Here is a 72,089-nt window from a genome sequence, read left to right on the forward strand (position 1 = left end):
CATCATTTCTTGTCCTGGTTGTGGCTGGGATAAAGTTCATTTTCTTCCTAGTAGCTGGTATAATACTGTGTTTTGGATTTAGGATGAGGATAATGTTGATAACACACTGATGTTTTAGTTGTTGTTAAGCAATGTTTATACTAAGTCAAGGACTTTTCAGCTTTTCATACTGCCCTGCCAGCAAGGATGCTGGGGGTGCCCAAGAAGCTGGGAGGGGACACGTGCAGGAGAGCTAATCCAAATGAATCAAAGGGGTATTCTATACCATATGATATCATACCCAGTATATAAACTGAGGGGAGTTAGCTGGGGGGCACTGTGGCTTGAGAATTGGGTGGGCATTGGTCAGCGGATGGTGAGCAATTGTATTGTCCTTTCCTTTTCTGTGCTATTAAACTGTCTTTATCTCAACTCATGATTTTACTTTTTTTTTTTTTTTTTTTCTGATTCTCTTCCCCATTCCACTGTAGGGGGAGAGTGAGTGAGCGGCTGTATGGTGCTTAGTTGGTAGCTGGGGTTAAACCATGACACTCTTCATGACACTCTTTCACTCCTGACTCTCAAACAGTGCGGGGGGTTGAGGAGAAAATATGGCGAGTACCTAGCAGCTCCTCTCTGCCGCTCCTTCTCTCTCACACTTTTGCCCTGCTGCAGCATGGGTCCTCCATGAGCCACAGTTCCCTCAGGAGGTATCCACCTGCACTAGCTGGTGCTCCATGGGCTGTGGGGGGACAATCTGTTTCTCCATAGACTTCTCCACAGGCTGCAGAGGAATTTCTTCTCTGGTCCCTGGAGCACCTGAGGAGGTGGAGGCCCTCCTCCTTCTCTAACCTTGCTCACTCTTTCTGTTCCCTCCTCATCTCTCTGTCTAGCATTTTAACCTTTCTTAAATACACTGTCCTTGAGACACCACCCCCTTGGCCGGGGGGCTCAGCCGTGCCCTGCTGTGGGTGGGTTGGAGCCGGCTGGAACCGGCTGTGTCCGGCACGGGGCAGCCCCGGCCGCTCCTCAGAGGCTGCCCTGCAGCTGCCAGTGCCTGGGCACATAAACCCCATACAGCCCCACATCTAGTTTATCTCTGCTTTCCTGTAGAGACCTGATCCGAAGTTTACTGTTTAACAGAACGACTGTGATTCATTCACACGGCATTTTAATCAGATCTTATAAAATCCACCCGAATAAGCTAGTCTGTTTCTTTACATCTTGCTCTGCCTTTTTGGTAAAATGTAGTAAATGTTTGAAGTGATTCCACAAAGACTGGATGATTCGTTTTGTGCTGCATATGATTCTTGTTGGTACTTTATATGAAAAGTGCTAACTGCATTTTTTTTCCTGGTATACTATTTTGACTCAAATTCACTTACAGAAAGCATTATCATATTAGCTTGCAACCTTGAAAAACAATCACCAAACAGAGAAGAGCCTGTAGTCCTCTGGAAGCTCTACCAGCAAAAGGTATTATCAATAATTACTAGAGGTACTACCAGTTCTGCAGGTAAGGGTTGAACAGCCTGTATTAGATCTGAGGTGCTGGGAGGTTGTTTTACTGAGAAAACTCATATATTGTACTATAGCTGCAGCTTTAACCACAGATGTGCATCAGAGGTTATGGATCACATCTCCACACATAATAGGCAGCGTCCTCATCAGGGTCACTGGCTAGCTGAAAGGGGCTAGGATGGTACCTACCAAATTCTAAATCCTTTGTGTTAAGAATAACATTTTGGCCCTTATTGTAATGGATATGTTATCCTCCTTCAGTAAATCTTTATAAAGCATGACTGGGTTGTTATGGATTATTACTAGGGACACCAGCCACTCATAAGGTGGATCTTCAGGCTGAATCAGTAATACAGTATTTCCAAAATGCAACTTTTTTATTTCTGAGTTTTGGAAGTTAAATAAGATGCATCTGCTACAGCTGGAGTGAACATTTTAGTTTTAATTTTAATTCTCTAGAAACAATAATTTTATACCCACAAAGTACAACATTTCTTTAAATACACAGTTTTATACATATATATATCTCATATAGACATTGCAATGGTTGTCAAAATAATTTTAATATATAGACAAATGTACTACTCACAGAGAAGGTCTATCCTGGAAAGATATTTTCATGGTACAATTTAGACAAAGTCAAGCAGGTGCAGTAAAACGTGTTCTTCATTCACAATTCCTAGCAAATGGACCGTTAATTAGATAAACTCTGCAACACCTGTGACCTGGACAAGCCTCACCACCTTTTAGAACATTGCCATGTAAACCAAAAGAATGGTGATTTGGCATCAAAACTTAGACATATCTCAGGAACTCTCTGATTTATTTAGACTTTTATGAAAGCCAGAAATGAGCTCACCAGCAGCCTTAAGTGCCCTTGACAAAATAAATCCCAAGGACAGGAATCTGAAATAACCCCCAATGAATTGCCCTCTTTTTTGAACACCTTCATATGCAATTAGTACAATTACAGGTCTGCTCCTTTGATTGCAAATATTGTGAAAGATAAATCTTTCAACAATAATGTTAGCTGGCAGTGTGATACAGTAAGAAAATAATATTTGTAACTCTATAGTTCTGCACTGCCTTTTCAATAATTCTCTGTATGTCAAAACCCTCTTCCTGTTTTGTCTCTATAGGACTACTGTTCTCAATGTAATTGGAGCAGGAAATGAATGAATTAAAATCTGGCTTCACAAATGGTTTTTGCATTAAATCACCGTCCTGTTTTATCTGTAAGATATAATGATTTTTTTGGATTTCATGTGGAGCAAATATTTGCCTTTAAGATTCTTTTCCTCCTCACAGAGGTGTGCAGTGCTTGTGATAAACATGCATTGCAACAGTCTGTGGTGCTGCTTTGTCCTTGAAAGTGCAAAATTGCATGAAAGTGTACTGATGCAAAGGGCAGATGCAGTCAAACTGTGGTTGAAGAGACTGTGGAGCTGTATGATCATTACCCACCTTGTGACTCAAACGTGTATCCCTCCGAGCAGTGGCAAAAAGAGAATTAGAATTCTCTTGTCTACCAGTCACTCTGGCTGACATTACCTCCACGTCTTATAATTTGCTCTGAGTATTCAGAAAACAAAAACTCTACTAAACATTTTTATTGTTCCTGATGGTTACAGCCATTCAGTCATATATTTCTATCTCACACTGTTGAGAATCTGAAACAGAATGCTTTTTTGTTGCCTTAACATTAGTGAGTTTTAGATAATCTGTCAAAATATTCTTTTGTGTTGCTGATGTGTCTTTATCCAGAAACACAGTCTACTTATGCCTTTGCTTCTGAACACAAACAAATCAGTCTCTCACAAAAAAGTATGGAAAAGCCTGTAAATTATCCCTTGTGAAAGAAACTTAAAAATAAGAGGCAAGTGAAATAACCTAATAAAGTGTGAATTGATATGTAAAAAAAAAATATTTTCTCCTGGTATCAGAGCTATCAGCAGAAAAATAAGAACTTTAATGAAATGTGTTCAGACCCAAATGAAGGATGTCAATGATGGAAAAGCAAACATGTTTTTGTTTATATTTTTCACTATGGGGTAGTAATATTGACTCAAGCTGAGCAAAAGAATACTGTAAATATATATGAAAGACTACATTTAAAAGAAATTCTAGGATTCTGTCATCGCAGTGCAGTACACTCCAATTTGATTCTTCTTGCCTGTCTCTTCCATTGTAATTTATTCAGACAGCAAAGCTAGCAACTTCCAGCTCCTGTCTAAGCTTGAATCTCACCTGTATCAAAAAATAGAATGAGTCATTGGGATATGCCTACAAAGAAGACCACAACAGACATGCCAATTCCAGCTTAAAGTTAGCTCAGATGTAGTCTCATTGCAGCAGTGTGGCAGATTACACCTCCCAGACTTGCATGTGCAGCACCTATATCAACTCTACTTCTTGAACTAACTCACTTAGAGCTACATTGAGTGTCCTTGCACAACACTGCCTACCTGAGGCGCCAACTCCTTAGCACTGACCTTGTGAAGACAGTGACTGCTGCTCGCCCACAAAGGAGACAGGTCCTCTCTGACCCATCCAGAGTTTTGCCAGGCAAAGCACTAGGGCAGACGGTCTCCTGCTCAACAATTTAAGTAGCTGAATTGTATTAACATACAGCACCCAGGGATCTCTCCATCTAAGCACCAAATGAAAAAAGGAAAATTGAAATAATTTTCTGATGGCAAATGTCAAGATAGCACCAGCCATGCTACAGAGAGGTGGTACATAATTTTATGAGATATAAAGAAATGTCTTGCCTGATCACTGAATACTTATAGGAAAACTGTAGGTCATACAGTAAAAGAAAAAAAAAAAAAGGAAAATTTTAAATTTCGTAGAACTGGGACTATGAGACTGTCTCTGTATCTTTGTGACAGCATGGCAATGGCCGTTAATCATATTTTAATTAAACTTTGTTGTGATATAAATCTGACTCATTAAGTCACCCACAGATCAGTTAACTGAGTGTTCAATACTACTGTGTAACTAATACTGCTGAATATGATACGAAGAAGTCAGATAATACATTCATAATGAAAAACCCCAGTATTATTCTCTCTGATTTTTCTTTTTTTTTTTTTTTCAGTGGTGTTTTTAAAAGATAATCCCTCAATATCCTACATAAGTTTTGATTACGTTAAAACTATTTATCATTTTATTAAAATTACTGGTGTTGCCATATGGTAAATATTCCTTATATTTGTGGAGGCAATCATCTATAAAATAGGTTCATATTTTAAAGTGTAACATACTAATGTTGACTGCTGAAGATTTTGAAGTATTCTGCAATGGTGAAATGTGGTTATATTGAACATGGTTTTTGGCACAAAGCATGCCCTAGGCAGTAGAAATCAATACAGGGCACTAGATTTTACTGGGCGCATGGTGTGAAGCCATGGCTAAGAAAGAAAATGCCATTCTTAGATAAATAGGAAGAGGAATAAAAAATGGAAATACAGAGTTATTCTTGATTCTCTATGATATTAGTGAGACCTGTACTGTGTTCTGTTTATGAACTCATTTTAACACAGCATTGACATATTGGAAATGGCTTTAAAAGAGCTACAAGAATGATAGAAGCTCTGAAAAAAAGCCTTTACAGTGAGATACTAAACCAGCTCAATCAATTTAGCTTAACGAAATGAAGCTTAAGAAGCGACCTATCATGGTCTGTAAATGCAGATACTTCCAACACTGGAGGGAATCTTAATCTATCAAAGACATTAGAGACCTAAAGCCTGAACATGGAGCATAGGTCAATGGAGACTAGAAATGAAACAGACATTTTTACAGTGAATCATCACTAACCAACAGAGTAAGTTACCTAGATGCTTGATAAGTGTTCAAAGATGTCTTTCTGAAATATACTTCCGAGATGAAACAGAAATACTGGGTTTGATGTGCCATCCAGGAAAACTAGATATGTTAGCATGTAGGTCTTTTAAAAGCTTTGTATTTAGCAAGTTCTGCTTTTCTTTCTGTGATGGGACTCTGCGCCCAGTCTGAAATCTGCACTGTATAACAGCACGGCTTTCTTGTACTGCAAATCAAACTTGCCTGTCCTGTGGCCCAGTGTCTTTAGATTGCCTCTGCGGGCAGATTCACCCCCTCTCTGCTGCTATAATCTCTGATTCTACTATTAAATATGAAACTGAGAAAAATCTTTATTGCTATCAGTAAGAAAGAATGACAAGCTAGCCTTTAGGACCCAGGATATACCCTGTAAAATTGTCATATGACATGTGGGAGGCTGTTTTGCCTACTCTGTGGGCCTGCTCTTATTAAATATGCTCAGAATAAACAACCTCAGTCTCATGTAGGTGATGACACTGATCTGAAAGTGGGAGAGAAATATCTCAGTTGTGATCAAGTCTGAGGCAGAGATGACAGAGCATTCTGATGAGTGAGACAGAGTGAAATTACTCTGACCTAAATTACACAAACTGGAATTTCACAATGTAAGATGGTGATAGGCAGGAATGATGGACCCAGATAAGCTAGGCATGACTGAATCTGTTTTCAAGGAACTAGATAAGACATAATATCAGTAACCATATGCTGACACCAAGAATAGCTTGTTAATTACCTGGTAGTCTGTATGTAGAATACAACCTTATTCTTATTTATTCTGACATCCCTTTGCATTCTTCAGATAAAAAAGAAGTCTCAGCATGGGATAATTCCTGCTTTAAGACTCCTTTTATATTAGTGAGAAAAAGTATAAGAGCATTCATGTAAATGAGAATCAGACCTAAATGTTGCAAGCATTAACTTTAGCTCTTTATATAGTATGGCTAAAGCTAGATTCCCTTTTAGAGCAACACATCCTATTAGTGTTCCTAATGAAGACTTTTGGTTTTGACTTGCCATGAGCTGTGTAGCATTACAGACGTCACATAATTAGGCTGTATCTAAAATTTGAGACCTAGGAACATTTTCAAGTGCAGCCCACCTCTACCTCAGAATGAAACTCAAGCACACATCATCAGTCTCTACATCCCCTGCCCTGTACCTGAATTTCAAATGGAAAGAGGTCCAGTGCATGAGGACCAGGAGAGAGGCTGCACATCATGTTGGTCAGCCCCTGATCTAGACAGCCAAGGAACCAAGACCAATTTGGACTGCCCTGCAGCACACACCTGCAGCATAATCCTGCCTTTGCTTGTGCTGGCAGAGCCCACTGTGGAAGACTTCTGTGGAAAGGTGACTGTTTGGTATTTATACTTTGTAATGCTTCATATAAATCCAGGAAGGAACATCCATTCAAATCTGCTATAAGAAAATGTCCTTTCAGCACTACTCTACATTCAGCAGACAACCTTACCCATGCACTCAACTAAAACCAGATGTACGCTACATGAACACATATTGAAAGAACGTTTATTTAAACTCAAAATATCAGCCCCAAACTTACAAGTGTGTTTTTTGGGTAGAATTTAGCATTACTGTTGGGAACATAGAGACAACATAGGATGGGCAAAGAGATTCAGTTCTTTTGCTGCTGGATTTTTTGGCAGATTTTGCTGGCTGTGTGAACAGCAAATGTTCCCCTTCCAGAGGAATAAGTTAAAATTTTTAAGTTTTTATGTAATTACACATTTTTACATTGTTTTATGGATGCCTGAGGGTAAATGAATCTAAATTATGAACTAGTGTTACATATAATTATCAACCGGGTAGCTGGCTTTGTTGCAAACTAGTTCCAAGATGAGACTTTGTAAAACTCATTTGATCTTTAATTTCTGGAAGTACATGAAATAATAAAACAACTTTCCTAGTAGACTTTGTTCTATAGTGTATTTTCAAACTTAGGAAAGTTGCCAAGATATCACCGTCACCCATATTTAGTCACCATTTATTTGTCTTAGGGACAGAGACAGAAGGAAGACTGAGGACAATTACAAGGACAATTTCTTGACTAAAAATTGCAGAAAGTGTAGATTTCTTGAAAAATGTCATTCACTATACTGATAGTCTATAGGTTATCACATCTTTTTCCTCTTTTTTCCCAAGGGTCACACTAGACTTTTATTTTATTTTTCACATTTACTGTGGTAGCATAGAATTTCTAGCTGGACTTATTTTTTCTGAGCTGCACTGTCTGTCTTGCACTTTATTAAATCAGAAGCAGATGAACCAGGCAACATGAAAAGACAGATACCACTCTGATACATATTTATTACAACACAGTAAAATTGTTCTGCATATTGAGCTTAGCTCCAAATATAGTTTAGACAAAGGTACTCACTTGAGTAATGTTAGAATAGGATGTCTGCCATGGCTTTCAGGAGACAGAGGGAAAGACTATCTTTTGTTTCAGATACCTGTGATGTGATTCAAAATCTCTCTCACATCCCTCTTTTACCTATGTCTTCCTTCTCACTTTAAAGGTTTCTATCTCACTAATTCTAACTTGTAATTTTCTGTTCACATCTTTCTCACTCTGATTTCTCTTATATGTATACTACTTCTTTTTCCTGTATTTTCTCTCCTGCTTTTCTTTCATCTCGTACTCTGTCCTACTGCTGGTCTCCCATAGAGTTAGCTGTTCCATTACTTCCTGCATTTCAGTCTTTAAACCTTTTAAAATTACTCTGGTATTGCACACTAATATGAATTATTTACATAATATGTCATCAGTGGGTGAAATTGCCAGTGAAATTCTCTTGATATTACTGAAGTTCTTCCTACATGCAGCAACAAGAAGGCTGGCTTTTTAAAATATCATAGATACTTTCACCCTGGAGGATAACAAAGCATAGAGACACCATTCAAAAACTCAGGAGAGAAAATGCAGGTTGTATAATGAAGCGATTTTCTTTAACGAACAAGATAAAGACACATGTGCCTCTCGAGTTCACTCCCACTAGTACAAACATGAGCAAAGCAGAAAAAATTGTGACTTGTTATGTTTCTTTCTTTTGATTCCCCTAGGTCATTATTTCAACAAATTGTTTTTAGGGGGAGGCAATGTGGATTTTAATATGAGTTATGGATAAATCTGAAATGTAGGTATTAGGGTTAAAAGTATATTTATTCAAATTTTAGACAAACACAAGACAAGAGATTCAAATTTTCTAATGTGCTGTATCATAAAGTTGAGATGTTGCTGAATCTTGGAGCGAAACATTCAAGATCTTTAACAGAGAAGTAAAGAGAGCTGCTCCTTAGTTTATAGCTTAAACTTTGCTGGACTTGTTACTAACTCTCCACTATTAAAAAAGAAGCAGAGAAAAAGCTTTTCTGTGTGCATCACTTAGGGTCAACAGAATATGTTTTTCCTTTTTTTTTGTAGAACACCATATATGCCCGTGTCAGTATGAAAATAATAACTTACTAGATATCTGCACTGTGGATTCATACTATTACTATCAAAAGCAGTGTTTGGGAAAAGCTCTTGATAACACTTTATGCTTCACAGTGCCAGGGGGACTGAGGCTACTGGTACAAAAGCAGTCCTCCATTTTATGCAGGCTGTTGTGGGATGTTCAATACCATCAGCAGTAGGGACAACTTTATCAAGTCTTCTCCAAAGCCTGCTCTATTTGTCTCACTACAGAACTATCTTGTATAAAAGCTGTTGGTTCTAGGGACCTGGGTATTTCAAAGCTTTTGCTGTACACCACAGAGTCATACTCTGTGCTTTCACACCCTTTATACTGATTGTCAAAAATGCTTTATAAATAATTCAGAAGGTAAAAAGAAAAAAAAATTTGGGCTTTATAGGAAGAATTTTTTGTTTCTCAGAGGAAGGGGAAATGGACTGATGTTCCAGCCCATTAGGCTAGCACAAAGGCACATATAGTTTTCCACCCTATTTAAAGGGTTGCAAGAACAAATAAATCAGTAAAAATAATGAGCAGGCCTGAAAAATCAGCAGATAGCAGGTGCCCACATTAATTCTAGCCTTTATGCTTCATACACCCTTGGCTCCCTCCAATTCTTCCCCCTCACACTGGTAGTATAATGAATATCCCTCACTATCGGAGTTTAATTTCTGATTTCTGACTTTCAGAGTCAGGAGACAGTGAATGTTGATTCCAAAACCAGTGAATCATGCAGGTTGTTCATGTGCTTTTCAAACGGTGGGTTTCTTGGACTTTTAGAAACACAGTTGTCCAAAGCAGTGGTTTTCAAGCTGTAGTTTCTGGATCGTAAGGTTATAGCTTATCAGTAAATGAAACAGCACCAGAGCCTAGGATTAAACATTGGTATATGGTTGTTCATGCTGTTAAATTGTCATTGGAGTTTTAGGCATGGTTTGAGGTCCCCCCATCTTTCCCGGTAGGCAGACAGGAGTTAGACACCCTATATGGGAGGAGGGTGAGAATATTTTGCTTATGGATGCCAGCTAGCCTCAGGCCAACAGTCCTTGGATCATTTTATGTATCAGAATAGATTTAACTCAGGGGCTAAATGATTGTTGTTGTATGTGTGTATATAAAGGGTAACTAACTAAAATAACTTTATTGTTAGAAGACAGGGATTTTCTGTAGATTTTTAGGGGATGTACAAATAGAAAAAGACAGCAAACACTAATGCATAGGGAGTTAGAAAACATATTAACATTTTGATTTCTGGTTTTGCAGTGTTTTCTCACTGTATGCAAGTGAGAAATTCTCACTTATCCTTCACAGCATCAATATTGTCTAGCTCTGATAAATTATGTGCACAGTGTCTCAGACAAGAGAGATTTGTGGACAAATAATGCTTTCAAATATGTGCACACATACATACATATGAAATATAATTCAGATTTAAAAGATGGCATATTGACACAACAATCTCTATTCTTTGTTGTTAAGGACCAATTTCTGTTTTAGTGAAACAGAGATAATGCTGGTCTTTTCTTTCCCTTTTTGGATTCTAAGGTTTTGCTCCTCTATACCAAGTAATGAGGAAAGACTAAGGAATCCCAGCAAAGATGCTGGAGAATGGAGTAAAACACTAGTATTTTTTTAACAGAATACCTGGACTTCATTTATATTACTTATATTTCTGGTGGAAGACCATAGAAAAACTAATTACAACAGTTGAAAAAAAAAAGTAAACATAAGGTTAAAATGAAGCTATATTATGATAGTGTACCAGACATGGTGTCTGATACAAGAAGGGTGACAGAAGAAAAAAATAATGCCGTGGCTCAAAGATCCAAACCTTGGAGCCATTAATTAAAGAGTAGTTCTGCAAAAGGTAAAGCAATGTTTTGATAACAATAGAGAAGTCTCCCATATTTGATCACTTTCAGGGTAGGGAGTTGCAGAGTTCCAAAACTCTACAAAAAATAAGGTGGGTAGACATATTTGAAAAAGGAGCAGGGTGAATACCAGCATTCACTGAAAGGCTTTTAATCATGCTTGGTACAGTTAAAAGCTTCATTAAGATCACAAGAAGAGATCTATGAAGATCTGAAGTAAGGAACAGGCTGCTGAACATAAATCACTCAAGTTTTTCATCAGCCACTAACATTTATGAAATAAAATGCTTCTGATATTGCTTGTGCATGTAGCAAAAGCCCTTATCTCCTCACAGTTAGATGGTGATCTTCAGTCTTTTGGGTTGTTAATGATGGTGTTCATCTCACCTAACATTACACATCTAACGGTCAGGTATCTGACTCTGTACTAGTTACTCTAGTTCCTGAATGAAGGAGAGAAATAGACACCTCTGGGTATGGTTAGATTTATCCTAACATGAAGTCAAAATAATGAGAAGTTTTGGTGGCATTTCTTCAGTGGCAAAGGAAGTCCTGGGAAGAGGCCAGCACTATCTCCACAGAAACCTGGTATACAGAGGGAGTTCTGCGTTTCTCACCCTTTGCTCCCACAGTGTTCCCAGCAAGAGTTGTTCTCTGCAGGCTGGAAGGTGCACTTCAGCTGAGCACTCACACTGACAAGGATCTTCTTTGGCAGAGAAAGTGGAGGGAAAAATCTGATAGGTAGATGGGACTGGAGGACAAAGGTAAGACCCCTAAGCATGTGTCTTTCATAGAGCAACATGAGCACCTTTTAGCTTGATCTGGTATAGACTCTGAAGAGTTCTGAAGTAACTTCAACCAAAGACCATGTCCTTTCTCCCTGATGCCTCAGTCTGATTGCCTCAGTGTCACCATGTCTGAGGGCCTCTCCATAGCCTGCATCAGCCAGGCACGTATTTGTTGTTTTCATTTTGAGTCTTCTGGAAGAGGACATTGGACAATGGCATTGGGTTCATGCATAATGGGAGGCATGATTGCTGCAGATGAGGTTTTTAGAAAAAGAATAGAAATGCCTACTGATCTAAGGTTGCCATTTCTAATCTTAAACTCGTGATCATCTGGACACCATAACATAATTTTATTCCACTTGAAACATTCAAAGGAGAAGCAAGATTCAGCGCACTTGATTGTGTTTTGATCTAATGCTTACAGAGTATTGTCACTCTGGCTGATGTCAGTCCCATTAATGTTATCAAAGTCCCACCAAAGCAAGTCAGAAAAGCTTGTGGAAGAGCATTCTGTCAGCTTTCCTCTTGTCATGATGGCTAATACCTACTGAAATTCCACAGAGCTACAATGAAGATATATTCTTCTAAGACCTAAGGGCAGGCATGCAATTCCTATGAATAGGAGAGACATCCTATAGTATAATCCATACTTGTAATGACTGTACATTACTCACACAAATATGCATTAAGCTATTAGTATTTGATGATTGAACAGGAATAGTTACAATAAGAAGAGGGAAGAGACTACTTTTATGTTCTTCTAACTACTGGCTCAAAATTCTTTTAAGAATAAAAACTCTTCACCATATTTATGTATCTATTCCAATGTGGTCTTTTTTTTACCCTGACAAATTTATGGCTAGCCCACAGATACTAAGCAGAGTCAATGAAGAAATGAGTCAATGAGCTGAGCACTGAGGAGGAATAGGGGAAAGGATTGAGCAGAGCAGTAATGTTTCTAGTGAAGGGATGAGGCTGGAGCAGCAAACCAGAGGTTTTGGGAATTTCAGTCTTTGTCTAGTAAATAATATCTTCCCTCCGTTCCTTCCTACCCTGCATGTGAGAAGCTTCTCTCCAGCAGCCTCATTAATTTCCAAATAAAAATACATTACAAGGACCATTCTGTAGTTACTCCTTTTATAGACTCAACAGCATGGGAATATGACAACATCAGAAAGTTTTATTACAAACTCTGTGCTGAAGGTCTAGTGGGAAAACAAAGTGAATATAGTGATCCCAGTTCTCAGGTCATATTTATCAGTTGGACTTTATTTCTGTCTTTGCTTAAAAGAATTCAGAAGTTCCCTAGTAACTTAGTAAGCTAAATATGGTTTTCTAAAGATATTGAAAAACAAGTTCACAAAGTGTTTGGAATGTTAACAAGGCAGGAATATTTACCAGCTGTCCTAATAGGAATTATAACATGAAAACATGATTGTCATTGTCTAATCATATAATCAAGACATAGTAAACTATAAAATATTAATTAATTTGAGGTGCTTTTATATATATTTATGTATTAGCTGCATATTGAAAGATTTTTATATACACATATAAGTATATATTTGTCTATGTATTCACATATGGAACAGCCCAGGTTGGAAGGGACCTCAAAAGATCATATGGTGTATATGAAACTTCATCTTTTCTGTCTAAAATATATGTACATTCTGTTCCCAAAAGGCTGCATTTGTTTGAAAGTCATTGGGCTTAGTTTTCTATGTTTCTTAGGAGCTTTGAAATTCTAATCTTTGCTAAGTTTCTATGAAAGGTGAGAACCACTGCTTCATAACTTGAACTATGTTGTGATGGCTTTAGCTTCACGCTTGAATTCTATACATAGTCTCATACAAATGGAGAAAGTGAGACAGTTTCTTTGATAAAGAAACACTTAAAGGGCAAGTTGTGGAAGAGGCTGAACATTCTTGCAGGTTGCATCCTTGAAAAGATATCTTCTCTTCTGTATAAGACAAAGCATATAATGTCTTGCAAATCCAAAAATGGAAGGGTTAGATACTAAAATGATAAAAGGAAGGAAGATCTTGTACCATTTTTAAAGGAGAATGTTCAATAAATTACTTTAAACCCAAGGCATTAATTTTGTTACACTGGACGTATTTACTGTCTGAAATAATTTTAGGAAATGCCATACCATGTTTTAAGAAATTTGACATACAGATTGTCAAAGCTCCATAAATTACACTTTAGATTCCAAATGTGACATTCATCAATGATTAAACTGTACATTTCCCTTTAAATCATATAGAGTTGCACCATCCCCAGGACTACAAGGATACCTGAACACCTTCGTGATAGAGGAGGAAGCAGCTTGCTACCACTCAGTCAAGCACATATAGCACGTGTAAGGTCTCAGCCACGGACTTATTCCCAACACATAGTACAAACCTGCACTGGAGGAATGAAGTATCCTGCATAACATTGTAAGCTTAGTCATAATATAGCTCCAGTTTGCCTCAAAATGGCTTGCATTCGTAGGGTCCATCCAACCACTATTCTCAAAGATAAGTTATGATTCTTTGACTCATTCTCATAAAATATGACATTTCATTTGAGCTAAGTAAAGCTCTTGTTTTAAGCATCTCAACTTATTTAAAAAAATGAATGAATGAACCTTCAAGAAAGTGAGATGAAGACCTTGGACCTTGTACTGATAATATTTCTGCAAGTAAATTATGTGCATCATTCCACACATTCCACAAAGCTGTGTGAGGTTGAATACCTCAGTCTACATAAAATCAGGAGCTGAATTTATTAACTCGGATACTTAACTTGATGTAAATAGTCTGTGAGATATTCTAAGATCTACAGCTCTCTTAATTAACTCTTATTAATATGAATATATTGCCCTAGGTCATACAATAATGCAACCTGACTACTTGCACACTCACCTCATTTTTTAAAGTTCAGTTTTTCGATTCCAGATGAATCAGGGAAATATCACCTCAAAGAAAATTGCATAGTATCTGTGATGTAATGAAAATAGATCTAGTGACATTTTAGGCCCCCCAGGTTCTCCTGTCTGGCTTTCAGCTGCCAGTCCAGAAGTGTAGAGGTTTCTTTTAAGTCTTGTTTCATATCTGTCAGACCCATTCAGATATCTCATATATGCTAAGGTGTCTAAAATTGTCCAAAATTCCTATATTTAGGCTCCTGAGTATTACTGAGTTTAAATATTTAGTTTAGAAAATCATAGAAATATAAAGCATGGAAATTCAAATTCCTACATATATTTTCTACCACAAAAGGTTAGTGGGTTTTTTTCATGTCGCATAATGATCACCAAAAAAACCCATAGGCAGAAGAAGGAGAACTTGGTGGATTCAGGTTTATTGTAATATATAGCAGTGGAAGGAGGACTCCCCAAAATCTTGCCTTCATTTTGTTTTTTTTCCACTAAGGATGGAAATTCTCCAAGACACTGTGTGATGGTCTGAACATGTCTGTCTTGGAGCAGCTGTAGATATTTCAATATGTGCAATGTATGGCATATTGTTTTCTGGTTTATCAAGTATTCACATTTTATTACAGTTCAGTCTGTCCGTTCTGATGATGGAAATCTTTGCTACTTTTGATTACAGTTAGCACTTCAAGGCTTCTCTGTTGGTTAAGAGTATGAAAAAAATCATTGATCCTGAATATATTTTCCTTGATATGGTCCATTTTGGGCTGATGAGAAAAATAATCAGGCAAAATACTGAAGTAATAATAATTTTAACTGTTTTAATTGTCTCACCACTCACTGACTGAGAGCTCATGCTTAAATGATATATGATCTAGACTGCTTTCTGGTTTGGAACAACATTCTGAAGTGTCCTAGAAAAGATTTCAAAGATTGCTCATGAAATCTGTTACTTACAGATCAACACATTCAGCACCATATCAGCCATATATTAGATCATCAGTTCCAGCAGGCAATGGGTGCAAGCTTTTTTCTTTCCTGCTCAGTGGAATAACAGGCCAAAGGAAATAAATATTGTGGCAATTTGTAAGAATGGGTCTGTGGGTCTTGAGAACTCATCATCACTCTATCTTAATCTCTATTATATTCTGTATTTTTTCTCCTATTGTGTTTGTCTAATGATCTAGTCAATAGTCACAGTCTTTCAATTTCTTCTATTAGAAAATAGAACAGAAAGACGTGTCTATAATGTTCAGTACATATGCTTAACTCTGTGTTAACTGCAACTAAAACCTTATGTTTTCCCAGCTCCTGTAATCAGCAACTATGTTCCTTAAGTATGGATGCAGAGTAGAAGCAGATGAAAAGGAAGGTTATAATCCTAAAGGGAAACTGAAAAGAATAGTTCAACTGATAAAACACACCAGAACTCAATCAAACAGATGAATTGTCTACATCAACACAAAAATGATGGAAAAGATAAACCAAGTCTATAACGGAAAGCAACTGGAAGGGACCAAAGGTTTTACTGTGGATTACAAATGTGAAGTGGAAAACATCAATGAATGTTTTAGTAGATATGACTGACTTTTTTTCCTGTCTTTTTAGTTCATGGTTATTGTTTGCTGCCAGATTGAACTAGAACGAAAATAGAAGCTTTTTGTTATGATGCCTCACCATAATGCCTGGCTGAATTCAGATATTCCATTCTCAGCTGTAATACCACATAGCTGCCACCACCTTTGCAGAGAATCACAATGTTGATATTAATAGGCTACACTAGTGTAATAAGCTAATAGCCTGCCTATTTCTTGTGCCAAAATCTGATGTGATGAATAGAGAGGTATCCAAAGTTAACACTTCTCTTATGCACTGAAGCACATGCATTTCTTCATAGATACCAAAACAATAATCAATATTGTTTAATCAGAAAACAAAGTCTTAACTTGTTAACAAGGTAGAAGTGAAATTGAGGTAAATTGCCATTTCTATCATCCATGGAATTATAATGTCACTTTCAATAGGCAAAATGCTGATAATACTACCAGCATGGTATACTTGATTATCAGCCTTGCTTAGATTTACATTCAAGTAACTTTTAATCAATCAACATTCTAGGGAGATCTGCTTTATTTATCATGACATTCTGTATTTTCTAAAAATAAAAACAAACATCGTGCCCCCCCCCCCCCCCCCAAAAAAAAACCCCAAACCAAAACAAAACAACACCCACACCCCAAAATCCAGGATTATCAGCTACTCTCATCTCAAGGGAGCTGAATAGCTGTTTCTTTAACAAAATGCTCTGTGTTTGGTTTGAGGTTTTTTTTTTTCCTTTTAGTTCAGTCCCCAGTGAAGGCCACCTTATTCAACCTGAATCTCCTTGGGTTGTTGCTAACTGTTTAAGACACCTCCTCTCCTATTTCTTGACTGAGAAAATCAGGCACACAGAGACTTTTTTCATTGGTGGCAATTTTTTCTGTGATATCTTCATCAAGGTACCCTTCTCTCCATTGTTGTTCAGAATCAGGCATTTTATAGCTCCTGAAGGAAAAAACTGAATTCCTGTTTATCTTTGAAGAAGTGTTAACAGATTTTTCCACTATATTTTTTCATATTTTTATATCCTTAGCTCATAGATTACATTGGAATCAATAAGCTGTTATTGCTATAATAGTTTGCATGTATTATTTTATGCATTCTTGTCCGCTAAATAACAGTGACATGTTTCTTGTTGTATAACACACAACTAATGACAGAAGTTGCTTCAAAGGCCTTACAAAACTGTGGCTGTCATTTGCAGATTTAAATCCCTCTAGGTAGGGAAGATTCCCAAAGAGCAAATGACAAAAATGTGTAACATGCAGCTTCATCCCAATGCAAACTCCATAGAACTTTTGCCTAAAGATTTATTTATATATAACCATTTATATTGCTTAAGTAATGTATTTCTTTTCAAGCTTTTAGGAGTATTTTCAAGTCCTAACTACTTCATGAAGTGCAAGTGACCCCCAGAACACACGGCTGTCAATTTGCATGAAATAACACCTCCAGTCTAACTTCTCACTAAGAAGACAGGCAGCTGTGCTCTGACAAATAAGATTATATGTCTTAGCCATTGAAAACCAGATTTTCATGTCTTCTGTAAGCAGTAAGCTCGGAAAATGTCAGTAGCAGTCCGTCTGACCAGACAAAACTTGCAACTTTTTTCTTCAAGTTAGTTTGCCTTTCAAATTAAAATAGGACTCATGCCTTCGTATTTTAACACTTGATGTGCAAAACCATTATGAATATATTTTTAAGACACCCAGGTATATCTGATCCAGAAAGTTAGACCATTGAAAGGTCATTGTGATTCTGATATCTTCTTTCTTCTTCCCATAATATGTCCTCTCAGAAAAATCTGAATATCTTTAAGAAAAGTGCAAGCTCCTTTAACCTAAAAACTGGACACACAGAATTGCTAAAGTTTAATCAGAATAAGAAATTAGATTGCAGAAGGAAAGTGAAATATTAGTAAAAGTAAAATAATCAAATTTCTTAACACATTTAATTCACAATGGATGTGAATGCATACATGTGTGGATAATCAGGGATTTTAACTATTAGTGTATAAATGCTGATTTCCAAATAGTGGTGGGTTCATTCATAAAATATATTAATTATCATTATTTGATTAATCTGCGTTGCTAACTTCCTTTTTTTTCATTGAAAATTGTACCCCTACTGATAAAAGTTTCAAAGCCTCAGCTCTCAGAAATCCACACCTTCCCTTTTTTTCCTTAGGTTCAAGTTCTCAAGATCTAATTTTGAATTTAAAAAATTTGAATTTTGAAATAATCTCTGTAAATAACACTCCTATTTCAATAATTGGCACCACATGCAAACCTAGTTAAACAGAAAGGAGTATAGGTGCTATAAAAGTGGAAGGGATGAAGCATTAGGCCAAATAAGCTTCCAAGTAACCACATATTCCTTACTTTGTTATTCAACCTAAAAGAGTTTTATTTGAATGCAAGGTACATGACAAAGCTACAGTAATCAAATATACTAAAAAAATACTGTTTATTTTTCTCTCACATAATTTTGACTTCCTGTTTTATCTCCTGCATCTTAGGGCTAAAATGACACCTTATCACACTAAAACTGGAGCACTGGCAAAAGTCTATTTAGTTTTGGATGACATCCGTAATGTTGAGGTATTAATTCATGTAGTTAGATAGTGTCTGGATCTGACATTGCATCTACATAGATATAGATACCTTAAGTCTTTCATTTACTATTCTCTAGATTTTCTTAATGCAGAAATGTTTTCTCCCCATTTTTTCAGACACTTTTGACAATTTCATTATACTCTCCATAGTTATACCATACATAAGCTAACTAATTTTTTCAGGAATCACAAAAAAGCACTCTTCATTAAAGAGTTTGTAATACCAACTAGAGATAGACGGAGACAACAACCACTAACTTTTAATGTTTTACCTGACACTGATCAGTGAATTTTGGAATGAAATGGATTGACTGTTTTCTTTGCTCAAGGGTAGACTGACAGCAGACACTAGCCCTGAGGATATGATGGCATGTAGTTACCCCCTGGCCTCAAGTGTATAGTGTATACTGGACAGCTCTGAACAGTGCAGTGTCATTCTCCAGCCATCTCAGATTGGATGCCAGAGCTGCAGGCACACAGAAAAAACTTCCAGCCACTCTTCTTCATTGACAACTTGTCTGTACTAGTTTGTTTTTCTTCACATGTGTTTTTTAAGTTATGTGTTCAGGCTTAATCAAGAGATCATAGAATCATAGAATTATAGAATACCACGTTGGAAGGGACCTCAGGGATCATCTGGTCCAACCTTTCTGACAAAAACATGGTCTAGACAAGATGGCCCAGCACTTTGTCCAGCTGAATCTTATGTGTCCAGTGTTGGGGAATCCATCACTTCCCTGGGGAGATTATTCCAATGACTGATTGTTCTCATAGTGAAAAGTTTTCCTCTTGTGTCCAGTCAGAATTTCCCCAGGAGTAACTTGTACCCATTACCCCTCGTCTTTTCCATATGACTCCTTGCAAAAAGGGAGGCTCCATCTTCTTCATAGCTGCCCTTTAAATACTGGAACATGATGATAAGGTCTCCCTTAAGCTTTCTCTTCTCAAGGCTGAACAAACCCAGTTCTCTCAGCCTTTCCTCATACAGCAGATTTCCCAGTCCTTTGATCATCTTTGTGACCCTTCTCAGGACCCTCTCCAGCCTGTCCACATCTTGGATCTGTGGAAACCACAGATGAGGTAGGTTCTTTCATGGTTGTCTAACGCCTTTAATTTTCTCTTTGATATTGATTTATATTCTACATTTGTCACTGAGGTGAAAAAGTCAATGTGATATCATAGAGAAAAATGTGCTTTTCCTTGTGTAGTCACAAGTTAGAGGGATGGAGAGGGTGGAGAAGAACATTTGACAGGCTTGTAACCTTAAGATTATTTCTTATTTGGAGATGCATGCAGCTTGCCAGTGTTAGAAACAGCCTGGGTTCCTCACTGGTGTTTCATTTCCATATAGTGGCCAGAAGTAATGTCCAAAAATAATGCTTTCTATCGCCTCCAGCAGGCTAGGAAAATTTGATTAATCCTGGTACATTATGACTTGGTCACAGCTACCCATGCTGTTTTCTGACTTGGTCATTGTAATTGATTGATCCATTTACGTATGAAGCTTGGGAATTCTGAGTAGTACTGAATCCAAAGAGTGCTACTCAAGGCTTTTGACAGCTTGGTTCCAGCTTATCTAAAAACTAAAAACAAAAAAATGAAGACTTCCAATAATGTAAAATTTACTTTGTATAACAAAGACAGCTTTCTCAGGAGTCTCCAACTGTAGAAAGCACTCATCTAGAGACAAAGGCCCATCACAGAAGAATTTTTATTTTATTCTCTTTAAATTTCCTTTGATATAGTCTTCTTTAACTCAGAGTAGTGTTTATGTATGTCCAGGTATAAGTGTATATGTAGATACATAGATGGATATAGATACATGTAATGTAAACATTCCCAAAATATAATACACAGATCTCCCACCATTCATGATCTTGAAAAGAGAAGGAGAATACCTGAGAGATGTTAATCACATTATTTAATCTACCAGGGACAAATTCTTAGCTGTTATGGTGGTACTCTTGATAAATGAAGTAGGGAAGAGAAGAATGGAATAGGAAGGATGTTAGAACTTGGTCTTTAATTGTGATCCAATAATTTGTCCAAGTAATTTGTCTAGTCATGATTCCTCTTGTGCTTTTCTCTCTCTTCTCTGGGTGTAAAGGAAGGGTATGGAAAAATATTTCAGCCATCATCACTGACAGTGCACGCAGAGTAACCACCCTGGATAAAGTTAAAGCCGAGGCTCTGTGGTCTATGTTCTTTCTAACCATCTACTGTAGGAAGAAAATAGAAGAAAACAGCTCTTATTTATACCTGTACAGAAGGTACCAAGGACCAGGAAAAGAACACAAAATGCCCACTAAGGATCTCGCCCTCACTAGTGTAGTCCCACAACCAGTGGTGAAAACTAATTTTAAAACCTATGTACTCTTTATGTCATTGATAAGAATGTTTATTATCTTATGTTAGATTTTTTTAAACATTAACAAATATGTACATGTCAGTTGTTGCCAGATAAAAAGTAATATTTTAATGTATATTCTATTTATTTATCAAATAACTTCCTATTAAAATTTTTGAGGTGTGCTTGTGGTACCGCCAGATAATTTTTTTCTCTGTGAATAGAAAATCAATGAACACAGATCTTCACTAACTACTATTCTGACATGACAGAGTGTTTCACTGTCAAAGAACTATCATTTATGGTATTAACTATCAGTAAGTTTACTAAAATGCTGATGTAATGTGAGCTAAGAACATTTGACAGATTTCAGAGAAAAAAGAGCAGTTAGTGTCTGTTTATGAAAGTGAATTACCCTGGAAAATAAATTGATTCTTGAGTGTTCATAGTGTTTAATCAGCAGACAGAATAATTGATAGTTTTATTGCTCAAGTAAATTATCATATATGTACCTCTATATATTGCAAAGATATTCCTAACTCTTCAGTCCTTGCACTTAATAATCTAGAGCTACAATTAGATAATGATAAAATCATCTCTCTCATAAATTGCTTTCCTGGGTGCAGTCGCACATAAGAAATTTACTCAAATGTATCCGCAGTAATATGTAACTGCAAGGCCATGCTTAGATCTGTGTTGCTGTAGACAACTGAATTCATTCAAAGAAGAAAACCAGCTATGTCTGCAGAATAATGTTCTTACTCTTGACTTCTCTGTTAGCATCTTCCTCTGTTTGATCCTGTCCTTACAAACCTGTAATCATCAAGTTCCAGGCAGCATGCTCTTTAATGTGAAAATTGAAATAGGCTGAGAAGATTACTTCGAAACTCAGGTTCCACAGGATTGTGCCCTGCAGTGTGATATGATACAATTCAGAGACAGGCAGCTGTAGTGCTGCTTAAATTGTGGACATATGGAATGGGATGAAACCAGTCCAGCAGGCATTGTGGGAATGTTGCCAGAAGGATCTTGCAGGAGAGTGTTTCATTGTCACCTTCACTTCATGGAGATAAAAACTTAGCAGGGAGCAAGTGAATAGTTCTGGTGCTGATTACAGAAGGCAAGAAGAGCTCCTGGAGGGGGGCTGTAAAAATAGTAGGTTTAAACTCCTAAGTGACGCTCTGCTAATTTGGAGGCTTTCATTCCCTGTCTAGATTTCGTTATTGATGACACTTTGGCAAGTAATGTGTTTGTGCAAGGACCTGTCTCTGAACGTTGGAAACTCAATTATACCCTGTGCTAATGTGGGTTGTTTGGCTAGTGGACTTCCACCAAAAGGCAGTGGCCCTGAATATTTTTTCATCACTTGAAGGTGGCACTTTGCTGTGGATGTTCACATGCTAAAAAAATGCGTTCAGCGTGTTTTTAAAACTGTTTCAATGTCAAATTTAGCTATTCATATGTGAAAAGTTCTTGAGAGCCATAGTCCAAAACCAGTTTCTTTTAAAAGAAAGACTTCAGATGCATATATATTCAATATCTAATGAAAATAATGCTATGATAATCAGTTATTTTGTTACACTAAGATTTCAAGCATAAACAATTCTCTGTTACTGTATCTGATTGAACAGAATAAACACACTAGCTGTGTGATGATTTTAAGAGCTCATATTCTCCTGTCCTTGACTATGACTAAATGGCTAATGGCATTTGAGCTGGCATTCATACGATCAAAGCACATAGATATTTGAAGACGCAAATATAGAAATGAAGAATTATATTTCTTGCTGTGTTTCAGAGAAGATAATTCTGCATTTCAAGACACTGAACACTCAAGTAATGCCAAATGTAAATATTATTAAGGTGAATCATCTCCTACTAACTGAACAATGCACATGACACTGAAAACAGAGTTTGAAATGAGCTGTAAACTTTCTTCTTGCTGTGTGTTTAATGTATATTATTATCTACGCTTTTTATATATTATAGAAATGTTGACTTCACTGTTTCTCATGACATGAAAAAAAGGCCTGGAAAGCTGTTTGACAGGAAAGAATGAGAGCAGCCACAGTACTGAGACTTCCATCTTATCATACCTGTATTTGCACACAAAGTAGAGCATGTGCAACTGAAAAGATAATATAGAATTCTATTGATCTCCATTGCATGCACAGAAAAGGGGTGATTAGTAAAATGGATGGAGAAAGGCTTCAAAGAAGTAGTTTCTTTAAAAATACAAATTAATTATATTTCTGTAGGCTAAAAGTTTACAGGGAATACTTTTCTCCTTCAGCTGTAGCATGGGTTTGGTACTAGTTTAAATGAAATGCAGATTAACTAAAATCATGAGAAGCTGTTTAACTTGGCAGAAATTTTTACAGGTTTTAAAGTGATGCACTGACTTCAAAAGAAAATGGAATATTAAACCAAGTCATCTGTTGGCCAGTTGTTATTTTAATGCATGTGTCATCTCTAAAAATCATGAAGAAGAGGATCAGTTTATTAGACATGTTGTACTTGTTGCTTGATGGGGAAAGAAGGCAAGCAATATTGCTTCCTCATTAAAGTCCATCCTGAAACACCTCCTTACTGATTTTTTTTTTCCCTAAAATTTGAAGTCTTAATTTAGATCTTCAAGCAAATTCACATTACTTTAAATTCTGTGGGCATTTTTTATAGTTTTGCTTATTATTTTTCAATCTTAACAAATTCTTACTCTTCTTGAATGGAACAAGAAAATTAAGTTTGCCAAGGCAATCTAAATGTTTCTAGGTGAGCCAGGGCATTGACATCTAAATCCTACCATCCTCTGTAGATCCAAATCCTTCTATATCCCAAGCAGAGGCCGTGTCCTAATTCCAGGTTCCAGCTGGAAGTTCACAGCTCAGTTTCACAGCATATAGCACACAGGCAGAAGATATTGGGAATACTTATCTTTCCAGTCACTTTTAACACAAGTATGGATTCTCCAGTGCCAATCAGACTTCTAATCTTTTCCAAATATGTCAAATAAGCATTCAGCTCAATTTTTCTTAAAGTTATACTAGGTTTTTACTGCTTAGTAGCAGAAAAAAAAAAATTATTAAAATAAGAGTAGAGAACTAATCCAAGGATATAATATTTTGTACCTGCAGTTTGAATACACATCTGGCCTCCATTTCAAAAAAGGTATGGTCAAATTGGAATAGCTGCAAAGAAGGCCTATAAGAATGATCAAGTCTCTGAACACTTCTGTTACAATATTTCTCTAGTTTATAAAAGTCTGCTGTTTTGTAATTCAGCAGTTTTTGTCTGTCCTTCAATGCACTTTGAATAAAATTAGCTTGTATATAAATAACTTCCTTCAAGGTTATTTTATTTAACTAACTCTTTCTTAATGTTCTCATAAGGTATTAAAATAGCATCACCATTTTTAGGTCACTTGTCACAAGGAGGAACAATTTAAGCAGGTGCTTAAATTTAAGCATACGACTGCTCTTTGCTGCACTGGAACCTTGATGAACTTCTTTACAGTTAAATAATAAAGTCACATGAACTTCTTGTCTTTCAAGTGAAAGATAAGTGACAGAAACTGGGATAGTTGAGGTCTTTTAGATGTCCCAGTACTTTGTATGGAATGAAATAATGAACAAATATGAAACAATTTATATAGCATCTGTCTTACTAATATTAAATCTTTATGTTTTATTTCAGCCTGTTAAAGCAAAATTGGGTTTTATCTGAGTCAGAAAGTTGTATGTGACTTTGCTCTTCTAATCTCTTTCAACATCATTCTTTTTATGAGAGAGTCTTCCGTATAAATATTTCATTGCATATTTTAAATAGTGGCTACTGGTAAAAATTGCTTTAAATGTCAACAAAATGCAGTTACTGTGCATGCAATGCATATGCCACATCTACATGGAAAAATACAACGTAAAGATTGTTTCTAGGTCACCCCACCATGTACCTGTATAATATAAAATCCTAAAACAGGAAAGGTGATTCTCAGTCATTTTTTTTTTCCATTGACTTCAAAGGTAGCCTGACTTAGCGAGCAAATGTGTAGAAAAGTTTACAAACTAGAAGATAAAGTTTATTGAAATTAATTCCATCCAGGGGTCTCCTGTTTGAACTTGTTATGAAAATTTCACTACCTCAACTGGTGTAGGAAAAGAATGCCTATGCAGTTCAGTTCACTTAGTAACTAAAGAAATAAATGAAATGCAGTATATTAATGATTAAATTTATTCTTAAAATGCACTTATGCAACCTGAAGTGTACTCATCTGCCAGTAGTATTTTTTTATGAAGGCTTTCTATTGTGTTGTTTTTTTTTTTTTTTTTCTACTTGCTTTCGAGCATAGTTTAGTGTATTCAACCATTATTATTTCATCTTCTTCTCTGGGAAGACTCTCACAGTGTTACAGCATGTTGCCCTCCCTCTCCCCTGAGATGTTCTTGCCCTTGCTGCAGCAGCCCACCCTCTGTCCCAGCAGGGCAGTGCTATCTGGGAGGAGGGCACAGAAGCCAGGACTTTCTTCTCTTCTGTTCATTATTCCTTCCTTCTTTCGGTGCTCATGACTGTTTCACCTTTGGTATGTTCTTTCATTCTATTGCTTTTTCTGTTTCTCTCCAACCCATGTTTGTCCATGGTTAGTGCTGTTTTGCAGAGATTGATACCCCCTGATACCTGTGTGATTTCTCCAGCACAGCACTGGTGCAGCAAGAATGAACCGAGCCATTAGTGTTCATCTATTTTTGTCACTTTTATTTTAGTTTGTGTACTCCAGTCAGTGTTTTCCCTACTCTTTTATCCTTACTCTCCGTTCTCTTGTCAAATCTTTATCTTGCTGATTTTCAATTTTATCCATCTTTTTCCACTTTCCTGTTTGTGTACTTAATGATGTTCTTTTTTCTTGTGCACAGAGAGGTCTTTCATGGGTGGTTTGGATTCATAAGAGTCTGAAAGACACTCAGCTTTAGTTTTCTTTCAAATGAAAGCTTGTGTACTTTCCTGTTCATTTTTGTGAGGTTTTTTCAAACTGCTTGTTCTCATTATTGAATATATAAACTGTGCAGTGTAGCATTCGACAATATTGATGTATTTTACTTACAGGTAAAGTAGCCTCTTTGAGACATGACTATTTAAATGTCAAGAAGATCAATAACAGAATTTATAATAACAAAAATAATTTCAAATTATTAAATCTCGCAAAGTGATAAAATAGTTTAAACAAACTTCTAGTAGGAAAATCAAGTAGAAAATAAAATAAATTTGTGATTTAAGTTTCCTTGGCTAAATTCCATGGCTCAAAGTCCAAAAAGAAATCACTGACTAGTGGGGTCCCTCAAGGGTCCGTACTGGGACTAATACTATTTAATATCATCAATGACATAGATAGATGGGATTGCATGCATCCTCAGCAAGTTTGCAGATGACAACAAGCTGAGTAATACAGTTGATATGCTTGAGGGAAGGAATCCATCCAGAGGGACCTGGTCAGGCATGAGAATAGGGTCCATATGAACCTCATGAAGTTCAACAAGGCCAAGTGCAAGGTCTTGCACCTGAATTGGGACAACACTGGTATCAATACAGGCTGGGGGATGAAGGGATTGAGAGCAGTCATGTGGAGCTGCTGGGGATACTGGTGGATGAAAAACTGGACATGAGCTGGCAATGTGCGCTCTCAGCCCAGAAAGCCAAATGTATTCTGGGCTGCATCAAGAGAAGTCTGGCCGGCAGGTCGTGGGAGGTGATTCTCCCCCTCGACTCCACTCTGGTGAGACCCCACCTGGTGTACTGTGTTCAGCTCTGGGGTCCTTAGCACAGGAAAGACATGGACCTGTTGGAGTGGGTCCAGAGGAGGGCCACGCAAATGATCAGAGGGATGGAACACCTATCCCGTGAAGAAAGGCTGAGAGTTAGGATGGTTCAGCCTGAGGAAGAGAAGGCTCCAGGGTTCATTAAGGCTCATCGAGGCCTTTCCATATATAAAGGTGGCTTATAAGAGAAATGAAGAGAGACATTTTACTAACACCTGTAGTGACAGGACAAGGCAATGGTTTTAAACTGAGAGTATAGGTTTAGATTGGACATAAGGAAGATATTTTTTACATTGAGTGGTGAGACACAAGAACAGATTCTCAGTGAAGTTGGAAGTGATCAAGGTCAGTTAGGATGAAGCTTTGATCAAACTGATCTAGTGAAAGATGTCCCTGCCCATGGCAGGGGAGTTGGACTTTATGGTCCCTGAAGGTCACTTCCAACACAAACCATTCTATGATTCTGTGATTCCGTGATTCCTTTAAGGGATTTGTCAAAAATTGTTGTGAAATGTACTATAAATCCATTCAGATAGTTGCAATTTAAATGCACTACTGAGGTCTTCCACTGCTTTCTGTATTTATTCAGAGGGTAAAACTGAGTGGTATATGGCATAGTTATGAAAACTGTAGGTGCAGATGTGCAGATTTCCTACAAGTCTGGCCAACAGTAGTACTTTGTGCCATTTTAACAGCCAAGCCTTTTACTAAGATGCACATTATTGAAGCTAAAATGAGGACTTCATTTTCAGTGAATAGTATGTCTACTCATAAAGGATTTGAGTCTTACAATTTTTTTATGTACCTATACTGTTTTCTGCAGATTGGCTTATTTAATCTTTTTACTGAAGTCTGCCTATTAGCATGCAAACGCACTTCAGCTGGTGAGAGATTTACAAAAGATTCACTGTCAATTATTTGTGGAAGCTGGTGATAGACATTTACTCTCTGGGGAAACTGAAAATTGTAATTAGTTTTGGCCAAATGTGCTATCCTCTGTATAACCAGGGTGTCTTAAAAAATATTACGGGATATGATCTTATGTTCTTCATTATGCAGGCAGAATTCCTCATCATTGCTGAAAGGTTAAATGCTCTGGTCTGTTGTTATGAAAGCAGTGTAAGCTGGTGACTGCAGCATTGTCCTGGGAGATGCAAGTTCAAGTCCTAGCACAACTACTATCTTGCTTCTAACCTTTAATAACTCACATCATCAGTGCTTCCTTTCTTTCTCCTTCTTTTATATTTCAGGTTCCTTTGGAGTGAACATTGATCTTAATTCTCTATATAGTCTGTTATCATGTCACATAAATTAATAATTGTGATCATTATTTGCATCAGTAGTTTGTTTTAATGTTCAGTCTTGTTCTATATGACCTCTGAAATCCAAGCCTAGTTTTTTTAAATTTTGCTTTTTTTAGGTAATTGACAAAAAACTTTTTTATTTTAGCATGGTTCATGGTGAAGAGGTACATTTAAATTTTTCAATTTCATTTCACATTCGTTTAACTGAATTTTCTTTTTCAGTTCTTTGCAAATGCAAATTACAATTTTATTTTAATCCATTATTTTAGACTAGAGAGGGGTATGGCAAACTTTACATATTGCTCTTTGTTTAAACTGCATTGCTTTGGATCAGCTTTTATCTACAAATCTCCCTCTAAATCCATACAACTCTTGACTCCTAACACTTTTTTCACATTAGATCTCAAAATAATTTCTAATGTAATGGTTACATTTTATTCCTTTTTATCCTTCAGCCTTCATTATGTATTCTGTGCCTATTTCATTAAAAATAAATGAATAAATAAAAAAGCAGCTAGCAGTAAAGCCCAAAGGAATTAATGTACGCTGCATAGTAAGACTTACCATAAGTTCTTATTCTTAAATGTGATAAATATTTTTGGACATGAATACACAATTCAAGATCTGGACCATGTGCAATGAGTAGGGAAAATGACTGAAAAGCTGGAAAACAAGTTTATTGCATGAGTAAAGGTGTGTGCATATATCTATATATACACACATATGTAAATATATATAAAAATGTTCTGTGTTGTTGTGGATACAAATTATCCAACAGGTTCCACAGTTCAGCAAGAGTAATCTCTTTACACCATGTTGGCATGGTCTTTACTACCGTTTTGCATGTACATGCATGTATCTTTTCTCCACTTAAAATGGAGTGACTTCATAAAAAGTGAGTGAATTTAATTTTTTTTTTTTTTTATGATAATGACATTTTGACCTCTACAAAATCATAAAATCATACAATAATTCAGGTTGGAAGGGACCTCAGGATGTATTTCATCCAACTTCTTCCTCACAGCAGGGTCAACAAAGAACTGAGACAAGGTTATTCAGGGGTTTATCCAGTCAGGTCTTGAAAATTTCCAAGAGTGAAGACTGTATGACGAGTCTGGGAAACTTGTTCCAGTGTTTAACCATGGTCATAATGTAAAATTTTGTCCTTATGTCAGAATCTCACTTTTCAATTTATGGTCATTGCCTCTCAACCTCCTGGCATGCACAGCTGTGAAAAGTCTCCATCTCCTTGCCATCTTCCCCATAGGCACTAGGGGGCTGCTTAGATGCCCTCAAAAATGCCTCTTCTCCAGGTTGAACACACCCAACTCTCTCAGCCCCTCCTCACAGGGCAAGTGCTCCAGCCCCTGATAATGTAGGATGGAGCAAGTCTGCTGGACTTGTGCGCATTCATCAGCATCTCCTTTGGGTGTCCCAAACTGGACTGCATATCCCAGATGTGTTGCAATGAGGACTCAGTGTAGGTAACAGCTGTTTTCCTCAATCAACTGGCCATGCTTCTGTAGAGAGAGCTCAGGATGCTATTAGCTTTCAGTGCTGCCTGGGCACACTGCTGGCTCCTGTATAGTCTGCTGTCCACCAAGACCCCCAGCTCGTTCTTAGTGGAGTTACTGGTAATTTATTTATAGATCAAGTTTTCCATATCTTCACTTTTCAGGTTTGTTTTTTGAAGCAGAATTAAAGTGAGAGCTCCTTTTGGGAAATGATTTTGTTTGGGGAGTGGAAGGCATCTTGAATGACATTGCAGAGTTATGATTTTCTGCTTAAGTCAAATTTCCTGTCAATAGTTTTTTCCTTCTGTAGAAATATCAATTTTTAATTTTTCTGTTATTTATGTAAAATCTTTCACACCTTCACATGCTTTATAAAGTCATTTAATCCACTTATTGGCTAGCAGTACTAGAAACATCTACTCTTCAATAATTTCCATTGGCTCAGCATCAAAAATTGCAGGTTACAATCTGTAATTTGGGTTCTAGTACTTGATTTTACTTCCTTATCTTAATGTGTTAACTTTTGGTCTGTAAGTCTGAGCATCTCCAACTAGGCCTTTTGCAAGGTGTGGGAAGCTTGAAGTTGTGTGAAACGATTAGATTATTAAATGTGTTCAGTGTTTGTATACATTGTTAACAAGTCTGTGTACCAATAAAACATTTATCCTAGACATTGATTTTAAGTGGAACAAATTAATTATTAGAAACTATTCAGAACTACCTTAATTCATAAAGATTGCTTGCTTAAAATAAAACCTATGGTTGAATGCAATCATACAGTCATTGAGGGAAGACTAAGCTTTCTTCCTGTGTCACATTTGCCCCTGAGCCAGGGACATGTTCCCAGTATGGGTCACATAATTGGAGTACAGTTGTGCTATGTAGGGTTGTTAAGGACGGGAATAGGCACCACAAAATAATCCTAGCTGCTGAGCAATTGTACAGTTTCTATCAGATAGAGAGAAGTGTGCACACTGTGCAGCAGCTCTGTGTGCGTGTGTGTGTGTATGCGCACGTGTGTGTACGCAAGAGGTGCAAGAATGAGAGCTTGATGGGGAGCTGAGTTTGCTGCAACCTTTCCCCCTCCCTTCTCAGCAAGTCTATGCCTAGGAAATAAGTAACACTGCTTAACTATGGTCCCTTTGCAACAGGACTTACTCTTAAAGATCTTTGCATTCAAAAACTTGGAACCCAGACTTTTTTTGCTTAAAAGTCACAAAGTACAGTAATACATCAAGTATGAAGATGATAAGGCCAAATTGTCTGAAAAAGTGTCTGGATGATTTGGTGAGTGAAGACTGTTCTCAGTACTACAACCAAACAAACCCTCTTAATGAGAAACCATCCACTGGGCTAAATCAGACTTTCTGCTCTGAAATGTGAAGCAGTGCTGGGTTTTATATTAGCTGATGATACAGTTCTGTGTAACTTTATACATTTTGTTTGGTGTATGTCATCATGAGGATGCTTAAGGAATAATCACAGTAATTTGTTAGTCTTGGATGAATATATTGTATATTTTTGTGGTGTATTCATAGAAAGCTATGTCATCTTTTATCCTAAAGACAACACTCTTATCCTATATTTATATATATATAAGGTTTTTGTTTGTAAGAATCTTCAGGCACTTTATCAAAAATATATTTGATTTATGCGTGTATATATGCATTAGGATGAATGAGGAGTGGTTTATTATATTTCATAAGACATTTGTTTATATCCTGTTTCTAAAAGGAAAAAATAAATAATGTAGAAATGTTTAAAAGCTGTTTAAAATTCTAATTTTTTTCTTTGAAATTTGAGTTTTCTATTCTGACTTTACTGCATATCAAATTCTGAAGTTTAGGAAACACCTGAGAAATGCAGTGAAGTTTCTTCTCCAGTCACTGCCTAAACTGCTAGTAAAATCTTGGGCCTTGCATAAGAAACTTGACTTCAAGCCAGCTGGAAAATTAGATAAAGCCTAATGGGATAATCAGATGACTCAACCGAAATGAGTAGTACACATGAAAAGTATTATATATGCAAAATATTGTGATCTTGGAAACTTTTGAGTACAATGAGAGAATATAGACAAAAGCTGGGTTTTTGAAAAATACTAAGGCACTTCAGTGCTCATTTCTGCAAAGCCTTAGGGACAGAAGCAAAATGTGACATAGGCAACAAAGGTGAGAGTCATAATTGCAAATGATGTCTCAAGGTTAGCTGTCCAAACTCAGATTAATCACCCTCAATGACTTTTATGGCCATGTCAAGGAAAGGGAACCCCCAGAGAGCTTAATACAGCTGCATCCTAAGTATGACTTTAAGAATATGCACTTAATTTTCCTTCATCCCTCAAATTTCCAAATAATATATTTTACAATCCCCCTGCTTCACCAGTTGATAATATAAATTATAAATGCAAGGCTGACTGAAACTGCTAACAGAACTGTGAAAGAGAAAGCAGATGAAAATGTTGAAAAACAGGTCTAAGCTGATCAGCATGTGGATGGTAACTGTACCAAAAAAAAAATCCACAAAACCCCAAAACAAAAAAAAACCCCAAACAGGTAGAGCAGCAAAGACTAAAAAATATTTGCCAGCTTTTCAATAAGCCTCATAAGAGATATCCTTGTCCAAAAGCCCAGATCTTGAAGTACTTGACCATATAGACTTTGTGATTTGAGAGAAAAAGAGTGGAAACTGATGCAAACCCCATTCAGTGCCAAAGAGCAAATAAATAGAATGATTACTGTTCATTCTTAAGTCCTTTAAGCCAATCATGCACTTTCAGAGATTTTGTCTTTTTCAGTACTTGAAGTTGCCTGTGCAACAGATGATAGCTAACGATATGAAAGAAAAAAGTACAGCAAGAACTGGTAGTGACAGGAAATGCCTTGAGTTCCTATGACAACTGAGGACAGTCTGGAGGCTGCAGAAGAATTCCATCCTAAATATGTGTTATTTAAAATGATCAAAGAGGATACTTTCCTTTTATTCTTGAATTTTCATTCAGAATTTGTTGCTTGCTTAGTATCAAGTTGAATACTAATAACATGCAGTACCGTGACAAAGGCTGTGGTTGCAGCTTGAGAAGGCTTTGTGAATAATGTAAAACTTATATTCCACAAAAGTAATTAATAAAACTACCATAGGGAGAAAAGTTCTGCATGTTTATTCATTTATTTTAGCTTCCTTTGCTTTTAACAACCATAGACTATAAATAGTTCACTGTACAGAGCATAGGCTAGGCTGATAAATTTCATGGATTTGTCATGGGGAAAATATTAAATTTCATGCCTTGTCACAGATTAATAGGAAAATCATATTAATACTATGCAGACAATTTATATAATTTAAACTGAATTTCAGAGGCATGCTTAGAAGAAAAACAGAATAAAGAATTTACATAGGAAAAGAATGGCAATACAATGTTGAGACATCTTGAAACCTTGTATTGTACTGGGTCTGTCCCTGTTGTACATATATACTGAAAAGAAACATCATTATATCTTCACATGTTTTCTGTGTGATTTATCTCCCCTAAATACATAAATGTTTGACATCTAAGATAATCATCCTAGGTTTCTTGTATAGTTAGCAATGAGAAACAAGCATGTCTTGAAGGTGATTAATCTCCTTGATGAGATGAAGTACCTTCTGGATTTTTCTGAAGCATCTACTCCAATAAGGTCAATCTCACATTTTGTGTGGGCCTGTGGGATGAGTAATGATCTATTCTTAGACATATTTTTTATAGAAGACCTTTAGAAACTGTAGAATACGGCAGTGGTAGAGTACAAGAACAAACCACAGGGAATCGGTCTTTTCTAGTCTAGAATTAGTGTTTGTCTTTAGATACCTTCAAATTTGCAAACGACTTAGAAAATAAACTGTGTCATAAGCACCATAGAAGAACATTATATTTTTTGTTACAAAGACTTATGGAAAAGAGCTTAATGTGGCAAAACTGAATTCCATATAACTGAAAAATATAGCTCAGTATTTCCTAAATTATTAAGATGTGTATGTTTCACACATAATAGTATGTTTCACGCATAAAGACCTCTCATTTTCCTTATTGCGATTCATCAGCATATCACAATAGCTTTTGCTTTTTTAGTCACTTTGAAGTCATACAAGGACCAGCATATATTTTATCTCTATTTCTTTCTACCATATCCTTGTGATATTTAGTATTTTCAACTCTTGCTTTCAGCATTACTGTTCTCAGGGTACTATCATGCTCGGTCTCATCAGTTGAAGCAATAATCATATCATCAGCAATTATATCTGCCCTGGAAGTATCACCTAGTGCCTTATAACTCTCTTTCTACAATATTTCACTGACACATTTAATCTCAAATGTTAATCTAGAAAACTGATAATGTGCTCCTGGAGAGTTAGAGATACCTAAAAAGAGACATACCGATCTAATTTCACCTGCCAGGCCCCATCTTTCTTATCTGAAATTGTAACAATTTGCTCAATTGCTAATTGATGTTGCAAATCTTCTGATGGGAGTACTGAGCAATGGTAATCAGCACGGTGCTATTTAACCTTCTGATATTATACAAAGTCTTTTTTTGTTCTTTGCTTTTTACTGCTCAAGTCAAAGTGCTGATGCATTCTCCTGTGATATCAACTTTCTCTGTTCTTTACTGGCTAAGGACAAAATTTTGATACTTTCAATCACTTGAATCATACTGTATTCCATAACTGTTGTCCTAACTTTACTGTTGATTACAGTGAAATTACTTGTGCAATTTAACAACTGAATTTTAGGTATTCCAAGTGTAGGAGAAATAATCTTATTGCAACTACAGGTACCTAATACAACATTTATTTCTATGAAAATATGTTCATATTCTCCAATTCCTTTAAACATATCATGGTAAACTGCAACAATATCTTCTCTGGATGTTAACTTTATCACTAAATATCTCTCACTTATATGCTTAACATGTCATTCAGTTACGAAAAATTGTAATTTGCCTTTGATTTTTGGTTACCACCTCCAACTACACCACTTCTTCTGATTAAGTGGACTATATCTTCTGCTGTTATAAGTGGAAAAAATATTACTATTTGCTTTACCTTACAAACAATTAGCTTCTGTGGTTTCAGATTCTGTTTTTTTGAGTACGGGAGACTGCTATGTTATTCTGAATGCTGGCTTCCAGTCCAAATTTGTCAGAACAGGGACAACAAGGATCTGAGTTTAGACTTATGTTTGGTTTATTTTCCCCTTCAGCCTTCCTGGTTTTCCCAGTATGAGTGATATGCCTAGTCAGGACACAGAATAAACTGTAATTCTGCAATAGTATAGAGACTCCATGGAGCTCAACATTATAACTATCTGCATTCCTCTTTTTATTAAAAATTTAACCTTTGCTCTCCTCCACCTCCTTATGTTACCATGAGGTTTTTCCAACATTATTACACATGCTATAAGTCTTCTAAAGTCAGTAAATTCTGTACTCCTGTTCACACAGAGTTAAGATTGCTTAGGTATATACATTACTTATATATCTCATACTTCCAAATACATCAGATAAATTAGTATCTCTTCATAAATGTGACTACGTATGATTTTATTGAGAACAGAAGTAACTGAGGGGAACTGAGGAAAAGAAGAAAAGAAAAGAAAAGAAAAGAAAAGAAAAGAAAAGAAAAGAAAAGAAAAGAAAAGAAAAGAAAAGAAAAGAAAAGAAAAGAAAAGAAAAGAAAAGAAAAGAAAAGAAAAGAAAAGGAAAGAAAAGGAAAGAAAAGGAAAGAAAAGGAAAGAAAAGGAAAGAAAAGGAAAGAAAAGGAAAGAAAAGGAAAGAAAAGAAAAGGAAAGAAAAGGAAAGAAAAGGAAAGAAAAGAAAAGAAAAGAAAAGAAAAGAAAAGAAAAGAAAAGAAAAGAAAAGAAAAGAAAAGAAAAGAAAAGAAAAGAAAAGAAAAGAAAAGAAAAGAAAAGAAGGGAAGGGAAGGGAAGGGAAGGGAAGGGAAGGGAAGGGAAGGGAAGGGAAGGGAAGGGAAGGGAAGGGAAGGGAAGGGAAGGGAAGGGAAGGGAAGGGAAGGGAAGGGAAGGGAAGGGAAGGGAAGGGAAGGGAAGGGAAGGGAGAGAGAAATCCAGATCACCACCCCTGGATCCAGCGTTGTCTCAGGTCTGGTAATCCTGGATGGTGGGTGCACACAGAACAAAGTTTCTGTTGCATTTTTAAGTTCATTTTATTAGCTGGTTAGCATACTAGACGAGGAAGGGCAGGTATTCCACAAATTCATTTCCATGGAAGACAAGGAAAAAGGTAGAGCACCAGTCCAGGTGGTGGTTGGTGGTCATTGCCCAGCTTTGGTTTTTCCTCTGTTCCCAGAGATCTTATCAGTCATCCCAGAAATGATCACCTCTTATCAGTTTTTGTTACCACTTCAATGTCTAAGGGCCATTAGTCGTTGCCAAGTCATTAGGCAAGGCAAGCATGGTGTCTGGCTTCCACAATAGGGTTTCACTCAGTCTATGTCTCCCTCTTTGAGGCTTATCTACGGAGTTTGTCAATGCAACTGCAAGGGAGTGAGGGGGTGCATCATTCAATGCACTCCCACTTCCTTGGGTGACATTCCTTAGACTAATCCAAAGGCCACAGCTTGTCCTTGAGGTTTTCTGTGTCGATGAATGTTTGAGGCATTACTTCCTTCAGTTCCTTACATACAGCACCAATCTCACACATTTACTAATAAAAATAATGCTTATGAATTTAAGATGATGGCTAATACATAAAATTAGAAACTAAATGCAAAGAAGGTTCTTACAACAAAGAGGTTTTACATAGCTGACAAGAGGAAATAAAGCTGAAAAAAGAAGACTGTGACAAAACATTGCATGAACAAAGATGGAAATAGATTAACCATGGACAATAGACCCAAGCCAGAGTTGACCTATAGATGGATCCTGTATATTTTATAACTGATAACCATAGTGCTAATAGGTATTATACAAAGTTATAACAAACCACCTATTCTGATGTAAAAAGTATAAAATAACAGGGTCATGGAGACAGTTGTCTGATACTGTGGCCTGTTGTGAGACCTTGTGCATAATCCAATTAGATAAGCAGAGGAACTCCCTTAGCTTCTTCCTTGAGCCCTGGCCAGGCTCTGGGGGTATCTAATGTGAGACTGAAACCAGATATTTCCGCTTAAAACAAAGGTGCCAGTTATTCTGGCTTGTTGATTTTGGGGTATACAAGGCTGGACCCGCTCACAGCGACTTTGGATGCCTCACCTATGGGTGGACACACTGCATATGATTTCCCACTTGCCGGGACAGGCTCTCCAAATCCTCGCTGTAACCGGGGCTCCCCAGCGCCTGCGGATCTGGATGATGGTAACGTATGCAAGTGGTGATGGATCTTCCTTAATCTCTATTCTCTCTCTCACGTAGTAATGATTTGATGCATTACCTGTATTTTCTTATTTGTTTAAGTGCACTATTCTGTCTTTTCTTACTGTAAGATTTCTGTATTATTCTGTTATATTATTTAGTTATTTCTAGTAAAATACACCTGCTCTTTTCACTCTGGTGTCTGAGTTTAATTGGTATCCCTAATCAGCAATACATAAGTGAATCATAATTCTACAATAATTTTCTTAAGGTTTAGTTGGGGTTTTTTTAGAGAATGAACTTGCTCTCACACAGTCTGTAATGCATAGATAGTTATAAATAGTTATAAGGCAAGGTGGGGTAAGCACTATCATCTGAAGTGGCAAAAACTGTCAGTGTGCTTTATGTGTCTAGTTGAGCAGAAGTTTCATGTTTGCTCTCACTGTAACAAAAACTGAGCAATCCAATATCACTTTTGCTTGTGTGTTTGCTACTACCTGTTCTTATTCATATGATGCTGATGACATGTGGTTTACCACACAGGCAGCATTACAAAATTATTCCAGAGCTGTGACATTTATGTTCCCACATATAGGACCAGTGGACACCTTTGCACACAGGACTCACAGAATTTCCAAATGTAATGTACAGATTTTCAGAAAATCCAAGCACCTGTGTAAGGTTCAAGTACATACTGCTAGACTACTCTGCTGGCAGACATTTATGATCAGCTCCAGGTGTTGTCAAAGTTTAGATAAGATCCCAGTACTGAATATTCAACATCCCCGGAAATTCTAGAGAATACACACAATGGAAACAGCCAAGCTCTTGGAAGTGACAGTGGCAAAAAAAGCTGACAAAGAAAAAAATCTAAACCACTGAGGAAAGCTCTAAATATGACAACAATGTGTGAGATAGGCTGTATCTTCATCTAAAAGGAAGTCAAGTAATTGAAAGAGAAAAGGACTCACTGAGTGCTTTTTAAATGTGATTGTGATACACAGATATTTGTGTGAAATGCTGCAACAAAGAAGATGGACACTAGGCTCCCATCTTCAACAGAGAGACTGCAGCTGTAAAAGCTCAGTCCTCCCAAAATAGCACACTGAAATGAAGAGTACAAACACAACAATGACCTGTATTCTGAGAACTGACATCTGCTGCACACTCAAGAACAGACATTAATTCACTATTTCAGAGGTGGTAACAATGACTGCATAGCAGAGCTGATTGCACCTTTGAAGTACTGTGGAAGACAGTAAATAAAAGAGGTGTATTATTTGTCTCAAGTTGGAGAACATATTTAGAGATAAACTGCACATGATGAACGAGCAAAGTTACTACGTTGATAGATGATTTGTTGATAGATAATATAGAACTGAAGACAAAATTGGGGGCAGCCAGATCAAAAGCAACAAGGTGTCTAAATTGTTTTAAAGCAAGGAGCTTTACATATGAAAGGAGGCAGCAGAGACTACTATGTGAAAGAATTGTGGCTTCCTTAACCCACAAAGGTGAATGTTAAACAGGTAGACTTATCTAAGTTGCATGCTTTCTTCGCAATCCCAGTATCTCTCAAAGACATTAGGCCAACGAGCCCATTACCAGTCTAAATTGATATTCAGTGTGGCTCAAATGCTGTAATAAGCTTACAGTATTCATATGACTGGGCATGAAATTAATCTCATCCTAAACCACGTTTAAAATAGACCCTGCTTCTTTTCTTCTGAATATAAAGGAGCTGGAGTTTTATCAGAGGTAGATATGCACAGTGTAGATGTCTGAAATTACTCTGGAGAGGTAAAAATGTTTGGGTGAGGCTTGCATTGGTCTGAAGGTCTAACATTTTCAAAGCATGCAGTAATAAATGGTTTGAAAGAAGATGTAGGCACATTCTTGTTTTTTGAAATGAATGCTAAATGTCTAGCAGAGATGAAAGATTTGAAATATATATGAACATTCATAAAGGAAAGCATATTCAAAATCAGACTTCCTTCTGCAAGCAGAAGTTCAAGCGTAAGAATCATGTGAGTGTCCGGGAGTGTTCATAAACATCATTTTATTACCTGGATTATATCAGGTGAAATGAACAGATGAGCTTAACACTACCTAAATAAGGCTTTCTTTTCATATATATGTATGTCTTAATAAAACTGCAAAGTCTGCTGACGACTTGAGATTTGATAATTAAACATATTAATTTTTTTCTCAATATGATTGTAGTTAAGGGTAGTTAACGTTTTAAAAGTAGTGAGCTAGCATGAGAGAATTTAAAAACTATGTTCAGTTGAAAAAAAAAAATGTATCCAGTTTCTTAGTAAGCTTTCCCAGGACATTATAAGAGTTTCTGGATAGGAATTTTTTTAAGCTGCATGTTTAAGTTTACTTGACAGTTAGCAGATGTCTTAGGGGTAGAATTCTCTTCCAGCATCCATGAATAATAAGAGAAGCTTCTGGAATACCACAAGGTAATGGAGATCACACTGGAGCCCCAAGGGTTTTCTGTGGGGATACGACACATGCAATGTGGACAGAGCAGGAGCTTTGTTAAAACAGATGGCATAATTGAGTGGTCCAAAACACTCTGTTGTGCTGCCAAAAACCATTCACCTGCACGTGTACACTTCCTGTAAATAATACTGATGTATTGGAGGGAAAAGAAGTGTGAAAAAATTAGAAGTTTTACATACATGAACAGGGTCTTCAGAGTCTCTTCCCTGGACCACTGAACATAAATATTGTAGTTCATGTTGCAAAGACTGAGGAGACAATAATCAGTTCTGTCAGATCATAGAATCATAGAATGGTTTGGGTGGGGTTGGAAGGGACCTTTAAAGGTCATCTAGTCCAACCCCATTGCTATGTGCAGGGATAAAAGAAATGGGTTTAGGTGACAGGGTTCAAAAGGGTTGACTTGCCTTCATTAAGGGTAAAGGAAAACACCATCAGCATTTGAACAGAAAAATGAAAAACCTGGTGAGGACTTTGTCTTATTTATGTAGGAGAGTGATTCAAGCTGGAGTGCATGCAGCCCTGATACAGGTAAGAGATTAAAATTCTATTTGTATAAATTATTAAAAAGCCCAAGTATTTATCCTTGCTGAAAGAATACTAGATATAATATGTGGGAGACATCAGCCTGTCAGCCCTATGCAGCCCCTGAAAAGCAGCTAGGCTTTGATGAGAAACAGGCCTTGGGAGAAAGATAAGAAACTGCTGAGTTGTGCCAAAGTGGCAGGGAAAAACAATGGACAGCTGCAACACTGAACTGTGGAAAAGTACTGAACTGTGAGAAGTTACCGCCGCGTGAACAGCACGTGAACAAGAAGTTGATTGGTCTGCACAGTGCGTGTTAGAGTGGTCTTATGCTGGTAGGAGAAAAGGTTGATAACAGTCTAATTGCTGATTTGCTAATTATGAAGTAAGAGCTTTGGCAAGAGCATAAGTATGTACTATTGGAAAAATAAATGGCTTTGCTTGTTATAACTCTCATAGAGTTGTGCAGGTCTGATATCCTCCCGCAACAATAATACATGGCATTTGTAAAAGAACAGGGGTGGGGTTCATCTCATTTAACTTCAAATATGTGTAGTGGTTGTACTTTATGATCAATGGAAAGGAACAACCACTTCAGAGATCCTAAGATGGATAGGTCAGAAGACCTACTTTATGTCAGAAGAATTACACCTTAGCAGTGTCACTAACAGCACAAATATATAAAATAAGGTAGGTGAATACCTACCTTATAATTTATACTGTAATATCTTATATAAAATAATGCATAAGAATATTATATGCAGTTTTAGAATGCTATATATGATTATATAGTATATAGACCTATATAAAAGTATTAGCATATTTTTTCTCCAAATTTTCATTGGGGTAATTTTTTAACCCATTCAGCCTTCAGTAATTGATATAGATTTACAGTTTGTACATGCCTGTGCACTTAAGTGGCTTTGTAATGCATGTGTGTTCACTGATTTGGCAGGAAAAAATGAAATTGTATTTGTAAGTTCTGGGATAGCTTTGGGTGTTGATGATCCAGCCATTCCCTGAATATTCAAATTCCTTATGGCATTGGTTGTCCAATCATAACTTTTTGGATTCAATGGGATGAATTCATGCTGCAAAGATTGTCTCCAAATTCCTGCTTAACTGTGTGCATAGAGTGCAAGATGGAACAGATGGTCTTTGCATGGTAGGAGCTTGCTAGAATCAGTTTCACCTCTTTTTGCCAGCACAGCTGACAACAGTATTAATTGATATCAGTTGTTGCACTTTTAGGAGGGCATAGAGAACACATAAATTCTTACAGTTTCTAAAAGACATGCATAAAATCTCTCATGCTTGCACAAATTCATAAAAGGTCTGTTGGGAATGGTGCTCTTTTTGTGTAAGATTTTGTTTAATACAGTTCCAAGCTTTCCCTTGCCAGGAATAATATTAACTCTGTCGCATTCCAAAGAGACGTGCAGGTCTGTCAGTGCTCTAAATGCATCATCAGTTCCAGGGAACTGACATAATTTAAATACAGTGTCCAGTATCTCTGCCCAGATACTTTTACTTATAGAAATATAATGTCCATTGTTAATGTGCAAGAAAACCAATATGCTATTTGATTTTTGTTATTAAAATTGCTTAGGTAACTGGGGTTCTTTATCAAATGAATCCCTCTTCCAAAAATGAGTACTTAGAAAGCATCAAAATGTATGTGACAGATATCATCATAAGCATTATATGCATCAGTTCCTTTTAGAAGTGAATAATATCACAGGTTAAGAAAGGAGATCTTTCCCAAGTACCTCATATATGATTTTATGGAGCCCATATGAGGAGTTATGAAGACGTCCTTTCATGACTCTTGCTTATGATGCTAAATTCTACCTCTAATTCTGGAAAACCTGCACCTTGAAATATTTACCAGAAACAGATAGAATGGTATTTGGTGCAGGTATGGATGAGAATAAGGTTTGAAACATTGTCATTTTCCACTCTACTTTGTAATTGCCAGTGTTGAGTTCCTGTGATTATTTGATTTCATGAGAGAGGTGCAAGAAAAAGAAGATTGAGGGGCAATGTGGGGCAAGAACACAGATTTTTTAATGAATTCACATTAAATAACTTTGGCAAAAGCTAGTCAGTTTATTATACAAATATTTGACCTAGATTTTGAACCAGCTCAGTGTTTGAGTTTTGCAGTCCAATATATTGTCATATTTTCTCTGGGAAGTTTCATGGACTATGCACAATACAGATGATGCAGACCGAATCTATGAAGTGCACTGTCAAAAACTGCAGTCTGTTGTTTGGTGCTGTATTAATAAAATGTATTATTAAGGAACTAGCTACAAGTGATTCTTGTATAGTGTGAGCATCAGTATAAGAGATAAATGAGATAGCTTCTGAATTCTCTCTAACAACTTTTATGAAACTTCACCAATGAAACCATCAGATTCCAGCACTGATCTCTTGGCATATATGCACTGGTAATATGAAAATCATCTATATCTGTAGGTGTGGAATTCAAGGACTGCTTGACTGTTAACAATCCTTCATCAAACTTAGATTGCACGTATATGGTTTGCATGTTTTTTTCTCAGTTATTTTGATGAAAGTAAAACTTCATTTACTGCATACTTACAAAGCTTGAGCCTCTAAATAAGTTGAAGAAATTCTCTTCTAGATGGGACACTGGTGGTCCAATTGCAACAGTGGACTCTAATGACTGTGACACAGAGGATTAATTGTGATGCTTAAAAGGTCTTCAGAGTTCAAAGGAGGATGTAAAGGTTTTGATGGGACTGTTCAAGAAGTTGATAGGATGAGATTCACAAGAGGTCAGAAAATAGTTTCTTAATTTTCTTGAAATAGAAAAAGTTGTGGTCTATTAATCATAAATAACATGAAAGTAGCTGCATTATTTTCCTACATTCTAATAAATATTTGGAGCAGACAATAGGGATTCAACTTTCTCTGAAAAAATAATTCTTACATTAATAATAGCTGATATAATGCTATTTATTTATTTATGAGCCATGAGACAATTGATGTTTTCAGCCTGTCAGTCATTTAGATGTCTCTTTCATAGATAATATTTGATGGTTTTCATAGTCTGTTTTCAGGTTGTTAACTCTATAGTTTTCTCATAATACTACACAGTACTACAAACCATGATTTAAACTATGATTTTCTTTAAGCTTAAATTTAAGAATATTTAAAATATATTAATAATATCTGGTGTACACCCACCAAGTTCTCTCTGTTAAGTTAAGAATTGAATTCTACTAGATGTAAAAGATTAAGAAGTGATGGGAATAGATTATGGGAACCTAATAGGGAAAAGGAGAAGATGCAAAGGTTGAATTCCATAGGAAAAACAGCCTTTCTTTGTTGGGGAGTGCCAGAGAAGGATTTTGGGGAGAAAAAGGAAGAAAAGAAATAAAATTTTTAAAAAGGTAGAGAAAGTCAGAGAGAGAATATGCTGGTTGAAGCCTTGTACTGTGTTTGTGTGGCAAGGTTTTGGTAGCAGGGGGCTATAGGGATGGCTTCTGTGAGAAGCTGCTAGAAGCTTCCCCCATGTCCAACAGAGCCAATGCCAGCTGGCTCCAAGATGAACCCACTGCTGGCCAAGGCCAAGCCCATCAGTACCGGTGGTAGCACCTCTGTAATAACATGTTTAAGGAGAAAATGTTGCTGTGCAAAAGAAATTGCAGCTGGAGAGACAAGTGAGATTATGTGAGAGCAACAACTCTGCAGACACCAAGGTCAGTGAAGAAGGAGGGAGAGGAGGTGCTCCAGGCACCGGAGCAGAGATCCCCCTGCAGCCCGTGGTGCAGACCATGGTGAGGCAGCTGTGCCCCTGCACCCATGGAGGTTAATGGAGGAGCAGATCTCCACCTGCAGCCCGGGGAGGACCCCACACTGGAGCAGGTGGATGCCCAAAAGAGACTGTGACCCCGTGGGAAGCCCACACTGGAGCAGGCTCCTGGCAGGACCTGTGGCCCCGTGGAGAGAGGAGCCCGTGCTGAAGCAGGTTTGCTGTCAGGACTTGTGACCCTGTGGGGGACCCACGCTGGAGCAGTCTGTTCCTGAAGGACTGCATCCCGTGGGAAGGACCCCACACTGGAGCAGGGGAAGAGCGTGAGGAGTCCTCCCCCTGAGCAGGAAGGAGTGGCAGAGACAACAGGTGATGAACTGACTGAAACCCCCATTCCCCATCCACCTGTGCTGCTGGGAGGGAGCAGGTAGAAAAATTGGGAGTGAAGTTGAGCCCGGGAAGAAGGGAGGGGTGGGGGGAAGGTGTTTTTTAAGATTTGGTTTTATTTCTCATTACCCTATTCTGAGTTTTGATTGGTAATAAATTAAACTAATTTCCCCAATTTGAGTCTGTTTTGCCCATGATGGTAATTGGTGAATGATCTCTCCCTGACCTTATCTCAACCCACAAGACTTTCTTTGTATTTTTCTCCCCCTGGCCAGCTGAGGAGGGGGAGCAATAGAGTGGCTTTGGTGGGCACCTGGTGTCCAGCCAAAGTCAACCCACCAAAAGCCTGAAGAAGACCCAGCACTGGACTGGTGCTAGGATACAGTATGATCCCAAGGAGAAGCAGATCAAAGAAAAGACCAAAAGTTCCAGTTACTGGGAAAAAATCATGACCTCTGCAGAAATTCTTTTGAGCAAAACGGTATTTTCATACTGGCCTGACCCAACTGAAAGGATGACAACCCAGATAACTCCTATAGGATATTTGGTGAAACCAGCAAGTATTTCCTTACGGGCTAAATATCCACCAGTTTATCTTATCTACAAAGATGGTAAAATCATACTAAATAAATATGTATAAAAAGAAAACAACCTGTAAGTATAACAACTTGCCACAGAAAAAAGGCTTTCTTTGCCATGATTTAACCTAATGAAGGCAAGAAGTAGATTTCTATGTTACTTTTGCAGTTGCTGCTTTTTCTATAGCTTAAGTCAATGTGTAGTTAGGAGAACTGAGATATAGGTTCTTGGTACCCACATTACATTTAATTCAATACACTATTATGCTTTCTTCTCCTAGATTTGCTTGCTGTACTCTTATTTGAATCATATTTTCACTTAGACTTCCAGTTTTAATCTTTAAACAGCCAGCTGTGGTTTCCTCTGATCACACTGGGAATGGCAAAAAATGGATTAATCCAAAATTTGCCATTCCTGCTCATTTCTATGCTTCAGAAAACAGAGATGTACTGTTCAGGACAATATATAGTATAATATTTCATAAAGGTTTATCCAAAACCTGGTGAAATAATAAATATAGGAAAAAACAGAAGATCAAAAGCATGAGTGGAAAAATAAGTATCTTTTTTAAAAATATCTAATTTTGTCTATTTAATATATTTATTATTTTGCTTCATGCACAATATATGGAGTACATCTACAGTAGCTAATTTCTCTACCTTCTACTTATAAACTCCACCATAAAGTCCACCAGAGAGACATTTTTCAGATTATCCTAAAGAGGTATCTCTTTTTAAAACATAGTTTCTTTCCAATGGGCTCCTGTATTTTCTGTTCTTCACATGAGATTTGTTTTTTAGAGCTACTCATTATGTTTTAAGCAATAGCTGAGGAAAATACATCAGGTTAAAGTTTGTATGAACAAAAATTAAAGGGAAATGTTATCATGGTAAGTCTGTGCTCAGTATGAAAAGTCTGGACGCTGCATAAATCCTATTAGTTGCTCTCAGCTCAGTCCAGCAAGCAGTATTTAACCACAGTAGCAGAACTTGGAAGTGAAAAACAGTATCTAATTAACAGAGTTAACTGTACTGTGAAACAGAAACATGAGACATACAAATAAAGGAAAATGGAACGGCATCGTGTTTGGAGGTTTATGAAAGTAAAATGAGGAAACCTCACATCAAAACATAATATTTGGAAAAATAAAACATAATCAAATGAAAAACCTGTTTACCTTGGAGAAGAAAGAAAAGAGGAAACAAAAATAATCTATGGCATGTAGAACTTTTAGGGGTGGTTGGTGGGTTGCGTAAACAGAGTAAGGAAAATGTCTAATTAAATCCACCCACTGTTGGTGTGAAAGGGAAGAAGCTCCATTTAATTTTTCTCAACTGTGAAAATTACAAAAATTATGATCCTTAAAGCTGAAGTAAACTTTTTACAAAAAACCAAGACAAATAAGGTTATTTACATATAAAAGAACTTTCAGGTTTTTAATCTGCTCAGTCAAAAACACTTAGGAAGAAATAAGCCATTTTTATAACAGCTTAGGATAAAAATGCTGTAAGTATCTGCTGTATTTGGGGAAATGCTGTCCTCTTCAATGTTCATACATAAGGCTAACTTTTACACACGACCATAGTTTCGCCAAACTAACTGTCTGAATTCTTCTTATGGGTAGTCTTATTTAAGACATGCATCTTTACTCAGTTTAAAAGAGCTAGAAGACATAAGCTAGCACTAAAACAATAAAGCTAACATAAGTTAGCTAATATAAATTAGCTTTTGCTAATGTAAGTTAGCAGAAACATTAGAGTGTGGTAGGTCAAATCACAGCTGCAGGACACCATGGAGACATTGAGGTTAAATTAACTGACTGTATTAGATCATTGCAAGATAAAAGTTGCTGTGCCACCTGGATGTTGCCAAATATGAGTAGAGTGCATGGAATGGCCCAGATAGCAATGGGAAGGAGGGCCAAGCAGCGTGAGGCTAAGCTATGGTTATCACTATAAAAATGAAAACACTGAGGATGGACGACTTTGGAATTAGTGGTGATGTGTTTACTGAGACCCCTGATCTATCACCTGACCAAACTGCATCTCCATAAGAGTTTGAACAAGGAGAACAATGGAGAAATACAAATTCACTTTTCCTAGAAGAGTTAGATCTGATTTCACTGTTTGTTTATGCAAAAATTCTACAGACAAGCGAACAATTTTTTAAGGTTTCCCAGAATCACTGAAACAAAGAATTGTTGAGGTTAGAATGGGCCTCTGGAGGTCATCTTGTTCAAACCATCTGCTCAAGCAGGGCCATCTAGAGCCACTTGGCCAGGACTGTGTCCAGATGGCTTTTGAATATCTCCAAAGATGGAGATTCCACAACCTTTCTGAGTAACCTGTGCCAGTATTTAGCCACCCGCACAGTGAAAAAGTGTTTCCTGATGTTTAGACAGAATCTCCTGTGTTTCAGTTTGGGCTCATTGCCTTTGGTCCTGTCACTGAGTGTCACTTGACAGTCAAGTGAGTGGAGCAATCATGTTTTCTAGGACAAAGCTGAATGGGATAGGATTAGTTACCACCTATTAACCTACCCTGGAGACAAGATGCCTGCGATGTTCCACATGGCACATTTTTAGAAAGGGAAAAAGTGGCCATACTTCCTGACACTGTCTGTCAGGGCTCTAATCCAACTATCAAGAACAGTATTATTATGGTAGATTTTTAGAAATCTGTTGATTACAACATGTTTAGAAATATTTCTGTCTACCATGTCCATGTTTTGAGTTCCTAAGACCACATTATATCCATAATCGAGATCCTTCATTAACTTTAGAACAGTTAGTGAACCATGCCACTGTTATGTTAAGGATTAAAAATTTCTTGATGTGTTGATGACAACAGCTATGTTGTTCTGTGTCAAGGCTGATCTCCAAGTCCTGAGGACAGGGCATTCTTGGTAAGAGAGATTAGCTTTTGAGAGGGTCTTCCAGGACTAAGAGGATTTCAGACTGCAGCCATCAGTAGTGAAAGCTATGAAATCTTCCACTTTCAATAAAGCTTTCCAACATTCCAATATCCCTGTTAAATGAAATTGAGGAAAGCAAATAAATATTTCTATCTACTATAGAAATGTAACAGTTTCCACTTTATATATGTATCATATATATAGTATATCTAGTAAAAGAAACTTTCATTCTCCCTCAAAATCATCGTTCATTTCCTGGAACTGAAGAATAAACAGAAATGTCATTAAATATCTTTGCCATTTATTTTGTCACAAAGTATCATATTAGTTGTGATAGATAAACTGCTAAGATTTAATAGATAGATAAATAAGCATAACTTAAATAAGCATAGCTCCTATTGTACCAGCTGACGCTGGAGAAGTAGTGTACCTGTGTGGCAGGTGCACCTGCCCAATGAAAATAGGGCTTCTTGGCTGCTGAAGTGTAGCAGCTCCTGATTGCCTGTTCTCGGGGCTTCACGGTAGTTGGGGCTTTTGGCCAATGGGAGCCGCTGTTGACCACAGATCAGATTCAGCCCAGGTATAAATGGAGTCCCCTGGGGGAGCTATTCTGAGCTTATCCCCTATAGCATCATGCTGTGGTTGAGGACTCTCCCCTTGGGTCGGGACACTGCCCAAGGAAACTCCTTGAGGTGACTTAGGTTGGGATACTGCCCTGAGCAGGTCCTCCAGGTTGAGAGCCCTCACTTGTTAGATGAGTGATAGAGCATTTTGGTTTGTCGTTAAACCCTAGGGAGTTGTTCTGTTCTCCTCTCACAGACATTCAAACCTGTAATTGGTGCAGGGCTAGTTAATTGTTTTGACAATAAAATTCTTAATTTTTGGTAGTTGTGTTACCACAAATTCGGTCTCAAAAGAACCCCCTAAGACTTAGTTTGAAGTTTTAGAAGGCAGGCATTCTTTGTTGCAGCGCTGGATGCACTTGGATCATTCCACCTAACGTGCATGTCGAAACACAAAAGCATGCTTATGATATACAATAAAAGAAATGAATATTCATGTAATTGCCGAGGAGTACACACCTATTTCCAGAGGATCTAATGCATATGTTAATACATTGTGCAAGCGTATTAAAATTTGGGGAAGGGTCTCTGAGGGGCTTCCATGGGGATTTTTGGTGGTCTGTGGTGGTCCCTAGTGGTTGTTGAAGAGGTGTCTTAGTGTCCTTTCCATGAACTCTGAGGTTTTTTTCATATATGGCCTTGTCTTGCTCATTGCTCTGTCTGTAAAGTTTCTCAGCTTTTTTATCTTTGGCTACCACAGGTGTCTGTTGGTTTCTCGGCCCTCCCCAGGATGTACCCACCACAGCTGCAAAAATTATGTCCTTTGGTGCATTCTTGTCTGAGGCCCCTTACAGCAATTAGCACCAACTGCTTGCAGGCATCAGCTAGCAGGCATCAGTTGGTTGCTTATTCGAGAGCCTCCATAACAACCTGGTATAAGAAATCTCTGTAAAAGAGTATTTGTCTCTTATCAGTATGCTTCCTTTTTTTGTTTTCTTTCTTGTACTGCAAATCTATCACTAAAAATAATAGGAAATTTGCTACACCGAGATAACATTTACATGCTTTTAAAACTCTGCTTGCTGTAATCTTTAAAAATATAAGACCCTTTTAGCCTCATTTACCAAACAAACATGGCTTCTGTAATTACACTGTCCATTTGCCTGTCTCTTTTCACATCTGTCCACTCATTTGTCTTCCTTTTGATAAATTGAATCTCCTAGTCAGGTTGCACTAAATTTGACTGAAGTGTCATAAATTCACATGAGTTGTGATGATCAGTGGAGGGATAGATGTGTGTGTGTGAGGGAGAACAGGGAGAGGGACACGGAGACTCAACTGGGACTCCTATTGAGTAAAAAGCTGAGCTGAGAGTGGATGGAGGTGAGAAGTGGATAAGTCTAGAAAAAGGGAATGGCTAGGAGATGTGGGTTTATACTGGGACATAAGGGAGTATACAAACACAAAGGAAACAAGAATTTTTCTGTGTGACATACTAGCCAAATCCATCTAGTCTAGATAGGTTTCTTAAATAGCATAATATCATTATTTGAGGCTTCCAGTTAATTAAATTCTTTAACAGGAGGTAGAATACAGAGTATTCTATGTATGAATACAGTGTAATTATTATACTGTGTCTGTGATGAAGGCTGAAAATAAAGTAATAAAGTGTTGTCCTTTATAAGATGAAAAGTGTAAAATTCCTATGTATCATAATGTGAAATTTCTATTTAAAGTGTTAAAAACACTCTCAATTTGTACTTTTGTACTAACTAATACTTAAAGCATTGATTTATTTTATTTCAAGTGCCAAAGAGAATATTTTTGTACATTTTGACTTGCACATATTTTGTACTCTTTATGGGGCTGATATACACTGACAGCTACAGCTGAAAAGTCAAATTGAAACACAGCTACTGTTTCCTCAAGGAGTTATTTCACATGTCATTTAAACATTTAAAATACCAAAGTGATGGCTTAATTCCTTGGAGTGTGTATAACTCAAATGACACAGTAAAAGTGTTGACATCAAAGTGAATACCAAACAAACGCCAAGTAAAAATCAGATCATTTAAAATGCAAACACGTCTTTAACTATGAAAGCTGAAGATAAAAGCAGTGCAAGTGCAGAAACCTACGCATCCTTAGAATAAAGTTTCAAGAATCCATATGTTACAAGGATATTGTAGCACCACGTGTCCATTCCTCAGTGATTTGTATCAGAAGTAGCGGAAATAATACCTGTCAATGCCTCTATAAATCTCAGATGCAAGCCCTTGACTGCCTTCTCAGTAATACCACTTTTACATGCTCCTTTTAATGTTCAGGGACTTGTTTATTCAAACCACATTCCTGAATATGCTCACTCTTACAATGTTTTGAACAAAAATAGGGTGAGGCTATGCACGGATGTTCTTCTTATAGTTCCAGATGTGGTTTGTTTTTTGTTTTTTTTTTTTTTTTTCCAATGGGTACAGGGATGCAGTTCATGACAAGAAAACTGCACCAAGAACAGTGAAACATTGCCTTGCATAAGGAGGCAAAAATCTGACATAACACCACATGTAACTGTCTCTTTGTATCCTCACCTCAGGCTAGCTCTTTGATGAAGCAAAGTTCTGTCTTTTGGGGACTCTCAGATACATTGTATTGAATTAAACCTCAAGGCTATTCCATCTAAAATTCAGAATTAAGACTTCAATAGTGCTCAGTCAATGTCATAAAGAGCCAGTTTCTTGTAAGCATATATGTAAGGCACGCAGAGTTGATAATGTTTAAAATTGCATTATTTGACACAAAAGCTGTTGGGCATTTATTGGCATTGTCTGTACTTTGTGATTTTTATACAGGGGTCCAATACGACACTTTCACTGATTTTTAGCTGATACAAAAACATGCATTTTTTTCCTCTCTCACTGATATCTGTCTTTAAGATGTGACCGCTCTGTTGTGTTTTCTCCTGATTTTTCAAGCTCAGAAGAAAAGCTTCAGTGTTGACCTTTTCCAAACATTTAATAATTTCTTCACTATACTAGGCATGGATTTAACAACTGGTCAATCTACTTATCTTCTGGTGAAGCAAAAATTAAGAGTCTGTATCCAAAGTCGTCCAGGTGTCGGGATCCACACCTGAGATATGTATTTGTAGGACTCCACAAGCAGCACAGTCTTCCCCAAATATGACCAACTAAAGTTGGTAAGGATGTGCTGAAACAGAGTGTCAGCCAAAAGCAGTCAGATGGCAGCTGTTGTGCCATTGCCGATAACAATCTGCATCATCTTCCGCTTTCTGTTTCATTCCATAAACCAGTTGCAATGGGACATAACCATTATCACAACAGAAATCTATTCTACTAGAATAAGTTTCAGTGATGCTTACCTTCATGCAAAGTTGAAATGTAAGCTTCCTGGGGAAAAAACAGCTCTTGTTGTTACATGCATTAGTCTTTCAAATAAGAGACCTGTCTTTATTTCCTATGTATACAGCCTTCCTAATTTACACCCCAATTTTGTTAATTTGTTTCTCACGTGATGGGTACACAATGGATGTCTCAGGGACCCTCTGACTTGCTTTGCCTTGCAGTCTGTACATCTGAGGTTTGACAGACCATACCTATGCTGTAAAAATAAGCTGGGTTCAAGGCTGGTCCCACCAAGAGCAATACACAGATTATTTGAGAGCAAACCAGTCAGGCTGGGCTCAGGCACAGCCTCCAGCACAGCCAGCTATTGAGAATCACTATACAATTGAGCATACCCAGTTAGCCTGTTACACGCCTCCTGCTGCAACAGGCGGGTGGAAAGATGCTAGGGAGAAAGTTGAACATACTTTCCTTGTTCAGAGCAGTCTACATATAGTTCCTACATCTTTCCCATGCACATCTTTTCTGGGGAATATATATGTGATGTCACTTTGTAGTAGAAGAGAGATATGCAGGTAAGAAACCCACAGTGCCAGTCCTTCTTGGGTAAAAGCAAAGCAGGGAAACTGCTGACTGACAGGTTGCTTTGCTGCATAATTACCTTTTTTACCTACACCTTATATCAGCCCTATGTCAATGTTCCCAATATCCATAAAGATTGTGTGTACAGGCTCCTGATTCATCAGGAACTGTTTACACATGGTGGATGCAAGAACAGTCCCTCAGAAAGGCCATTGGAGCAAATGTTTATAGAGCTTCCAAAACTTTTTTCTTTTTTTTCTTTATGTTCTCCATTGATTTTAATTAAACTCACTCAAAGTGAATCAGGGCATGGAGAAATATTAGTGGTTGTTAACCAAGACTGGGGTTTTAAGTTAAACATCTGTTGGAGATGTTTGAAATACAGATTATGTAGGCACCCGGAAAATATTATGTGCCATGATATTTCTTTATGCTGGCTCAAGAGGGAAGCAGCCATGCTGAAATATCACCAGCAGGTCTATTTCCAGAGAACGTAAAGTCAAAAAGTTGCTGGGTCACAGCTTTGTTCTCAAGTTTACATCTAAAAGGTGCCAAAGTCATGCTTACTGTAAGTCATCTTCCCAGTGTCGCATCAAGTATGAGTATAATCTATTCAAATACAGATTTGAGACTACCATATCCCTATACATAAAACCAAGGGAGAAATATTTAAAGAGGTGATAATTTAATTTATTCATTTCTTTAGATTGCTTAAATATTCATACATCCAAAGCTCTGGGTGCACATACAAAATATTAATAGAAAATCCAGGAACATAATGAAGTCATACGATATATGTCTCAGAGCTACTTTGTCAGAGGAAACCACTGCATTCTAAAAGCTTTATTGCTCTCCAGAGCCATTTGATTATTTCCTTCTTTTTCTTTGACCTAAATGTTAGTAGAGAACTTTAGGAAAAGAACTTTTGATTTTTCAAATACTCTGTGTAGGTTTTAATGGAGAGAAAAAAGAGAAAGGAGAGGTGAGGAGGAGGGAAGGGGGAAAAGAGAGGGGGAGGGGGAAAAAAAAGGAAGAGAAACACAAAATGGAAACAAAAAAAGAAAAAGAGGAAAAGAAAATGAAAATAGAAAAAAACAAGTGCATGTGCTGGTTTGGTATACTTAACAGGACAAAAGTGTATGCTCTAAAATACCTTGTTATTAGGGTACAGCTTTATTATCCATTAGGCTAGTTCAATGAAAAATATTTATTCTAAAAACCTTCAATCAGGAAATTTGAAAAACAGTCTACCATCTCAAGCTGCCTCAAAAAAAATTTTGTCTGACCTGATGAGACAAATCAAGACCACAGTAGTGATTTAATGGAGCAATCAGCAATGTGTCAAATCTGATTGATGGGTCCCTTCAGAAACAGGTGATTTGATCCCCCCCAGCACAGACAAATCTTCCCCAGAAGACGCTATTGCTGACACAAGCTGTGGAAAGATTTTTCCAGTCAACTGTTTTTTATTTTGCCCTTGAATTGAGGTGATTCTTTTTTTGTCCAACCCCTTTGCTTTGACTTGATTTGAATAGTATTGTCCTGACCTAAAGATGTTATTTATGACAGAACATAGCTCTTACCTTTCAAATGTTTTATCAGATTTCTCTGTTAAAGCTAAATTAAGAAAGTAATAAATGTAATTTGCACAAAACACCAGTTCTAATAGCTATAAATGTATTTTAGAAACAATTAAATTCACACTGAGTCCAGAAGCAGTTACCTTCTTTCTGGATTTTAAGTGAGTGTAGAATGACTGCAGAGAAAGGCAGAGGGCAAACAGGCATAAACCAATTAGGGGCTCTTGTTACTTCAAAACAGTTCCAAATAATTTCATGTGAAGTTATTATTTGGCTTTATAAAGTATACATATTTGAAAGCTTTGTTGAAAAATATTACTAAAATTGTTTTTAACTTGTGTCAATAGAAAACTACATGAGTTGCTTTGCTGCTTCCAAATCTGATCTCTTGCAAATCTAAAAGGTCTCTGCCTTCTCTGCTTTACAGCCTTACACACAGAAACCAGTTTTTTAAATAAGACCTTACCATAATTTGACATACCAGGCTGCAGATATAGTGGTCCTGCGTGTTTTAGTAGATGTCATCCTTGCTAAGGCCAGGGACATTGAAGGCATTATAAATATTTTATTGTTACAATTAAAATTCAACATTATAGAACTACAAAGTTAGCATACACTGTTTATGTAATGCTGAGTGCATCATAAATAAATATAAATAAGCAGAGTGTGAACAAACTGTCAGCAGAACAAATGAGCTGACCAGGCCTCTCCTCCCTGTCAGGACAACTTGGTGAAGCTCTGCAGCTCATTGTGACTGAGGTGTGCATGCAGAGGGAGATTTCAGGAATGTAATTCCTGAATGTAAAGTGATGGTAGCAGCACCCTCCTCTCTCCCACGGCTACCCACCAAACCCAGTGCTGTGGAGCTGGGGAGACACAGCACATTGCCAGCACTGCTGTGCAGCCATCCTCTGCTATGGCTGTCCAGCAGCACAATTTTTTCTCCTGACAGGTCATCTTGGGAACAGCCTGAAAAAATGCATCTCGGGATCTGGAGGATTCAAAGATGGAGACATTTTTTGCTCCTTGGTCTTTCTCGGTCCTCTGGGTGCACCCAGCTTTTGGTAGTGCAGCTTTTTCAGCTGCAACCAACAGCCAGGAGCATCAACTATGAGTGTAGATGAACTAGAGTGTGATCAATGATAGGCATGAGTGAGTAAGTAAGCCGGTAAGTAGATACACAACAGAAAAGAAAAACAGAATCAGTTTAATATACAAATTTTCTTTATATAAATTACTTCTCCACTTAAGATCTGAAAGTAATTTCCATTAAAAAGGCATGAGCTTGTAGGGAGAATCACAGAATCATAGAATCAACTAGGTTGGAAAGGACCTTGAAGATCATCTAGTCCAACCATTAACCTAGCACTGCCAGTTCCCATCTACACCATATCTCTTCAGTGGGAAGAGAAAGCAGAACATAATTTCTTCTGTAAAAACTTAGGTCTACATGATGGTGTTTATTTTTCTTTATGAAGAATAAAAAATTATGTTTAACCTCTGAGCAGTTGAATAAGGTAATTATTTGCAACGCATTAGCAGTAATATGAAATTTCATATAAAGTATGTGTGATCTGAATCAAGAGCATGTAAGGTAATTTCTTTTTAATGATGTCAGTTCATAATTAAAATCAACAGAAGGGGGTTATTTTTGGAGGATGGGAGTTAATCTTTAACTGTGCCTGTTACAGATCTTGTGTCCAATCCCAGTCTGTCTGCTTTATTAAAATGTATTTGGTGTGCTTCTCTAACAAAAATAAATTTTAACACCTTTCTGCAAACAATTTCCTTCCTGTTAGAATCATTTTAATTTGTAATTATAAAATCATCAGTATAACAAGATACAGTTGGAGTTTGAAGAGTATAGTTTATTTTTTTTAATTACAATTAATGAATAATTGAAAATTATATTAATCTAATGAAAATAAATTTGAATTTATGATTATTTCATTTTCATTTTTATTAAATCCATTTATAAGATGTTCATCGCAAGAATACACTTGAACTTGTCATTAAATATCCCAAATAGGATCAAAACAGTCTGATCACTTATTCCTGTTATCTCCTAGATTATATGCACATGAATGTGGTCAGTTAGATGCCTACAGTAAAATTTGTTTTCTATTAAAATTGAAGACACAATTCCTGGTGATGTAGAGAGGTCAATACTTTGTCCATGAAAATGCACAGCATAATCAACTAGGAAGGTCTTTGAGAAGAAATGCTGCTTTCATCTCCTTCAGTCTATGCAGCTCTGACCTGAAAGATAATGATGACCCTTGGCCCTCATTAGCATCCATGGAATCTGAGGGTGTTTAGCATTTTCTCAGCAGCTTACAAGTACCATGGCATAGCCCCAAACCAAGAGCCTATTAAAAGTACATGTATGGTTCTTGTTGGCTCTGTGGACATGGGATCAGATTTGTTCTATTAGCCCCAAAGGTCAAAGACAGAATTAGCCTTTGAAGCTATTTGATGTCATTCTTTGATGATGAGTAGATAATGCTTTAAGGGATTCATCTGACATAGCTTTATCCATCCAGAAGTTGAGTGTCTAGTCCAAATTTTCAATATTTTTAAGTTTGCCAGTTGCATCTACCTTACAAAAAAATCTTAGGTTGAGATGATTTGGGTTCTGGAGGTTTTCCTTTCTGTATACTGACTGAAAGAAATGTTTAAATGAATGGTTAGATTATCTGGCTGTCGTGGTTTAATGCCAGCCAGCAACTGAGCACTACACAGCCGTTTGCTCACTCCCTCCCCAGCAGAATGGGAGAAGACAATTGGAAGGGTAAAAGTGAGAAAACTTGTGGGTTGAGATAAAGACAGTTTAATAATTGAAATAAAATATATTAATAATGGTGATAATGATAATAATAATAATAAACTGTAATGAAAAGGAAAATAACAAAGAGAGAGAAATAAAACCCAAGAAAGACAAGTGTTGCAGATGAAAACAATTTATCACCACCAACTGACCAATGTCCAGCCAGTCCCTGAGCAGTGGCTCTTCCACCAACCTTCCCCCTAGTTTTATTGCTGAGCATGACATCACATGGTACAGCATATCCCTTTAGTCAGCTGGGGTCAGCTGTCCCAGCTGTGTTCCCTCCCAGCTGTGACCCCTCCCAACTTCTTGGGAACCCCCAGCCCACTCGCGGGCGGGGTGGTATGAGGAGCAGAAAAGGCCATGATTCTGTGTAAGCACTGCTCAGCAATAACAAAAACATCCCTGTATTATCAGCACCGTTTCCAACACAAAATCTAAAACATAGCCCCATACTAGCTACTGTGAAGAAAAATAACTATCCCAGCCAAAACCAGCACAATGACTAATTTTAGAAAGCCTTGATTATAAGACACAAATTCATCATTAAGGCAACTGAAATTTCCGAAATATTTATCAGTTCAGGTGCTATCAGGTCTCCTATGCCCAGCTTCAGACATCACAAAGTCCTGTGGGCTGCAGAAAAGTACTCTGCGGGCTTTGGGGTATGCCAGTTGGCTGAAGCTACTGGTGGGCACAGTCTTATGGTACTTGGAAGTGCTACATCAAGGAAGGAACTGTTGTTCAAGATGTTGAACTGAATCCAACCTCTTAAAAAATAAATTCCTCTCAGCTGTAATTCCACAAAGAGTTAAATCAGGAATGGTTTTGATTACAAAATTGATATAAAAATTTTATATGTTTACCTACAAATTGGCTATTCTGGTCACGCATTCTGGACTATAAAAACACTTTCAGTGCCATTCTGAGACAGATTATGAAATTATTTGAATGCAGATTAAGGAAATAAACAACTTGATTTCTGGATATTTTCAGGTTTATAAACTGCAGGATGCTAAATGTTCATCCCTGATCCATCAAAAACCATCTTTAAACTTGAGGAAGCCAAGACTATATTCCTAATTTATTTTGTTTTTAGGGAAAATAGGGTTGAATTTTCATTTGAGCTTTGTTGGTAATGAAAAATGGATATTCCATCATAAAATTAACAACCTTACTATGTATGGCTTGAAACTGTCGTTAACACACTTTTTATTTTATGACTACACATCAAATTAATGTCCTTGCCTTGGAAAATCTGTCTATTTGATACAAAAAAATTGATGGAAGATTAGGAAAAAAGATTTATTTACAACTTTGGTAACTAATTTACTATGGAATTTACAGCAAGAGTGTATAGCATAAAGTCTTCATGGTAAAACAGTCTGCATACTCCTAGTTTACTCTGCTAAAACTTTAATCCTGATTAACGATGTTGTATCATATGGAATTATTTCAGTTCAGAAATCTGTGCATAGGAATGACATATGTTTTACATGAAATTAACAGAGAAAGTAGAAAAAAAGCCAGAAATGTTTTTAGCTTAACATTTAAATACAAGCCTAGGAGAAAGATAACATTTTCTTTCTTAAATGAATTTATTCACAGTTTTGATACTGATATCATTTCTGCATTTACTTAAAGCCAAAAAGATTATTGTTCATACTTTACATAAGACATTCTCCTTGGACACATACAATTTAAGTTCCCCTTTTTACATGTAACATCTCTGTGAAGTTTAATTAAGGTATGTGAGATGCTCTAACACCTTCACCTGATAGGAAAATATAAAACAAGATAATAGCTGTGAGTGACAAGGTGGCTGCTCATATTCATGTCTATATATTTGGCTCACTCTTGAAAAAAAAGTCTCAGTTCCCAGTCAAACATAATTAGCAACCACAGTTGGTTAGAAAAATAAACATGAAAAACCTTAAATTTATACTAGGTAAGCAATGTAATTTTTCAAATTTCTGACATGAAATAGGTTCAGAGATCAGTTTGTCATATAATTTTACAGGATACAAGGAGACATTTCTTTCTTCAAGGTTATCATATGCCATATGCCTTGCTCTACAGGTTTGCCAAAAGTCACTTAATGCCATATGTCCTAAACCATTTGTTTTTCAAATAGTACCTCAGTTGTTGTAGACACTCGCTGTTGAAAATAGTCAGGAAAAGCTAATGTCTGTGCTTTGCTACGATCAGAGACTCCACTTTTCTGTGTAAAGTAGGTATCATGAGAGACAGGTACATTTCAAACCTTAATACTGACTTCTCCATAAGACAATTTTAAGTGACTTGCATAGTTCCACCTCCTGTAGCACTCTCAGCAGATGGGATAGTTTTGTCTGCACAGGCAGGCCACTCCATCTTTCCCTGATAAAAATATTAGAACTTCAGAAGGTTGAGAAACCTGTCAAAATGGTGTTTAAGAAGCAGTGTTTATTCACAAAATGTTTACCAGTCTAGTGAATAGCTGGGAGGAGTGAAAGAGGGGGAAAGCATCCTTCATCTGTAATCCTTCCTTTTCCATAGCTGTTAGACAGCTGCCTGGTCAAGCAGTTTCTTGAAAATTCATAAATGCCAATCTTTCTGAAAAAAGGTTTGTCATGTGCCACAGACTAAGATTCACGATCCTGTAAGCAAGACCTTAACTTAAGGCAGAAGTGCAGCAGGCACACACCACATTAAGCTGGTTTTATTGAGCTAAGCACTGTCTTTCTCAGGAATCTAAATTAGGAATTTGTGGAAGGAGGAAGCATGTTTGGGGTAATATAAGATATTGTTAAAAATCCTAGAATTTGCCTTAAAAGTTATATTTGAGTATATTTTATTACAAATTTTATCTTAATTTTTGTTACTAGTTTTAAATTTTATTATAATTCATAATTTTACCTCATATCTAACTTTAAGTCTAATTATTTGTTAAAATAGCATTCAAAAAAAGGTATTTTCAAACCTTGGAAAAGACATGTAATGAAAGATAGGTACAGCCTTTGCAGTGGCCAGTGATCAGTGCACAACAGAGAAGTCCACTTACACCTACGTTATGCTAATTCCTTCTTTCATTTAGGCAGATCAGTTATAGTCTTTCAATTTGAAGAAAGAGTTGAGAAAATGTTACTTACCTCATTTGCAGGATACTGTATGGATTAATTAGTTAACGTTTGTTTAACACTGAAGATGGAGAGCTCTGTTTAGGCACTAAGTGCTATTTTCATGAAGAAAAATATGGCAAATGCTTACTAAATGGCAGTGCTGTGGCAATACAGCTCTTCGGCTTGCAGTTACAAAATCATTCTTTCCCTCCCATTCGAGGTCTCACAGCTGCCATAGCGTTGTCTCTCCAGAGTGTGAAAGCAACAGGCATGTGTGGCCATCACTGGGGACATTATGGTTCTTGAAAGAGTGAGGTTACCTGGCAAAAATACAGCAAGCCAAATACTGATCATATGCACAGGTAGGAAAGCAATTAGAGTATCAGAAGAGAATGAAACTGTGACTAAAGTTGTGATATCATTTTAATGCATTTGCATGTACTTTTGTCCTATGCTTACAGTGCAACCAACTCTCTGCTCAGAGCTAAAAGTGCAAGATCAGAAATGGTGCTCTCCTTTTAGTCTTGTAATGCATAGGGGCACCTACAGTAAAAATTTTATTATTTTCAGGCTGTATTACCCCTTTTCAGCTTGAACTGAACACCAAGTATTTACTGACTTACACCCCAGAGAAAATACTATGAGAGTTGGAGACTCTGATAACTATTAGCCTCTGTAATGAATGCATGGGCAACACATGTTGTTCCAGTCCCAGAACTGCAGTTTTCAATGTCACACAGTGGCTTTTTTTTTTTAATAAATTAGGGATAGAATTCAGTTCTATATCAAAACATCTGAATTTAGATGCTCTTATGTATGGAAGGCCTCCCTATTACAGTCAGTGGAAGTTGAGTCACTACGGCCAGTGGAACCTGAAGAGGAATTTGTTTAACCAAGTCTTTGATGTTTATTTAATTGGTCTTTTGAATTCCCTGACTGCATTGACTAGATTTTCACTGATTATAACATAAATTAAAACACCTAGTGTACTTGTAGACATTTTCAAATAAATGTGTAAATCCCAAACAACCTCTTGTTATAAGGGCAAAAAATCAATTCTGTAAATTGAGGTGTTTTGAGGTGTCCAAGAGATGGTCTTGGAGATCCCACTAGACTTCAGATGCTGCTTCAGAAGGGTTAGATACCAGCATCAACATAACTACAAAAGAATCTTAAAAGTTCCAAAAACCCCAATAATGAAACTACTAAGTGGCAATGAGTTTTTGAGATAACATTGTACAGAGCACCCACAGTTGATGTCATTAGAAGTTGTCCTGGTTTCAGCCAGGATAGAGTTAACTTTCCATGGGCTGAGAGGGAGCACAGCTAAAGGGCTGGGTCCTGATCGATCATTGGAGCATTCCATGTCATGTGACATCAAATCTCAGCATGTAGTCTGGCATGTGCTCTCTCAGGCTTTGTTTTGTTTTCGTTTTTTGGATCAGCTGGGTGGAGTTCTTTGGTGTGGTTGGGTCGCTGCTGGGGATGGACTCTGTATCGGTTGACACTCGGTGAGCCACTACTACATTTTACCCATTCTGGACTACTCTTATCACCATTGTTTTTGCTAGTAAATTTTTTTTTTTTATTTAACCTACAAATTTTGTCCCTCCCCTATCTCAATGGGGGGGGGAAAGTAAACAACTGGCCACGTTGTGATTTGCTACCAGCTGAGTTCAAACCACAACAGAAGTAGAACCAACAAAAAACTAAGGGAAAACTACGAAGAGATTTATTCCAGAATAAATTTGAATCCTCTCTGAATATGGGAATACATAATTTTTGGTGGGTATTTAAATAGGGACAATAGTCCTTGTAATGTTGTGGGCGTTTTTTTCTAAGGGGAATGGCCTTCAAGTGACAGTAATAAGCAGTTAAAACATGCAGTTTCTCACCTCTTAGGAAGTCTCTTGCTGAAAATGTAGAATGAAATATGCTATCCTGGCCCAGGTTTCTGTAACAATCATAGAAGAGAACAAATCTGAGCTGTTTTGATTTTGAAACTGAGAAAGAGAGGGGGAAAAAAAAGATGTAAGTTCAAAAATCTGTATTTTCAATATTACATGTCTAGTTGTACAAAATCGTTGTAAGTCTTGTAAAAAATCAGAGCTGTCAAACTTCAGGAAATGCAGCTCTGCCTGATAACACATCTTGTTCTATACAAAGAAATGAACAGGGCTGTACAAGGACAAGTCAACAGAAATATTTACCATCTTAAAGTAGAGAGGTCTGAAGTCTGTATGAAAACCCCTTCATAAATCTTGCTGGAAATCTCTGCGAAGTTACAACAGGTGTTCAAGGATTAAAATCATTTATTTAACTAAAAATTATAGAATATGTACATCCCTGTCCTGCATGGTACAGGACACTTCAGGTATCTGTAAACTAGCAGGCTGCTGATTAACACTATTTCTGTAGCAGCAAATTCATCAGTGTCATGGTATCATCCCAAACACAAGGTGATTGTCAGTGTTCTTAAATTGCTGGCATGTTTCTGACCAGCATGATTCTCTCAGGCAACTGATTGACATACTCAAATTTAGTGGTCAGTAGAATGATTTCTAGGCTGTCATCGTTCTAAGTTTTGGGGGTATGTTTTTGTTTGGTTGTTATTGTTTTTCTGGAATCTGTGTAAAATGAAAAAAATAATAGAAATCAGTAGTCTGACATTTAATTTTCAAGGAAATTTGAATTCCCTTTATTTTTGAACTTTTTTGCCACTCACAATGAGGAAGTCTTAATAGAACATTGAGTTAAACATCTAATGAAACATATTAAAAATATGACTGCAAAACAAGCACAGTTACAGTTTTAAAAGACATACAAAGGGTAAAGAATAAAAAAAATTCTGAGGCTACCATCAGAATTGGCAAATTAGAGCATTTTGGAAAAAATATATAAAATAAACTTTCTGGTTGAAAAAAGCTTAATTTAAATATACATATGTATATAACCCAAAGAAACATTCATATGAGAATTTGCAAATAGATCAGACAATAAGTGGTTTATATTTTTGAAAGCTAAAGATGAAACCCTGAACAGCTACAGAAATTAAATATGGAACCCTGCTGCTTTATTACATTAGTAGAGCTACAGTGAAGGAACGAAGCTCACCTGGAACTGTTTCCCACTGAACAGAAGCTCTTATCTCTTATCGGGTTGACATAGCGCTGAGGGATATGGTGTAGTTGGGAACTGTCAGTGTTAGGTTAATGGTTGGACTGGATGATCTTCAAGGTCTTTCCAACCTAGATGATTCTGTGATTCTGTGATCCTTGAAAACACCTTAGATAAACACAACTTTACACAGAAATGTTCATAACAAGTCTCTAGACTTAACTCTGAAAGCAGAAAGAAATGTTTATTTCTTCCTGCTGTTGAAGAAAGGAGAATACAGGTTGTGGAACCATACCACTTGGCTGTTGCCTGCAGCCAAATAGTGTATTTAGGAACAAGGCATGCAAAGTATCTATAATATCAGGGTGGGGAATTCTTGAAAAGCAGTGACTCAGAGATACATTAAGAATTTTTGTAGACAACTGATTAGTTTAGTCCTTGGATACAGTGGAAATATCTGGTGCAATCAGAGAGGTGATCTTGAACACGTACCCAGATTCCTTTGCCCACCAGTAACTGTAATGAGATTATTTTTAGTGACGCTTCTTTGGAGCTAACGTCAGTGATTTAAACTCTGTTAATTCATATGCTGGAAAAGAAGGCTTATCATTTGTGGTTAAGAGTTTCATATATTCACTTTAGAAAGGAAAGGTTGTGAGGACAAAGATATTTGACAGGAAAAAAAAGACATCTGATGTGGAGGGAATGAACAGAAAAGAGAAGTAAACAGAGATGTTTTAAAGAATAGCATCATGACATCCAATCAATAGGTCAAATTTCATTCCATTTGACCTATTAGATCTGGCTGTTCTTGAGTTGCAAGCAGCAGTTTATACCAGAAGGAAAAAAGGTAGCTTCAGGATTGCTTAATCCAAACCCTACTTTATAGAAATTTAAGAAACAGAAGCAACTTGTTTTACAGCACTGGAATTCTCAATGTGTTTTTTGCTGGTTCAGGCACATCTTGCTTATCCTCAAGCTTTCACAGTCTGAGAAGATGGAATTACCCATTTCTCTCATTCCCTCAGACCTCAGTTGTTTTTGGATATTTTTGGGAGAATCAGCATTTTTTATTTTAGTTTATCATTGAGATCTTTCCTGTGCCATTGTACTGACAGCAGGAATTGAGTGGATGTCAAATTATAACTAAATTTTCCTTGCTGACTACTTCCAAAATTGCTTATTTGAATGAATTACTGTTTTCTAGACCAAACTTGATTCTTGCAGGTTACAAGTCTTTGGTAGTCAACAACAAAGTAATGCCATAGTAATCAAATAAACATGGGAAGAGCATAGTGACAAAAATGAAACAGCTTCCCTACTGCCCCATTTGCTGCAGATACCACTGGTGACAATAACATGTACAAGAAATGGAACTCTGTTGATCTGTATTTTTTTGCCAGATCTTTTAAAACTGAAATAATTTTGACATTTCTGATGAAAATTTCAGACCAGTTGCTCCAGAAGTGTTAATGGTAGTTCTGCGCTTGGCAGTCCAATTTGAGCCAGGTCAGACAAGCATAGGAACCCCACTGAAATATGATACTGGAGCACTATTCCATTTTATGTATGATATGAAAGTAATGGTCTGACTTCTTTTTGTCAAAAATTGAATAGTGGTTTCACAAGTATAGAGTTACTGTTTTGTCTTTTGTTTAAACTTGAGCCTTGTACTTTCTGAGTTCTCCAGTAGTTTACATAAATATAGTTACTATTCTTTCTTCAACAGTCACTTCACAGTTCTTAGAATCACAGGCAATCAGTCATTTGTACAGCAAGGCTGGCTTTCTGAGAAAATTTGGGGTTTTGTTTTCTAACAGTCTGTTTTCCTAAACACTTTGTGTGGGAGAAAAAAGACACTGGAGCAAATCTCTGTGCAATAGTCCAGCAGGCTCTGTTTAACTCTCACCACATGCCTGTACAAGGAGGATTTTCAAAGCAAAAGATCTAAGACCCTGGCAAAACTTTAATATACCCATCCATAAATATGACCGTTTGCTCTGTCTCACACAATAGTGGGTAGCTGTAGAAGTGAGACACAGAAAGCAAATTGTTTTCCTGGTAAAGTGTCATTCCTTCTTTTCCTTTGTCTGCTCCACCCATTTTGGTTTTAGGCATGTTGGACAAACTTATCTCTTGTGTGTTGAAGCCGAGCTTGTTGCATCAGTCAAGCAGTAAAATTCCTATGGAGCTACTGCAAAGTGGGTAATGAGAGTTAGGTTTCCTTCTTCTGTTGCAATACGGTTCACCATTAATAACCCATGAACACATATGAGGAAGTTCACAGGTTGGAGAATTACTCCATGCTTTCAACGGAGTTGAACAGGGTTGACTGCTTGCTTACATCTTTATTATTTTCTTTGCAAACAGAGTGATGGAATTGCTTTTATACTTTTAAAAATGAAAGGTACAACTTTCAACAACAGCAAACTTTTCTTTGCAATGAGTTCTAAACACCTTAATTAGCTAAATTTTGCTTTGACTGTAGTAATGCTGTGGTGATTATTTTTTGATTCAATGGTAAACTGAGTTTGAAGTGTAAAATAGTGCATATAAGAAGAAATGTTGCTAGTCTGAGCAATTAAAATATATTTCACAGAACCTTACCTCAGAACAGCCTTAAATATGACAACCTACATTTCATTATAAAGTCTCACCCTGCATCGCTGAAGTTTTTTTATACATCCTTATTTCTCTATGCTTTTGCAGTATTTTCAGATTTATTTCCTTTCTATATATAGATTGTCTAATACATACTGTTTTCAATAAACTATTAACATTTTAGAATTAGTGGTAAATAATTCATGCAGATCTAGGGGAGATTGAACTAGCAAAAGTCTAGTACAGGGCTATTATCCTTGAGAGCTGTCAAAAGTAATAATAACATGCAAACCACTGAATGTAATTGTTCTTAATATTTTCATAATCTGAAGTCACTATAAAAGCTTGCACCATGTTTGTATTAAAACAGAATAGCAGATGGACTCTCTGCAACTGTTTGCATAGCTGCCATAGGGCAATCCTTCTTAATATTGCAAAGCTTTACTAACTTGCTTTGGTGAGTGTAACTACATGTGATTCAGATGTACAAAGCTATTTAGGACTGTAGCCTGTACTTAGGTCCCTGGTTCCCATCAATTGCTAGAGGACCTAGCCACCTAAACACAGCAGGGGACCTGTGCCTGCAGTCCTTGAAGGGTCATTTCAAAAGGTTTGCCAGTAGTTTCTCATAGTCTGGAGGTTCACTAAAGTACTTTTAGAATGCTTATGATAAAGCAAGGAGATAAAGAAAGATGTATTTCTTTGTCGTGAAGTTCCTTTTTGCAATCTGCAGCTGGCTTAGGTCAACATAGTCTGGTTTATTCTTCCTGAAGTCTTGCCCAAGACTCCAGCGGTGCGATCACGCTATGTAATAAAAGGTTTCAGCTTACCTTCCTTAACTATAGATTACAGGTAGGGGTACACAGCCTTTTGTATACCATGTCCTTTGAGATTTCTGGTATCACCATCAAAAATTTGCATTCCTTGGCCCTTTTTCTTGTGAGAACTGAGAATATATTTGCTTTGAATGTACTCTGAAAGTCTGTGGACAGAGTGTACCTAACAGTGCAGAATATCATTATTTTGTTCTTCAGTACAGTTAATACCTTTGCTACAAAAATGACAATTATCTGCACTCTTTAATCCCGAAAATGAGAGGCTTCCTGCTTAGACTGTAAACTGTATTTCCTCATCACCTGACTGTCCTAATTTAAGGACTCCATGAGGCTTTGCAATATAAAAGAAGCAACATCTGTAATTAATATCATGCATAAACAAGACTATATAGTTCCTTTTAGCTGAGAATCAGTTGTACTGAAATAGCAGTGACTTTTTTATCAATGTACCTGTTGCATTACCACAGCAAAAAAAATTCAGATGTCATAGATCATATTCAGTACCAGTAAGATATCATTTTATTTCTTCTTGTCTTAATTAAAGTTGATTCTGCAAGTGGAGTTCCTCACTGTGAAACATGAAGCTTTTGTAAACAAATAGTATTTGAATGAAGACAGACTTCATACTGGCAAAGCTTACCAGTGGTATCAGAAAAAAGACAAATATCAGTAATACCAGCTTATTTTACTTAGGAAAAAAAAAAATCCTTCACCATTATATTTAAGCAGTACCATCTTTCACAGCAGAACACACATACTGTGATTCACTTTACATCAAATAATTGGATTCTTCTCTGTCCTATAGCTACAGGTTTTTTGTTGCTATTGATGTTTATCTGACTTTCATAACATTTGTTTCTGTTTTTGGTATTTGTTGGCCAGCATGTGACTATTCCATATTGTTTTTGCTCTGCAGCAAATTGGCTATCTCAAGGTACCATAGGGATCTATTCCTTATCTGTCCATTCCTTGTAAACTGGACAGAAAACATGTCTGCTTATCCTGAAACTCCAAGGTAATAAAGGTTCTCCAAGCTTCTCAGAGCTTGCAGCCCTCTTACTCACTGCAGATAATTGGATCTGACCCAGATTCTAGTCTTCAGCATGATGATTGATGCTCCATTGTCCACGTCTCATCATACTCTTATGACCTGTGCATCCAAAATTTGTTTGACCTTAAGCATGCTTTCTGTGCCAAGTCCTACAGCCTGAGAGCATCTTGGTTTCTGCTGACAAAGATGTTTACCAAGAAACTGCAGATTTCTGTTACTTTGTAAAGGTGGTGCCACCTACAGTATATGGTTGTTTTCGTTTAAGCCCAGCCAGCAACTAAGCATGGTACAACTACTCTCTACACACACACACCCCCACCCCCAACCCCCCACCCCCCCCCACCCCCCTCCCCCGGAGGGATGGGGAGAGAATCAGAAGAGTAAAAGTGAGAAAACACATGGGTTGAGCTAAAGACAATTTAATAGGTAAAGCAAAAGCTGCGCATGCACGCAAAGCAAAACAAGGAATTCATTCACTGCTTCCCATCAGCAGGCAGGTGTTCTTCAGGAAATCAGGGCTTCATCACGCATAACAGTTACTTGGGAAGAGAAAACACATCATTCCAAACGTTCCCCCTTTCCTTCTTTTTGCCCCAGCTTTTTATTGCTGAGCATGATGTCATATGGTATGGGATATCCCTTTGGTCAGTTGGGGTCATCTGTCCCGGCTGTGTCACTTCGCAACTTCTCGTGCACCCCCAGCCCACTCACTGGTGGGGTGGTGTGAGAAGCAGAAAAGGCCTTGACTCTGTGTAAGCACTGCTCAGCAATAGCAAAAACATCCCTGTGTTATCAACACTGTTTTCAGCACAAATCAAAACCAGCCCCATACCAGCTACTATGAGGAAAATTAATTCTACCCCAGCCAAAACCAGAACAATGATCAAGAAAGCCATTCTTCCTCCTGGCCACTCCACTGCAATCCTAGAAATCCTGTGACAACCTTGCAAAGTTTATGTGACATGAATTCCCCCTCACACAAGCCATCTAAAAATCTGGGCTTCCCAGCTAAGTTGGGTGGTTTTGCTTCCCCTGTTGCCAATATGGAGAACTGGTGGGATGAAAAACCTCCTGAAAGAGGCTAGTGAGGAATATTAGTCACCCTCAGGAAGTGTCTGTGTCACCCCATTGACTGTAGAGGGAGTGCAAATAATTGCTTAGCCTAGCCACAGCACTTAGATCATTGAAATTACATCAAATAACTTCCATCCTTGCTTAGATATCCCATTATCTCACTATTTTCTGTTGCCTTTTTTGTGACTAATTTGTATAACTGAATGTAAAAATTTGTGGGAGCAAAATCTCCCACAATTATGAACTGAATTAATTCAGTAAACTGGATTAGATACTAGGTAATTCCCTGTACAAAAAAAAACAGTTATAGTCATCAAAGATAGCTGAAAGATAAAGTACTTTTTTTGGCCATTTGAATGACAAGAATTTTTTTTTCCATGTCCCTTACATGAAAATATCATTGTGAGGTGCTTACATAAATTGTGAAAAATCAACTACCTACAGCAGTTTACAGCATTAATAACTTTAAATAAATAAATAAATAAAAGCTCTAATATGCTGTCCATATGTTTTAGAGATACCAGTGGCAACTTTTTGTCATTCAGAGCATATTCTGATACAATTAACGTGGTGACAAAGGAGTTCTACCGTCCTTTCTCTGCACTAAAGTATTTAGTTCAAGAAAAGAAAAAGGAAGAAAACTCCTTGGTTTTATATAAGTATACCTTCCAATTTAGAGAATAGTCTCAGAATAATTCTATTTTTATTTCCAGTGAATACTGTAATTACTAACACTGTTTCTGCACACCTTTAAGCATACCAAAGATTTTAAGGAACACTAATATATCTGGTTTTAATGCAGTCTGTAGGTACTGTAGGCATGCTCTTGCACATGCACTTGTAAAGTTTGTCAGTATGTTTTTGAGGCTCTTGATCATTAACCTGAATGACTTGGCTTCCATTCATACAGCTATTTATTTTGTGGACCTAGTAGCAGTATATTGTGATTCCTAAGCAAGGCTCTTGAGTTTTTTAGATGATATATTGAAAAGCACTTTTCCAATTTTCATACTGTTGAGAAAAACAATCTTTTTCCAGAGAACTTCTTTTTAAAGGTAAAGACATAAATTATCTATAGACAGTTTTACTGGTGCTTCATGAGAATGCTCATAAATTTTTAACTAAAAAAATAAAAATAACAAAATAGTTCAGGAAAAAAACCCACAACTTGTATTGTTCATAACTATACTAAAAAGGAAGTGTTATTTATAACTGATATCCATAATGTGACTATTCATGAATCTTGCTCATATGCACATGACTGATGCATCACTGCAGAAAAGTGAATTTTGCATGTAGAGAAGTGAAAACTGACAGTTTTGTTTCAGATTGCCTTACTTATTGGCATAAACTAGGTTATCTGTAATCTCCAAAAAGTTAGAACAAGACAGTCGTACGATACCTGAGAAATATCTCTTTTTAACATATCCCAAAGTAAAACAATGTAAAACTACAGAAATGTTCGCTATGATAGATTTATCATAAGAAAATGGATTGCTGTTCTCTTCAAGCTCTTCACACTGGCACGTCCGAGTACAATCCTTACTGGAGAGTGGAGTTGGGAAGAGTGTTCACTGGAAGAGATAAATGTCTAATAAATACAGTCAAACAGTGCATACACAGATGGAGGTAAATCATCTGCTATTTGTAAACAAGTTCAAGAGGACATGTCGACAACAAACTTCATGGTGTCTCTACAGCTTTGCAACAAAGGAAACTTTGTTTGGGGAACTGCGAAGTACTACCCCTGGGAAAATCATGGATTGTCCTCTTGACACACATTTCTGTGAAGATGAAGGATAATTGGGTGCTTGTGAACAGTCAGCATGGATTTACCAAGGGTAAATCATGCCTGATCCACCCAATTCCTCTCTGATTAAAATGGCTGGATTTGAGAGTGAGGAGAGACAATGAATGTCATTTACTTCAACTCCAGCAAAACTTTTGACACTGTCTTCCACAAATTTCTTGTACACAAGTGGGTACATTACAGTCTAGATGGGTGGACAAGCTTGGCTGTGGTTAATACATTGTGTTCTATCTGAAGGCCAGTAGCAAGTGCAGGGGGTCTGTCCTGGGACTTGTCTTCTTTAACATCTTCATCAGTGACCTGGACAAGGCAAGGGTGGGCACTTTCATCAGTTTAAATCATTCAGAGAGATCTGGACAGATTGGAGCAGTGGGTCTAGGTGAACCTCATGACATTCAATGAGGCCAAATGCAAAATCCTGCACCTGGGAAGGAAGAGCTCCTTGTAACAATCCATGATGGAGCTGATCAGCTGGGGAGAAGCTCTGTGGGAAAGGCCCTGGGGGTCCTGGTAGGCAGTGAGCTGAACATGACCCAGCAACATACGCTGGCAGCAGAGACAACCAACAGCATTTGGGGCTGTACTAACAAGAGCATGGCCAGCCAATTGAGGGAAGGAATTATTCCCAGTTTTGGGTACCCCATCATGGGAAAGATACTGATAAAGTGGAGCCGTTCAGTAGATGCCACCAAGAGCTCAGTGTCTGGAATACTTGCCCTGTGAGGAAAGGCTGAGGGAGCTGGGCTTGTTCAGCCTGGAGAAGACATGGTTTCAGGGAGATCTAACAGCAGCCTGCCAGTGCTACAAGATTATAAAGAAGACAGAGCTAGACTATTCTCAGTGGTGCATGGTGGAAATGTGACAGACAGAAGACGTAACTTTAAATGAGAGAGATTTAGGCTGGTTACAAAGAAAAACCTTTTCTCCATTAGGAAAGCACAACAGTGGAGCAGGCTGCCCACAGAGGTTATGGAGGCTCCACTCCTGGAGGTTTTCAAGACCCAACTGCAAAAAGTCCTGAGCAAATTAGCCTGACCCCATAGCTGGCCCTGCTTTGAGGAAGAGGTTGGACTGGAGACCTCCTGAGGTCCCTTCACACATGAATTATCAGTGATCTCATGAACTGGCCATATTGAGTCTTTAATGAAATCATGTCTACCAGGGCAAGCTATCTTCTTCCATATGGAAAAAGGTGAAGTAAACATGACATTGATGCATGCATCTGCACTGCTGAAACAACATTTATACAATGCCTTTCCCAGTTGTTACAATAGCAATCCATTTTAGCCATGAAAAAAGGAGATGTCCTTTCACAGGACACACACAAAAATTCTGAATGTTCAGAGCTCCCTATTTACTCTTCAAAGAAGTTTCTAAAGCCTGACAGATGACAACATTTGGTACAGAAAGATGAGAAGAATGCAAAAAGCAATGTCTAAAGAAAGAGAATCACACTGTTCTTACCTTAGGAAGTTGTCGGTATATGATCGATGAGTTTGAAAAAATAGTTCAGGTCCTACTGAGTGCTGTGATGAAACTGAGGCAGTAGCACAGAAAATGGAATAACTTTAAATTGAAGAGTCCTGGAGATTTGTTTCAGTCAGGGCTACAGTGTTATATATGATTTCTAATGCTAATGTGCAATGCTAGTCACCTTAAATATGTGTTTATGTGCAATCTGAAATCAGAAGACCCCAGTGAGATTGAGAGAGAGGATTATAGTTCATATTCATTTGAACAGGAGCTGAAATTTTATTATGTCTATAGTAATTGGCATATTTTTATGGATTCATTTTTTAATTTGGCACCCACTCAGACTTCATTGCTCATGCTACAGTAGTAGTATGATGGATTACTGTGTTTTTTCCATTATTATTAAATTTAATTATTTTTGCTCATGTACCCAGATGTGAACAACGTCAAGAGTTCTAATC

Source organism: Strix uralensis, chromosome 3 (assembly GCF_047716275.1).
Source record: "Strix uralensis isolate ZFMK-TIS-50842 chromosome 3, bStrUra1, whole genome shotgun sequence".
Lineage (NCBI taxonomy): Eukaryota > Metazoa > Chordata > Aves > Strigiformes > Strigidae > Strix > Strix uralensis.